General features: G+C 38.3%; 5 protein-coding genes and 1 pseudogene across 6 annotated transcripts; 3 read left to right on the forward strand and 3 right to left on the reverse strand.

Annotated features, from left to right (window-relative positions):
* Positions 1-18,176: 18,176 nt before the first annotated feature.
* LOC126799639 (zinc finger protein 10) lies at positions 18,177-19,661 on the reverse strand. The gene has a single exon (XM_050526878.1). It carries the CDS (start codon positions 19,369-19,371, stop codon positions 18,421-18,423), a length of 951 nt encoding a protein of 316 aa, XP_050382835.1. The 5' UTR covers positions 19,372-19,661; the 3' UTR covers positions 18,177-18,420.
* A 10,609-nt stretch (positions 19,662-30,270) lies between these two features.
* LOC126796764 (uncharacterized) lies at positions 30,271-32,087 on the reverse strand (annotated as a pseudogene).
* Positions 32,088-33,152: 1,065 nt separating this feature from the next.
* LOC126796765 (transcriptional regulator TAC1-like) lies at positions 33,153-33,746 on the reverse strand. Its single transcript, XM_050523497.1, has one exon. It carries the CDS (start codon positions 33,744-33,746, stop codon positions 33,153-33,155), a length of 594 nt encoding a protein of 197 aa, XP_050379454.1.
* Positions 33,747-36,422: 2,676 nt separating this feature from the next.
* Positions 36,423-38,944, forward strand: LOC126798713 (ribulose bisphosphate carboxylase/oxygenase activase, chloroplastic-like). The gene is made up of 7 exons (XM_050525753.1): positions 36,423-36,598; positions 36,886-37,193; positions 37,290-37,395; positions 37,485-37,570; positions 37,735-38,207; positions 38,291-38,572; positions 38,692-38,944. Exons 1-7 carry the CDS (start codon positions 36,551-36,553, stop codon positions 38,805-38,807), a joined length of 1,419 nt encoding a protein of 472 aa, XP_050381710.1. The 5' UTR covers positions 36,423-36,550; the 3' UTR covers positions 38,808-38,944.
* Positions 38,945-48,984: 10,040 nt separating this feature from the next.
* LOC126798238 (L-type lectin-domain containing receptor kinase S.4-like) lies at positions 48,985-51,465 on the forward strand. Of its 2 annotated transcripts, XM_050525140.1 has the most exons (2): positions 48,985-49,340; positions 49,408-51,465. In XM_050525140.1, exon 2 carries the CDS (start codon positions 49,461-49,463, stop codon positions 51,306-51,308), a length of 1,848 nt encoding a protein of 615 aa, XP_050381097.1. In that variant the 5' UTR covers positions 48,985-49,340; positions 49,408-49,460; the 3' UTR covers positions 51,309-51,465. The 2 variants fall into 2 exon arrangements, with proteins under 2 accessions (XP_050381097.1, XP_050381096.1); XM_050525139.1 differs by having other exon boundaries at positions 48,987-51,463.
* A 694-nt stretch (positions 51,466-52,159) lies between these two features.
* LOC126797554 (L-type lectin-domain containing receptor kinase IV.1-like) lies at positions 52,160-54,603 on the forward strand. Its single transcript, XM_050524200.1, has 2 exons — positions 52,160-53,499; positions 53,727-54,603. Exons 1-2 carry the CDS (start codon positions 52,259-52,261, stop codon positions 54,499-54,501), a joined length of 2,016 nt encoding a protein of 671 aa, XP_050380157.1. The 5' UTR covers positions 52,160-52,258; the 3' UTR covers positions 54,502-54,603.
* The last annotated feature ends 10,739 nt before the right edge of the window (positions 54,604-65,342 follow it).

Below are 65,342 nucleotides of genomic sequence, written 5' to 3' on the forward strand. Positions count from 1 at the left end.
GAAACAACCTACAGAGACCGCAGAGAAAGTCTACCACTAGACCTGGTCCGATAAGGACAGGACTTTTCATGAATTCAGCAGCTGCCAAATGTGTATATCGGCGTAGTCGTATGGACATGGAGTCTGCCTGTAAGCCATATAAAGTATGCCCACAATGTTGATATACACTCTGATTTTAGCACAATATCCCTAATATGACCTTGAGGATGGAGCCGAAGCTGCCATCCACACTAGCGAGAAGCTCTATGAGATGGCGTTCGCATTTTTCTCAATTGCAGGTGTCCGCTCCTGATCGTCTCTCGTTGAAGTACTTCTTTCTTATAAAGCACGTATACTAACTTGAGTTAAGGGTACATGTGTTATTTGGGTAAACTAGAATGCATTGATGCAATAAAAAAATAATTAAAAAGCAATGTCAAAACCTATTCTCTTCCAAAGTGGATTTTGACCAATATTTCAAACAGGTCGGCAGCTGCTGGCCGAGAGGGAGGAGTTTTATCCTCCTTTCTTCTCCGGTAGGCATTGAGACGATGGTAGTGGAGCTTCTTTATCACGAGTTTTAAATTTTAGCAATTGTTTTCTCCATCGGATCTTGGATGGAGAAAGAAAATGTGCTTGCTAGTTGTGGGTTGTATGTACAACGAGCTGATGGTGACGTCACATTGGTGTCAAATGGTGGTCGCGATGGAGGAGCAGATTCATCTACGATGACCAAATTCTTGAGAAGGAAGATGTTCGTTGAAAACCGGATGGTGAGGTCGTATCTCGATGTATGGAGGATGGCATTATCTTTTGCTGGAGTATAAAGTGAGAAACAAGGGTGGCAAAACCCCCCTCCAAACTGGCCCAAAACATAGAGCCTAATGCATTTAGCCCAAAACCTCACTCTTTGTCATGTCATCTGGTGGCTTGCTAATCCACCCATTTAGCCCATGCATCAAGCGCTTTCAAAACATCCTACACAGGTCAGCAACCAAGATCACAAGTACCCCCCGGGACGACTGCTAGCTTGCCACCAACTTCAGACAACCAAATGTGTAAAAGATCTAAAACCGACTTCGGAGGGGAACATCACTGCCACACTATGCCCCAGCAATAGAGAGGAGTCACTGCAAGGTCTGATAAAGAGAGCCTCTTGTGTCACCGCACTCGCAATCTCAAACCCGGCTCTTGGTAGAAGCCCTCAGAGAGAGGACAATCTCAAAGGTATACGATGTAAGAATTAACAAATTGTACCAAGTTATTGTTTGACTATTTTATGCATTTTTTATTGAACACAAAAAAATCGTTGGTTAATATATACTCTTAAAACGTCGTAACGGAGATGTCGATTCATTAACCATCATCAAGCAACAATTGATCGGTGATCATCGGCGTGTGGCATGCCATTCAAACAAAGTTGAAAATGAATGATAAGAAGTTGGGCATTAGGAATAGAAAAGCTCAAATTGTGGAGGATAAGGATTCATCGTTGGTGCCTTGGTGGCCCAGGTGGACTTTGAATCTGTTTAGGGCCTGATAGGCTTATATGATTACATGAGTGTGTAATCTCAGTTGAATGCTTTTCTCAAAGTTCCATAGGTTCTGATCATGAATCAAATTACAGTATTACAATTTTTTTTTCTTTATAACAATTCTACCAGGCTAAAGTGTTAAACTTTAAACAAAATTTAGTAAGAGAAGTGTGCAGTCCCCCTTTTCTGGAAAGGGAGAGCAAAATTAAGCTTGTTGATGATTCGAGCCTCGTGAGATGAAAGACGTGATCTCATGTAATTTGTTGAAATCGAAACTTCTTTCTAATTATGATTCAATGCAAACCCTAATGTTTAATCTCCGCATCCGAAACCACATTGTTTTTACGCAAACACACTACACAAGATTAACAACGAAAGCATGATCGGTGCTTTATATCTTTGTTGAAATGATCGATCATCTAGATATCTGCTATCAGAATTTTGCTTGATTAGTGGTGTGCAATACACACATATACTATCGATCACACATTTCTCTTAAAGGCTTTTATCAAGACCCCGAAATTTCAAAAAATAAAAATCTGAATTCGAAGTGATAATAACTTTAAAACAATCTCAAATATAATGAAATCATCTTACATCAACAATGTATCGAAACTAAGTTCACATTACGACTCAGTTGACTTGAATAATACATTACCAGTTTATACACTCAAGTATTAAAACAATTAGAAATGTAATATTCACTCAATCCTCACCATAAACAGAAGAATGAAACTCTCAGTAATCCTCCGAATAAGCTCTCTGAGCCCGCTAATCTCCACCTGCAAGACTACCTCATACACCATCGTATTGGTGCACCGGGATTGTAAACATGTAACGACCCCAAAATTTCGAGCTTAAAAACTCAAAATTCTAAAGTCGTTAAACACAAAATAATCTCAATAAAATCGAAATCATTATAATGTCACAGCGGATCAATTCTGAGTTCTCAATACAACTCAGACAAACCAATTATTACAACCCAAATTTATAATCCATACATAAAATGGAAATGTAATAATCCTCACAAATCACTCACAAATCTCACAAATAAAATCACACCAATTTTCACACACAAATCCACGCTAAAACCTCACCACAAGTAGGATACGAACGACTTCGAGCCTCTGTAGTCGTCGCTCAACCTCCACTAATCAGCACCTGCGGAATTATCCCCTACACCATCGAATTGGTGCACCGGGATTGTAAACACAAACCCGGTAAGCTTATAGCTAGTATGAGTAAAATCAAAATATAATTCGCATATCAAAATATACGAAAAATCACAAATCAACAAATATAAATGCCCTCATGAGTCAATGGACAGCCCATCTGGTTGTCCCAAAGGAATATGAAATGAAACGCTCATGAGAAAATTAAGTAACCCTTCTGGTTACCCAAATGCATTTATAATACGAGTACCAAGAACGCTGGTACACATCTGTTACCCCTCTCGTAATACACCGCCGATATTGGATAGCCACCCGCTACCCAACATCCAAAACAATCTGAGTACCCATGAGCAGATAACCACCCGTTACCTCACATGCAGTACTAAGGCAGACAGACTAGAGCTCTAACTGTATCGTAACTTTCGCCCGGCCAAAGGCTAGGTTCCGACTTGCTAAACACGTACAATAATCTCACATCATATTGTACCAAATCACGTCCGAAGACAAATCAACATTTTAACAATCTCTATGTTAAAATCACGTACAATAATCTCACATCATATTGTACCAAAAATCAAGTCCGAAGACAAATCAACATTTTAACAATCTTCATGTTAAAATCACGTACAATAATCTCACATCATATTGTACAAATCAAAATCACATGAGCGATATATAAATCTCGTCATCAAAATGACATAAAACACGATAAAATCATAACAGTATATTATATAGCAAACTATATATATATGTACATATTTACCATTTATACAATATATATATATAATCCATTATATCATATACATGTCATATTTCATAAACACGTCCGAAGACAAAAACTCGTCCGAAGACAAAACTCGTCCGAAGAAAAAAACATTTTAACAAACTCATGTTAAAACCACGTACGATAATCACACCTTATTGTACAAAAATCAAATCACATGCTCAATATTTAATTCTCGTCATTCGAAATGACCAATTCCAATAAATTCATAACAGTATATAAGATAGCAAACTATATATATATGTACTTATTACCATTTATACGATATATATGTAATCCACTATATTGTATACGTGTCGTAATTCAATATTAAAAACTCTTGCAAAATCTTGAATCACCGCAAGGGTAGATTCGTAAATAAGTGAGATTTTACTCACCTTCTTTCCTGCGTGCAACTTCCACGACCCTGAAAGTAATTTCCACACTCGTTTCGTCTGCCACCTAATAGCACGATAAATGCTTAGAAAATGATACTTAAAATATCAGGTGACGAGTTCAGCACAGCTAAATGTTGTTCATAAAACATTGTTCACGGAACACTGTTCTTGTTTACTAATCATTGTTTTTACTAAACCACTGTTCACAGTTACTGTTTTGCCAAAACACTGTTTACAGTACTGTTTTTACCACGCACTGTTCACATTTACTGTTACAGATCACTATTCACAGTTACTGTTACAGATCACTATTCACAGTTACTGTTACAGATCACTATTCATGTGGAGTTACTATTCACAGTTACTATTCATTCGGTGTTACTGTTCACCGACCGCCACCAATCGTCACCAAATTTCACCACCACAACCTAAACAACATTTCCAACAACTTCCTAGTTGACACAAAGGTCTAAATCCGAGTCTAAACAGTCCAAACAACGAAGAACATAAAATCGGCACTATTCACAAACCCTAGAAATTGAAATTTTGATTCGGGTACTTACACTTCGATTTGGGTCGATTCCTTTTGTGGGAATGTTGCTGGAACTGAGACAAGCAAAACCCCCCAAGAATCTCGAGCCATGGTGGCCGGAGGAGGCGGCGCCGCCACAGCAGTAACTTCCGGCGGTTGCTACACCGTGTGTGGTTGTCGCCGGAGTGCAAGGCGTAGCCCAAAAGATGGAGCTCGTCGAGCCCGTCAGTTTGATAGGTGGCACGACACGAGGCGACGTCGGATGGTGAAGAAATCGGCCGGAGAAGGTTTTTGGGTCGGGTGAACAGTACCCGAGCTGATTTTTGGAAAAAATCTGATTTTCTGATTTTTAATCTCCTCTCCTTCCTTTTATACTATTTCCAAAATCGGAAACAAACTTCCGACGTTAATAACTTTTGCGTCCGACGTCCGATTCGAACGCATGACGTGTCCACGAATTCGTATCGATGAGCTCTACGACCTTCGTGAAGGAAGTTTTCGCCACCGAGTGACGGAATAAAAGTCGATCTATACGTTGCGGTAACGTTACGTTTTCTAATTAAACGATCCGAGAACGTTTCCGTTTTCGTTTCGAAATGTCGCAAACCTCCAATTGTCGTCTTGAATTAATTTCACAAGTTTAACACTTTAAAAATACTCGACATTTAGTTTCTAAAAATTCGGGTTATTACAAAACATAAACCCGATAAGCTTTGCAGCCCGTATGAGTAAACCAACATTGTAACATACATCACATGCAAGAGAAATATAACAGATAACATCTTAAGACATGTGTACTCATGTGACACTGGACAACCCATATATTACCCAATATCATTTAAAAATATGTGTAATCGTGAGATACTAGGCAACTCATCTGTTACTCAAAATCATTTAAAAACATGAGTACTCATGAGACCCAGGTAGGGCTGGACTTTTTGACACCGAAAAAACCGAAACCGGCCATAACCGAACCGCACCGAGACCGAGAAACCGGAACCGAATGGAATCACCGCGTCGGTGTCGGAAACCAAACCGAACCGTGTAATTGGTGCCGGTTATCGGTTTCATGCTTTCAAAAAACTGGTAGAAACCGAACCGAACCGAGAATTGACATTTAAGGTTATAACTTGTATTTGATGAACATATGTAATCGATTGGGTGCTTATGTAAAACATAAATTTGGTAATAAATATATACATGTATAGATATGTGATTTTGTACAAGGTAATATATGATTTTGATTTTTGTATGTGTACAATTATGCATGCAGAGATCTAATGTAATGTTTTTGGGTTTTGTCAACTAGCCCTCATGTTCAGACAAGTCTGAACATCCGGTGATGAAACTCATGGGGTTTAATGTTTATTTTGGTTAACTTGTTGTGTTTTAGCAAAACACTATTTTTGTTTACTTAATATTTGAGTTTTTGATATTTGGTGAATATAACTTAATTAAAGTATTGAACTTGTAGCTTACTCCTTCACTTTTAATCTTTTTATTTTCACTAGTCAAGTATGAAATGTCAATAAGGATATTAGGTTTTATAACCGAAACAAAACCGAAACCGAACCGAATTATAGGTTAACCGAAACCGCGGTTTCTATGTATATTTTTCGGTTTCGGTTTTGGAAAACATGAAACCGAAAATTCGGTGTCGGTTTTCAGTTAGTGCTCATAAACCGAACCGTTGGCACCGAGTCCAGCCCTAGACCCAGGCAACCCATCTGTTTCCCCTCATGTAGTACACCGACAGACACTGGCAACCCATCTGGTTACCCAAAATCATTTAAAACATAGGTACTTGTACCCATCTGTTACCCCTCATGCAGTACACCGACAGATACTGGGCAACCCATCTATTACCTAATATCACTCAAAACATGGGTACTCATGAGACCCAAACAACCCATATATCACCTCTCATGCAGTACACCGGCAGACAGACTAGAACTCTAACTTATCGTAACCGACACCCGGCCAAGGCTTGGTTCCGATTACTGCCAACAACGTCTGAATACCAGAAAACATTTAACAAGACTCAATGTTAAAAAACGTACAATATAACAATTCACACATGTTATTGTACTACAACCAAGCGACTATTGCACAACAATATATATATATATATATATAGTCACTCCAATAATCCATTATACCGAAATATTATACCAGAAGGTACGTTATCTCCCTTCCGGTCCCATCCGCCACAATTAATCAAGAACATTACCATCTCATAATTTAAATAGAAATCGTAACATTATATAATTCATCAACCCAATATGTATCATATTTACCATTTGCGTACACATACATAACCCACTATATTATATAAATGTTACAGTTCACTCTTTTAATAATTCAATCATATAAGTCACCGCCAATGGTAGACTTGTCATAGTGAGATTTACTCACATTCACTATAGTCAATAATCACTAAAACATTTTAAAATCATTTATTAAAATAGTGTTTCACTTACCCATGAACCGTAGATGATGAAGTTCACGTAATTTAAACCAAAACATATTTTTAGAACATTTTTTATTAGCTAGTGATGCAATGACTATGTTAACAACTCAAACTAAATTCAATAATTATAACACTACTTCGATCATGATGATCATTGTGAGGTTTACTCACCTTAGCTCTCACTGCGTCTTCTACTCAAAATAAGAAAGGTACTAGCTACAACAATCACTCCATAACAAGCAACAAGTACCTAATTCATATCAAGATTGTAAGTCATTAAAACTTGAGACACGACAACAACAATTCAACCTAGAATAGCCAAACCTTTAACAACAACTAACTTACTCAATAATTAACCTAACACATGAAAATGACCTATGTAAACGCTCGTATCGACGAGCACATCACCATGGAGTAAACCATTACTCTGATAGATGACCCAACACACCGCCACATCCATCAAACGACTCAAAAAGCCGTCGAAAACAACTCCGGCACGGCCGCCCATTTTTCGACCACCACCAATGACCACCAAAATTCACCACCACAATCTAAATGACATTCCTAACTATTTTCTAGTTCACCACAAAGTCCAAATCCGAGCCTAAACACTTCAATTTAACAAAAACTGAAAAGCCTCAATTTAAACCCTAGGATTTCTTTTCTTCTATTCTCATAGCACAAAACGATTTGGGTTAAATCTTTTAGAGGGTTTGTAGTATGGAATGAGACCTTCAAAATGAGACAAGAATCTCACCTATTGGTGGCCGGAGGATGGAGTTCCGGCGAAGTGAAGTTCGGCGAAACTGTGCATCTTCAGGAGAAGTTCTGGGTTTCACCGCTCTCAAACGGCGGTGAGATGGTGGGTGGTGCTACCACCAATTAACAGGGGACACAATAACTTTTCAAACGGGACCAGTGCGCCGGTCTATGGTGGTCGGACGACGGAGGTCCGGCAGCCCAAAGTCGGCCGCTCGGGAGGAAAAAATCTGGATTTTCGAGTGAACAGTACCCGATCCGAATTTCTAATTTATCTCCCCATTTTTCTTTTTAATTTTCTTATTTATACTATTTTTCAAAAATGTTCAAATACTTTTTGATTCGTAACTTCTTCATACGAACTCTGATTTAGGCGTGCCGCGTGTCCACGAATTTGTATTGACGAACTCTACGACTTTCATGAATGAAGTTTTCTGAGATTCCTAACGGATAAAAAGTCAACTCTTGACCCCTCACGGTAACGTTTCTGAGTATAAATGCTCGAACACTTTCGTTTTCTCCCTCGTACTATATAATCGGATCACCACTAATTTAAATATCTCCGAACAATAATTAAAAAATAATTATAAATTTCTGGGATATTACAGATTTGTAGGTCTAGAGATTAATTCGTGCTAAGACTCTAAGTGTATGTTTGGTTGCTTGGATTAACTAGCACTGCCTTAAATAAGGCTTAAAACGTAGGCAGTCCTATGTTTGATGTCATCAAGTATTAACTTAAATGACATTAGATATTGTCGTGTCTCTCAATTTGCCTCTTTAGATAGTGTTAACTAAGGTACTCATTTTTCTCTCCCTTACATAATGAGTTCTTTAACCTACACAAACTCATTCATTCGTCGTTCCACACCCTTGCAAAGTCGCAGTCAACACTTCACTCAAGCTCCACACCTCGCACAGTCGCAACCAATACTTCACTCAACACAACATCAGGTAAATATATTCTTTCAACGCTCCACATGTCTCTCTTCAGTTCTTGATTCATTATTTATCTTCTATGATAGACTCATAGATGCTTGATCTAGTAGAAGAAGAAAAAAAAACTTTAGATTTGAGGTTAAAGTTTATGAGTTTTCTAAGGACTTCATGTAAAGCATGTCTTAGATACACGGTTGATAATGTTTGGGTTTTCTAAGGACTTCATGAAAGAACACCTAAAATTTGGGATTAGGGATTATGGGTTTGTTTCCTCTATATTTTGGGAGATGGTAATGTTTATAACACACACATTCTTATGGTATATTGGTAAGTTGTGTGTGTATCTCTTCTTGCATGCCTTCAAACCCTTAAAAAAATTATGTTATGGCATGATCATTGTTACATAGGTGGAATTGCAGATGTATGTGTAGTTTCTGTGAGTGGAAAAATGGATAAGTTTTACCAAAAAACAGTAAGGGAATTTAGCAGATGAGTGACATGAGGAAACAGGAAGGGAGTTGAGGAAATAGTCATCGTTCCAACCTGTGGCTTTATTATATTAGATAAGTATAATTACACAACTATGAATGTATCCATGTGTAAATTATGAACTAGATTAAATGATGCATCAAACTGAAGATCATCAGGGACAACATTCATATTGGCTTTAATAATAAATTATTGTAGCAATCTAAAATTTGCAACAGTTACATCTTTAATAGTCTGCATAACTGGGTACTAGTTTGCTTGATAAGTATTTGTTTTCATGTATTCACCATGTCCCCTACTGTACTTATTCTTGTTGCTAGTATTTATGCTTTGATTTAGATTAGGAGGACTCTGAACCAAACAGCTATGATATAGAATATCTTAGGTAATTAGCTTTATGTGTGTATGTGTATGGTGTGTCTATATATGGTGTGTCTATATATGGTGTGTATATATAATTGTAATGCAACTGAAATTTTTATTTTTATTTCCTATATATAAACTCTTTATTCATGTGCATTAGTTGGTTTATTCTGTTTTGAACTTATAGATATGGATGGGAGAAAGCTATTGTTGATTTCGTTGTTGGAACTGTGGCATTTAGTGTCACAATCCCGAAATTCCGAATGATAAAAATTCAAATTCGAAACCATGATAACTCTAAAACAATCTCAAATATAATGAAATCATCTTACAGCGACAGTATATCAAATCTGAGTTCATAGTACAACTTAATAGACTTGAATAGTACATTACCAGTTTTCTCAAGTATTAAAACAATTGAAAATGTATATAACTCAATCCTCACCGCAAACGAAAAGGAAAACCTCGGTAATCTTTCGAGTATGCTCTCCGAACCTGCTAATACCCACCTGCAGAACTATCCCCTATACCATCGATTTGGTACACCGGGATTGTAAACACAAACCCGGTAAGCTTTTCAGCCCGTATGAGTAAACCAACATTATAACATTCATCACATACAAAGAAATATAACATATAATATTTTAAGACATGTGTACTCATGAGACACTTGACAACCCATCTTGTTATCCAATAATAATTAAAAATATGTGTACTCATGAAACACTGGGCAACCTATTTGTTATCCAATATCATTTTAAAACATGGGTACTCATGAGATACAGGCAACCCATCTGTTACCCCTCATTCAGTACACCGACAGACAGACTAGAGCTCTAACTGATCGTAACCGACATTCGGCCAAGGCTTGGTTCCGATTTAATGCCAACAACGTCTGAAAACTAGAAAACATTTTAACAAGACTCAATGTTAAAACCACGTACAATATAACAATCCACACATGTTTAGGTACTACGACCAAACGACTCTTGCACAACAATATACAGTCACCCCAATAATCCGTTATATGGGAAGGTACGTTATTTCCCTTCCGGTCTCATCCGCCACAATTAATCAAAACAATACAATCACATAATTTAAATAAACACTGTAACATTATATAATATAACAACCCATATATATATATCATAATTTACCATTTTTGTACACATACATTATATTATATATATGTCACAATTCACTATTTTTAAGAAATCATAAATATGAGTCACCTCCAAGGGTAGACTTGTCATAGTGAGATTTACTCACCTTATTTCATGCGTGCAACTTCTACGACACTGAGAGCGATTCTCTCACTCGTTTCGTCGGTCACATAATAGCATGACAAAGTGCTTAGAAAACGACCCGTAAACCAACAGGTAATTATTAATTATAGTAAAAATATTGATCACGAAAACACTATTCACGAGCCGCCGCAGACAGCCGCGTGTGGCGCTCACGCGCTGCCCACAGTAGCCGCGTGTGGTGCTCAAGCGCCACCCACAGTAGTCGCGCGTGGGGCTCACGCGCCGCCCAAGCAGCCGCACGTGACCTCACTCGCAGCCCCTAAAACCAAGCGATTTCCTTCCTACACCGTCCTAGGCCTATTACCTAGTCCTCGCCGTCCTCATCTGCTCCCACGCGCCGCCCTAGACGGCGGCATGCGCACCACCACCACATTCGCCCAAACTTCATCAAATCAACAAACTTCCAACATTAAAGATGAAGATCATGAGGAGTAGATCCTAACCATACCTTTAGTTCGCCCAAGTCGGCCGAAAACCGCCGGAATCACCGACGCTATATCTCGGATCGATGGTTGGAGATCGGAGATGAAACGGCTCGATTCGAGGTTCACCGCCGGTGGATCCGTGTCTAGGAGGAGGAGGGAGGACCTGCAACGGTCGCCTCGTGCCCCGCTCTCGCCGGCGACGTCGAGCTCGACAGAGCCGTCGCTGTGCTTCATCGGGTACAACTAAAAAGCTGCACGGGGTGGGTCGCCACCAACATGAGTCGACGCGGCTCGGTTGTGCGGTCCCAACGACACCGGCGGTGTCGAGCATGGCGGCTGGATGCGGGAGATTGGCGATGGAGAAATCAGCGACGGAGGGTCGGGGGAGAAGAGAGAAAAGCTGCGGAAAAAAATTTTGGTTTTGAAAGTTTCCAAAAATGTCATTTTATATAGCCTTCCAAAATCGGAAAATGACAATTTTAAAAAATAAGGAGGTCCACAGTAGTCCAAGGTACCAAACATGGACTAAGAGATCATGTCAGAAGCTTCCTCCGATCATTCTAGGCTTACACTCCAGTGGTTCAATTTTAGATTCTAACCAACTCGACCGCCGGTAGTTGTAATTAATATATACTTAACACACAATTCCACAATCAAGCGGCTAAAGCACACCTTAGCACTTTTGTTATTAGTACGTTTCATGGTTTTGTTAATTACTAGAGATTGCAAATGAAAAACTTCACAAGAATAATAAAGTTGAAGACGATTTCACTATCGATAATTGATGCGATACGTGAACCTCATGCTAGTTAAAGACTAAAAGACATTTGGAGGATATACTGTTACCAGTTTCCAGTCGATCGTTCAAACACATTTCCTCTGAAGCTAATTCATTGCTGATAGTCTTACGGATTAGGTAATTTTAGTGATCCTGTTCCCCTATACTTTGGATTAATATATAGATAACCGTCTAGAGTTTTACTCTTTAGCATTGTAAAATTTTAGTTGCTTAAAAATAAGTTAAATTAATGTTTACAAGAATGTGAAAGGAATTAGCTTGACAATCAGTAAAATAAATGACTTTTATCCACAAGTTGATATTTTAAAATGCTAATTTGTGACCCCCCCCCCCCCCCCCCCCCCCCCCCCAGACAAATCCAGGTACATACATACCAATGATCATGATAGCTAGACAAATGTATTAAGCGAATAATGAAGTCATAGATAATAACGAGAGATATATTGATAAATATATAGCCAAGGGCAATTGAAAACATAGTTCAATTAATTAATTATAGACATGTAAATGATGTAATAAGCATAGTAGCTAGTCGACGAGTGTATTCGATCCATGCGGGCTTCCCCCTTTTTTGCCGGGAGTAGATTCAAAATTATTCTTTCTAGCTAGCTAATTAGGGTCGAAGCGCGAAACATGGATGAATATTTGCCTTCTTTGCCGTTCAGATTTCTGATGAATACTTGTTTAAATCGTCGATCAATGTCACCTAAAGGAAAAAGTTGCCTAGACCAACAATCAAGGAGGGTCCTGTACGTGTATATATATATATATATATATATATATATATATATCTTTCATAACGTGACATATGATGATGGCGATATACAACCAAATACCTTTGACACTAATCTTCTTGGTTGATCAGTATACGAATAATGGTCATCCCGGCCTTATTTATATATCAGAATTAGTATAGTAGAAATCTCTCAACTCCGTCGAAATGGTTTGAATAAACTGTAGTCTTGATCTTTGTCATAATTAATTAACCTAGTTCTGTGACTATTGCATGTTAAGAATTCAGAAAATTATTGATAAAAGTCGGAATCACATACGAGTATATGACATATCGATCTACGATTCTACGTACACAGTTTGTTCATTGCAAGCCATACTGAGATGTAGGCTGATACAAAGGACTAACCATTGGAACTAGAAATTAAACACAAAGTAGATATATTTATGGTAAACTATAAAAGATTCTAGATTATACGTACATGCATTTATGGGTTTGATTATATATAAAAACTGCATAGATGAGCATTTGTTTAGATCTATTTCGACATTGAAAAATTGAGAGTATGAGGTTATATATAGCGTTTGAGTCACTTCATTTAAAGATAACGTACTAATATATATATATATATAGTCCATATCCAGAGTGAAGCTTCACTCTGAAATTACAGAGTGAAGTTCCAATTTTGACACACTTTTCGGTCATTTGTTTTCACCATAAGTGATTCAATATTTAGGTATGTTATTCAAGATCATATGTACAAAATTTCATCTAATTTGGACATCGTTAAGGTATAGATGATCTTGAATAACATACCTAAATATTGAATCGCTTATGGTGAAAAAAAAATGACCGAAAAGTGTGTCAAAATTGGAACTTCACTCTGTAATTTCAGAGTGAAGCTTCACTCTGGATAGGGACTGTATATATATATATGTGTGTGTGTAATAAAAGTGGCCAACTGAAATAACTTTCTAGCTAGCTAATTTAGTTTTATCTGACCAAAATATGGTGAGCTCTTAACTAGTTTTGAGTATAGATCTTAATTTAGTTCATCAACTTTTACTTGTAAGGGTAAGAACAAAACGAGCGAATATGCATGATTGGTTCTTAGATTCAAATTAATTTTAAGCGGTTCATTTAACCTCTCTACATGCATGCTTTTAATTGAGACTTTCTTTTTTGCATAATATGTTTGGTAAATTAGAAGTATATGAAAAGAGCCAAAGACGTCACTACGAAGAAGTAAAATTCTATAAGTAGTTAATGATCTAATCATGATGAATCAAGGAGGTTTGCAAACCCATTATTAAGAGGAAACAGCCAGAGGAATATGAGAAAATGACTTTTGTATATTGTGGATTATCTTCTATAACAATCTAATACTTTGTAGTGTCTATTTTCAATAATACTATCTACTACTCGATCAAGATGCGTGTTCCTTAGGTTATATACTATTTAAGAGCCTATTGCACCTAAACTTGTCTTCATTTTGTTCAAAAATAATAACTCCAAAGACAATGACATTACCAGCAGTACTCCATAATAATTTAATTAGAACATATGTTTAGAATTGTTTTTGAAAAGCAACATATATATGTTTAGAATGGTATATGTCAATTTCTGTAAACTTTTTGCAAGCAGACAGAAAGGTAAATGCAGGTTTTCCTTTATATTGCTTAGCTCTTTGAGAAACAAGCAAAAGGATGAAAATTAAGCTTTTGATATATCCCTACTCTCTGTCTCTCTAATGATAAACATAGTTGCTTCCATTGAGATAAGTTTGTCAATAAAAAAATGAAAATCACTTATAGTACCTGGATTTTTAGCCAGTGAGCTAATTGACAATTCGGTAACTTAATTTGTAGAAGAGCATTGCTGGGCGCCACAATATGACACTAGATTCAGTGTCATAATCTTATGTGACATGCATTGTCAACTTACAACGTCAGTAATTAAAATAAAAACAATCATATCCTTGTTATTTTAACGGCTCTAGAACATTATAAAAATTATATTTTTGCAGTTTTTTTATCATTTATTTTTTCATCACGATAATACTTATAAAATATAATAAATATTCACGAAAGTATACTTGAAATATATATATATATATATATATATATGTGTGTGTGTGAGTGCAAAAATATAGACGTGTGTATCCTAAATAATTTTGTTAGAACTTTTTTTAGTCTAATTAATAATTCAATAGAAAATATATGATAATTGTAGTAATTAATTATAGCCATTAATATAATTTATAAATTTAAATATAATTTAGAAACTGAAAAAGTCATGAATTAAATTTAAAAAATTTCTTGACATATTTAGTGATAGAAAAATAAGATTTTTTGGGTAAGATTCTTAATTGATTAATTCAATTAGATTATAACGACCCCAAAAAACTCAAAATTTTAAAGTCATGAAACACCAAAACAATCTCAATGAATAGAAATCATTTTAAATGCCACAGCGGATCATCTCTGAGTTTAAAATACAACTCAGTCAAACCGATTATTACAAACCAAATTATAATTCGACATTATAACAAATGGAAATGTATAATCCTCACAAAAACCTCACAAGAAAGCTAGAAAGCACGGAAGCGCAGGGCAAGGTGCGTTTCCCGCTTCCGAAGCGGAACCACTACGGAACCACTACGGAACCGTGACGGAAACGTGTTTTAAAAAAAAGTGTTTTGGAAACGCGAGTTTCTAAAAAAGGTGTTTTGCAAAACGCGAGTTTCTGAAATGGAAATGCAAGTTTCTGAAATGGAAACGATAGTTTCCGATAAAATAAGAGTTTTTAATTATTTTTAAAATGAAGGGCTAGACCTATCTTCGTCAAGTCAAATGACTTATTTCGATATATTTTCGACCTCCCACTTAGTCACCAACCCTCCCTCTTGTTGATATCTAAATATCTCATTATATTTGTGTTATTTCGAATGTAGATAACTAAATTATTTAGTTATTTAATACTTTGAGTTACTTAAACTAAAAAATTTGTTATTGTGTTTATTTTTTTGTATAATTGATATATATAATTTTTATTTCGACGTTTCCAAAACGTACCCGCTGCCTAAAAATTAAAAAACAAAACACTTACGCCTTTCTAGACGTTTCGCTTCCGCGTACCCGTACCGATTCTGGGCAGCCTAGGTTTATCTACACCAAGTAAACATGCTCTGAAGTTACATATGTACGTGTTACATTAATCATGGCATAGGTTGACAGAATTGACAGAAATATATAGAACTCATTGGTACACGTTTTTTTTTTTTGGAGATTGGTACAAGTTGAAATGTGGTTTTACTTGTAAAGAGTAATGTTTGGCATCGGACAAAGATGCATGAATAGAAACAGTGACCTCGTGAAGTGACGGAGTTGAAGATATATAGTTCATCTCGTGAGAGCTGGAGCTCCCTCCCATACAAAAATACATATACTGATCGAGTTGTCCAAACAACTATAAATAATGGCTCCTAACTCACCTGCCTATTCTAATTTTTCCCATCAATTATTCTTCAAATTCTCATTCTTTATAAACTAACAATATCACTCCCTCTTGGATTTGGCCAAAACTACCCCCTAAAAGAGAATATAATTGTCCACACAAGCTGATCAGAATAATATATCTCATTCCCTTAAATAGAAGTTCCAGAACGACATCTGCATCCCCATGTGAGCTACTGCCAGTAAAACCTTCTCTGTATATGTCTCTAGCCTATCCAACTCATACCTCTTCATCACGACAAACCCTCCCAACCATTTTTACATACATGTAGCACTTTGTAGAAGCCGAAGCAAACAATCCCACTTTCCCTAAACTGGTCCTAGACAACTAGTTGTACTTACATACAGAGCAGTCACCTGTTTTATTCAATTCAGTTTCATTTTCACATGCATCGTAGAAAACAAAGACCCTCATCGAGAGGTCCTCATTCTTCAATTCATAGCCTTTTCTGGGAAATAATTTGTTGGGTATGTCTTCAATTCCTTGCTCAGGCTTTTTCGATCAGTTTCCCTGTGAACTCATTCAAGTCCAGTAGGTTATAAGTACTACATTAGCGTTTAGTCTTCAATCATATTAGTTCCACGCGTTAAATGAGCCCTATATAGCCTATAGCTCGGGTTAGGGTTTATACATATATATAGGAGAATCGTTTAAATTTTATATATCTAAAAAACTGTAACTAGGGTTTTTTGACTGATGGGTATTGTAACTGAATTATAGATACACAAGAGGATCGAAACGAAAGATGCTTAGATAGCGGCCTACTACAGGTGGTGAGGGGATAATATTCTCTTTATGATTTAATTAATATACTTGGTATCATAATGTGATTGTACGTGAATACTTAATTTGATTGATTCCATAGAGTTGGTGGCAATTTTGGACAGATTTGAGAAGAGGGTGATAAAGTGAGAGAGATAACACAAGCAGATGGATTTTAGCAGAGGGCTAGCAAGAGATTTGAATTGGTGATGATAATAATACAAGAGAAAAGAGAATCAATGTTGGGAAGTATCTGACTTTATGTGGCTTTGAAAATCTCATTACTCAGTATTTGCTGGGGAGTTTAGTTTGGTTGTCTCTATGACTCTATCTGATGGAATGTCAGTGAAGTACTGAATGGGAAAAAGGGTCACCAGCCACGATAATATTCCTTGCAAGTCTTCGTCAGTTCCTTCACCCTTCAAACCCCACAAGCATATGCTCATGTTAATCTCACTGCCTAAATCGATCTCTATGTCAAGAGATTAACAAAGCAAATGCACTACGTCGTCATCTGATGATTCTGATCAATTAACCATTTCTCTCAACTTTGGCTTGAATGTGCGTACGTTTTCAGTTTGACACAGACAATTTGAGATACCAGATATATCCTGGGTAATCCGGCACTCCTGGTGAACAACTGAACTAGCTCGATCATGATTAATTGCCTAATTAAGTCTTGCTAAGTCCTCCGATCGATCGCGAACAATTTAGTAGCCGCTTATACATGCATTTAACTTTTGTTCAATTATGTATTTCTAATTGTCTGACATCATAAGACACCAGATACATAGTTTAATTTGATAGTTTTCACTCCTACAACGTATACTCGAGTCATTTTGCTATAAATAGTAATTTTCAAGTATGTTGCTGATAAAGAAGAGGGACTCAACCCTCAAGATTCAAGAACACCGGCCCTGAATATCTAATGTAATGTGAAGCTGGGTAATGATCAGCTAGCATGGTGTTTAGCATGTGAGTATTGGCAAAACTATGAGCTGTTTACTCATGAAAGTGAAGACTTCTCTTTCGTAGAACTGAACATGAATCAAACAAGAAGACATTGAATCAATTTGGAAGTTTTTAAAAGTCTTGATATTAAGTGATGTTAATTTCACAAGATTCTTGTTAAAGAATCAACAATCTATTACGGTGCCAAATAAGATTAATCAAGCTGATGCATATATATATATATATATTGTGATTATCAACAAAGGCCGATCTTTCATTTCCTTTCTTTCCCCCATAGTTATGGTCATCGTCGTTACACCCTAAAATTTCATTTTAAAGCACTTCAAGAAAGCCAAGAGATCAAAACAAATCAAGCATAGAGGCCTTGGCCTCGTGATCAAAGGCAATTATAACAAACGTGAAACGAAGAACTGCAACCGACATGATCAAATTAACAGATCAAAGGTCATGTAATATATGTCTATATATCAGGATTATCAGCAGTTGATGTTCAATCAGGTCCTGCTATTAATCTACTTTGATTACCTTAGGCCGGTCACCGAGCCTGAGCTCAAGATCCAACTCTTCGATGGAGCTGGGGCGACTTAGCACTTCAAACCGCTCGGACTTTAGGAAGGAAGGTAAGGAGTCTTTGGATGAAGGCTTCTCCTCCCTTACTTTTCTTCTCTTGCAGCTAACCATAGCTTTGTCTTCCTCACCGCCAGCTGACACAGATGGACGAGCACAGCGGACGACCAAATTCAGACTCACAGACAAATCAGTTGCAACATAGTCACCACCATTATTAGCCCTACATGACCCAGATTCCACAATTTCCGAGATCTTCTTTGCAGCTTCTGTATCTCTTGCAACAGAGCTATTATAACATCTATTTGCAGTCAAGAATGACCTGGACGGAGGAGATGATACAGAGGACGACCTAGAGGTTGGGATATTCAAGGTAATTTTCTCTTGACCATAGATTTGATCTTTACCTGGTAGTTGAGCCGAAACCCTAGAAAGGGATGAGGTAGGACCAGAACTAGGGCTCTTAGGGTTATAAACCAAGGCACAAACTTGATGATGAGATGGGTATTGATGAAAAGTACCCAGAGACGATGAGAAGGGATTGATTTGGACAGATATATCCGGATGAATCTGATCATGAAGGTCATGATGATGATGGGCAGTTTCGACAATTTGGTCATTCGGTGACTGCTTGAGTCTAGCTCTGTCTCTCCTGTGGACATTCATGTGGCCGCCCAGAGCTTGAGCCGAGCGAAACTCTCTCCTGCAGAAGCTGCAGGAATAAGATCTCGGTGGCCATATGCAACCTCCAAGAGGCCCCGCAGCATCTTCAGCGAAAGCTTGCTCTTCCCATGACGAATCGTCGTGGGAAGGCACCTGAATTTCTTGAGAACCACTCAGCAGGCTACTGTGCTTGCGCTTTGCCCACATCCAGTACCGTGCTTGCTCCATTGGTGCAATATCAGCTACCAGGTTTTGAAGTTGATCGAATGGAATTTGAATCGATCTATTGAGCAAGGTTAGATAGAGAGAAAGTGGTGATAACGTCTATGTACTGCTAGCTGCAAAGAGAGTTAAAATATGGATTGATCTGAGGAAGTAAGGTTGCTTAGGAGTTGTGTTTGGAAGGTACGAAGTGGGGGGTACTCTACCTCTTGCTATATATTTTTTTTTTTATTTCTGGCTGCGTTTCAGTCAGTATTCACTGAGGAAATGAGGAGGTATATGATTTGTATTATCTCTATATTTCTCTTCAGAGGGCGAAGCGAAGGCTTAATGAATGTTCACTGATCGATGTGGGTCCTGATAGACCCTCTTGTGATGAAGTTGCATATAGACAAATCGAAACAATCTGACTGAAATCTCCCTCAAGGAGATTCAAACAAAAAAGCTAGTGACAACAAGATGCTTCAATTATTCCTCCTCATTTCTACTGAGATGTAACTTGTAACCTCAAAATGAAGACAGATGATGCATATACAGACATTTTACTGTTTATGAATTTACTTCCTGCATACATTCAGAGTTTAGTTTTGTTGATTCATATGCATATGAAGCATTAAAATAAATTCATATGCGTTGTACTAAATTCATATGCTTGGTTTATACGCTTATTTTAATACTTCATTAAACATAAGCTGAACAAAAATGATGGACAGGCATATATGAAAGTGCCAAGTGAATTCCAATTAATTAGCCACTTCTTAATTAATTGGTACTAATAATTTTCATAGATCAGAAGATGGTTCAGGTCATCGCAGGAATATAATTAAGCCCTCAACTCATGTAATTCACCATTCATTAAAAAAAAAAAAACTCATGTACTTCACCAAATGAATGGCCTCTCTAGATCCTCGATCTGCTGTAACCCCAGCTGTACATATCAGTTCATATTTTAACCCCAGCTGCATGCCTTCAGATATATATATATATATATTTTCTTCTCTTATGATCGATTTTCCATATATATACACGTGTGCCGAATATTGGTAGTCTTCAGGGTTGACAGAAGCTGTCCGTTGTTGAATTTCTGGGAAGTATGAATCGAAGTAACATCTAGAACACGTTTACGTCCAAAGACACCAGTCAACTCAATAAAAAGTTTTAAGCGTTGCTTTAACATGATATAGGACCCATATATAGGGACAAATGCTAGAAGATGGAGAGAAAATATTAAATGATAAATAAATAAAAATGGCAGCATGCATGCATAATAGTTGCTAGATGATTTGTTTTCGAATTTTTTCGTTGAATAAGACCAATGTTTAATCTGATGATATGCTGTTTCTAGATCAGAGAAAACGTTCAGTAAAATGAAGAAGAGGAGTTGAATTGGATTATCTTGCCTCGCCGGAGAAGGTTCAGTGCGAGTTTCACTAACCAATAACCATATAGAGAGCATATGACCGAGTGACAGTTAGTATTAGTTCAAGATTAATCTAACTAACTGACCATGCATGCAGATGATGTATAGTAGAATTAATATTTACAAAAACACTGCTAATAATTAGTAATATATTAAGACTGTATATACCGTGATCAACAATCACTACAAAAAATATTAACAAAAGACACATCATTAGTGGCCTATGATTATGTGGCATTTTCCTAAAACCCACAAATGTGACTTTTAAATTATATTATAATTAATAATGTCAGTCTTTTGTTGATGTTTTTTTGTAGTGAATGTACATGAACAAGATTATTCAATCTGAATATCAAATTAACTTCAAAAGGGAGCAAATCGTCACAAATGTCATAGATACATATTTTCGCAGTTTTATCAATAATGAAAAGTATGTTAGTTTTGAAAACTCCTCGAGGTAAATAGAGATATCACATATCTAAAGTTATCTAAGAAAATTATTTACCTTTCTTATTATATATATATATATATATATAATATGAACAAACTGCCAGCAGGCAAGGGTGCTAAGATAACAGTAGATTAATTCAAAATGGACTGTGTCACATGCCTGCAGGGCTCGACCAGGAGCTCGGATGCAAACTTGAGGAACTGCATCTTGCTAAGATATCTCGATCGATCAGCTCATTCATTTTCAAAATTAGAACTCCTTTTAGTTCCGACATGTTCGACAAAAATGAAAAGATACTTACATTTTCTCTAATACTAAACAAATTAGACGACCAAGACTCTTCTTTAATGGTAAAATACCCTAGTGAGATTGTCCTATCCAATAAGATTCTACGGGTTTAATGTCCCCATTCTCAACTTGATTAATTATATACATATATACATACATATATATATATATATATATGATAATATTTAATTAGGCATAACTTATTTTAGCGGTTTCTTCATATAAAAACAATGAAGAAAGAGAGGGAGGAAGGTGAAGTCTGAAGATCGAGGGGACGGTTTTCAAAGACAAACGAAGGTGATGGTGAAAGTTAACAAATATTGGAAAGGTCTTGTGTGATATGACACTGAGTGATCCGAAAATAAGAGGATAAGACTTATTTTTTTCACATATTGCATATATTTATGAGTTCAAGTGTTCAACTTTTGCAGTTGTGAATTAAGCTGCTTCTGTGAGCATGAATGAGTTTTGTTTTTATAGTAAAATTGTTTTTCCACCGAGATTTGTAGAATCATTTCTGAAAGTAAAAGTAATTACGCTTTTAATTCACTGTCAGAAGATCTTACATTCAGTATTGCTTCCATTTCTGGTAATAGAGAGCTAGGAAACACGGAAACGTGCATACACCCACGTTTCCCGCTTCCGAAGCGTAACCACTCCGGAAACGTCCGGAAACGCTCGGAAACGCGCCGGAAACGCCCGGAAACGCCCGGAAACGTTCGGAAACGTGTTTCCAGAAAAAAGAGTTTTGGAAACGCGGTGGAAACGCGAGTTTCTGAATTGGAAACGCGGTGGAAACGCGAGTTTCCAAAAAATAAAAGTTTTTTAATGTTTTTTTTATTTGAGATTTTGAGTTACTTAAATTAAAAATTTGTTATTATATTTATATTTTTGTATAATTTATATATATTTATATTTTTTTTTTATTTTGACGTTTCCAAAACGTACCCGCTTCCTAAATTTTTTGAAAAACACGCTTCCGCGTTTCCAAACGTTTCGCTTCCACGTACCCGTATCCGATTCCGTGCAACCTAGCAAGAAAGTCACATAAAAGCCTCCCAAGCTGGAACTAAATATCTTTAAGTCCTCTGAGCGGTCCGTCAACTCCCGTTAATCCACACCTGTGGAGTTATCCACTACACCATCGAATTGGTGCACCGGGATTGTAAACACAAACCCGGTAAGCTTTACAGCTCGTATGAGTAAAATAAAAATATAACTCGCATATCAATATATACGAAAATCCACAAATCACCAAATATAAATGCACTCATGAGTCACTGGACGGCCCGTCTGGTTGTCCCAAAAATATGAAAATGAAAGTACTCATGAGAAATTGGGCAACCCCTCTGTTTACCCAAATGCATTTATAATACGGGTAATGAACGCTGGTACACATCTGTTACCCCTCACGTAGTACACCGCCGATATAAGGTGTAATAACCCTATTTTTCAAAATGATATTTGGTTTATTTGAATTCTATAAAGTTTTGAAATCCAATTAGAATGAATTTGATTTTTTTTTTGCGACTTTACGAAATGGAAACGGAAACGTTCTCGGAACGTTTAATTAGAAAAACGTTACGTTTCCGCAACGTATATATCGACTTTTATTCCGTCGCTCATTTACAAAAACTTTCTTCACGATAGTTGTAGAGCTCGTCGATACAAGTGCGTGGACATGTGACGCGTTCGAATCGGACATCGGACGCGAAAGTTATTAACGTCGGAAGTTCGTTTCTAATTTTGGAAACTAGTATAAAAAGGGATTTTTATCAGCTAGGGTTTCCAAAAGTGGAAACCCCTCATTCTCTCTCTCTCTCTCTCTCTCTCTCTCTCTCTCTCTCTCTCTCTTCTCTCCGCCTCCCTCTTTTCTTTATCTCTTCTCTCTCTTCCTCCCCGAGCTCTCTCCCTTTTCCTCTCGGCCTCACCAACGATCTCCCTTCACAAGCAGACGTGGCCCTCACTGCCGGCCTAAGAGGCGTCGCACCATCCCCCACAGGCGACCCCGAGGTCGAAGCTCTCTCTCACGCCACGCCGGAGCTCCACCAACGACACCAACTTCTGCATTTTCTGCTCTGCCGTACCCGAGCCATCTCCGGTGGTTTTTAAGCTCGATTGAGGTGAGGGTTAGATTAATTAGGTTGTTGTGATGCTTGGTTGTGATTTTTGTGGTTGTTTGATACGTATTGGAGGAGATCGGAGGAGGAGGGTTTTGGGAGAGATGTCGCCGCCTTAGGCGGCGCGGGTGGACGCCTGGAGGTGGCTAGGCACGGTGTGATGCCGTGGGAAGGAAGAGGGGAGGAAGGAAAGGGTTTTGGGGCGGCGGTGGCGTGATACGCGCCGTGGTTGGTGTCGGCGCGTGTGCCCCACGCGCTGTCACAGTTAGTGGCGCGTGAGCGCCACGCGCGGCCTGCCGGAGGTGGCGCGTGTACCCCACGCGCCGCCACGTGCGGCGGCGCGTGAACAGTGTTTCTGAAGGGTAATTTTGTAATTTATTTTTACGTTCGGTAAATGTAAAAAGGTCATTTACGTACGGTAAATGTAAACTTTATTTACGTACGGTAAATATAAATGTAAATTACTTTCAGTAAATGTAAAAAGTAATTTCAGAAGGGTAAATCAGTAATTAATATTTACTGAGCCAATATTTATATTTGAATAGTATTTATACGTACAGAAATACGTAAACAGTATGTACTCGTACAAGAATACGTAATGGATGTGTATTTGTACAGTAGTGCATAAATGGTGAATATGTGAATAGTACTCAGTGAACACTAAATTCGTAAAACCAGAAATTGCTTAACAGTAACCGATTATTACTGTTTCGGCATTTAAAGGTTTACGAAACGTTTCTAAACTCTTTTCTTATCATTTCAAGGTGATCGATAAATCAAGGAAATGAATTATCTACAGAAATTGTGGAATTACGCTCGAGTTGATAAGGTGAGTAAAATCTCACATATTTACGAATCTACCCTTGCGGTGATTTCAAGATTTTTGCAAGAGTTTTAAATATTGAAATACGACATGTATATGATATAGTGGAATATATATATATTTGTATAAATGGTAAATAAGTACATATATATATAGTTTGCTATATTATTTACTGTTATGAATTCATTGTGAATATGTCATTTCGATGACGAGAATTATATATTGAGCATGTGATTTAATTCGTATAATATGAGGTGTGATTATTGTACGTGGTTTTAACATGGTGTTTGTTAAACGTTTTGTCTTCGGACGTGTTTATGAAATATGACATGTATAGGAAATAGCTGATTATATATATATATTGTATAAATGGTAAATATGTACATATATATAGTTTGCTATATAATGTACTGTTATGATTTATCGTGATGATGTCATTTTGATGACGAGATTTATATATATCGAGCATGTCATTTTGATTTGTACAATATGAGGTGTGATTATTGAACGTGATTTTAACATGGAGATTGTTAAAATGTTGAATAGTCTTCGGACTTGATTTTTGTACAATATGGGGTGTGATTATTGTACGTGTTTGGCAAGTCAGAACCTAGCCTTTGGCCGGGCGAAAGTTACGATACAGTTAGAGCTCTAGTATGTCTGCCGGAATACTGCATGTGGGGTAACAGGTGGTTATCGGCTCATGAGTACTCATATGTTTGAATGTTGGGTAGCAGGTGATTGCCCAATATCGGCGGTGTACTACGTGAGGGGTAACAGATGTGTACCAGCGTTCATTAGTACCCGTATTATAAATGTATTCGGGTAACCAGAAGGGTTGCCCGATTTCTCTTGAGTGCTTTCATTTCATATATTTTGGGACAACCAGATGAGCCGTCCATTGACTCATGAGTGCATTTATATTTGTTGATTTGTGGATTTTCATATATATTGATATGCGAGTTACATTTTCATTTTACTCATACGAGCTGTAAAGCTTACCGGGTTTGTGTTTACAATCCCGGTGCACCAATTCGATGGTGTAGTGGACACTCCGCATGTGTGGATTAGCGGGAATTGACGGACCGCTCAGAGGACTTGAAGATTTTAGTTCCAACTTGTGTGAGGATTTTGTGCGACTTTCTTGTGAGGATTATACATTTCCATTTGTTATAATGTCGAATTATAATTTGGTTTGTAATAATTGGTTTGACTGAGTTGTATTTTAAACTCAGAGATGATCCGCTATGGCATTTTAAATGATTTCGATTCATTCAGATTGTTTTGGTGTTTCACGACTTTGGAATTTTGAGTTTTTATGCTCCAATTTTAGGGTCGTTACATTGGGCAACCTCCCGCTACCCAACATCCGATATTGGACAACCTCCCGCTACCCAACATCCAAAAATATGAGTACTGATGAGCCGATAACACATCTGTTACCTCACATGCAGTACTCTGGCAGACAGACTAGAGCTCTAACTGTATCGTAACTTTCGCCCGGCCAAAGGCTAGATTCCGACATGCCAAACACGTCCGAAGACATAAACACGTTTTAACAAACTCCATGTTAAAACCACATACAATAATCATCACCTCATATTGTACAAATCAAATCATATGCTCGATATATAACTCTCGTCATCAAAATGACATAATCATGATAAAATCATAACAGTATATTATATAGCAAACTATATATATATATATGTACTTATTTACCATTTATACAATATATATATATATATAATCTACTATATCATATACATGTCATATTTCATAAACACGTCCGAAGACTAAATCACGTCTGAAGACAGTCCGAATACAAAATCACGTCCGAAGACAAAAACACGTCCGAAGACCGTCCGAAGACAAAACACGTCCGAAGACAAAACGTTTTAACAAATCTCAACCTTAAAACCACGTACAATAATCATCTCATTATTTTGTACAAATCGCATCAACATGCTCAATATATAATTCTCATCACCAACGTGATCATATTCACAAACAAAATCCTAACAGTATATAATATAGCAAACTATATATATACCTATTTACCATTTATACAAATATATATATTCCACTACATCATATACATGTCATATTTCATTCTTTAATATTTTGCATAATCTTGAATCTCCGCAAGGGTAGATTCGTAAATAAGTGAGATTTTACTCACCTCATAAACTCGAGAGTTATTCCACAATTCCGACAGTACCTCTTTTCCTCGATTTAACGATCACCTTGAAAAGATAAGAAAAGAATTTTAGAATCATTACGTAAACCTTTAAATGCCGAAACAGTAATAATCGGTTACTGTTCAGCAATTTCTGGTTTTACGAATTTACTTTTCACTGAGTACTATTCATGTATTCACTATTCTCGTATTTCTGTACAAATACTCATCCATTACGTATTCATGTATGTGTACATACTGTTTACGTATTTCTGTACGTATACATACCATTCAAATGTAAATACTGTCTCAGTAAATAATAATTACTGATTTACCCTTCCAAATTACTTTTTACATTTACTGAAAGTAATTTACATTTACCGTACGTAAAATAAAATGTACATTTACCGTACGTAAAATAAAATTTTACAATTTACTGTGCCGAACCACTGTTCACGCGACGCCCCAAATCTCCTCCTCTTCCTTCCTTCCTCCGCCCTTCTCAGGGTCTCACGCTGCCTCTAGGCCCCTCCACCCTCCTACACGCGCCGCCTAAGGCGGCGGTGTTCCTCATTTCCTTCCCTCCTCCGATCTTACTCCACAAATAATTCCAAACCATCCAAAATTCAACAACAAACACACACAACCAATAATCACATCCATTCATACCTTGATCGAAGCTAAAACCTCCGATTTGGCATCAGAAAGGCTCGGATCGCCGGTGGTGTTTTAATTCCTCGAGAAGAACTTGGATCGATGCGGTTTGGCCCCCAAGTTGAAGGCAGAGGGCATCAAGGCGAGGATCGGCGTCGAGATGCCCTCCTCCGTGCCCTTGCGTCGCCGGAGATGATGGGTCATGCAGCGGCGAGTTGCAGTAGCTCGGTATCAACAGAGGAGCTTCGGCGTGGTGCACCCCGGTGTGTCGCGTCCAGGGGTGGCTGCAGGAGGTCGAGCGGCGCCCTTGGAATGGGTGGTGAGACCCACGGCGCTCGGAGAGACGAGATCGGCGTCGAAGGAAGAGAGGGCTCGGTGAGGTTCGGCGATACTTCACGGCGACGTTGGAGCTCGTACCATGCTCGGTGGGAAGTCGCATCGAGCTGCTGAGCGCCTTGGAGCCGGTGGTGAGGAACACCTCCCTCGGAGGAGGGGGATCGGAGGTGAGAGCCGAGAGAGAGAGGAGAGCTCGGGTGAGAGGGAGAGGGAGGCGGAGAGAGAGGAGAGAGAGAGGGGTTTCCAATTATGGAAACCCTAATCTCAAAAATGCCCTTTTATACTCGTTTCCAAAATCGGAAATTAACTTCCGACGTAACTTTTACGTACTACATCTGATTAGAACGCGTCAGATACTCACGAACTCGTATCGATGAGCTCTACAACTTTCGTGAAGAACCTTTTCGCAACCGAGCGACGGAATAAAAGTCGATATATACGTTGCGGTAACGTTACGTTTTTCTAATTAAACGATCCGAGAACGTTTCCGTTTTCGTTTCGAAATGTCGTGTACCACCAATTGTCGTCTTGAATTAATTTCACAAATTAACACTTTGAAAATACTCGACATTTAGTTTCAAAAAATTCGGGTTATTACATAGATGAAAACGTTTTGGTAATATTCTTTTGTTTTGGTAATTAATTATCTCTTAATTATTGCTAAAATCATCTTTAATAAAAAGGATAAAAATTAGATTATTTATAATGATATGATTGTCTTTTTATTTAAAAATAAAATTTTGTAATATTTTAATTACTGACGTGGAATAATAATGTGACATACCACATAAGATTATAGTACTAGATTTGAACTCATATTGTAGCGCTAAAACATTTTTCTTTGTAAAACTATCACAACATTGCTTCAATGATGAGCTACCATATATCGTAGATTTATTTTCTTTTCATATACTCTAATTATTGTGTTTTCAAATCTACTTTTTCCGAAACTTGAACGGTGATATATATAAAATAAAAAATTGAAAACATAAAAAATTGAAATTTATAGGATAAAATGAGTGGGTCTATCCAAAGAGTAACGGCTATAAATTTTACTTATTATATTTTGTCTCACGTGACTGTATTTGGAAAGCACACCGTCTAGGAACGAATGCGGTTATAGTTCCCGACTTTTATTTTCGAGTCATTGTTGATTATATCTCGTATGTTTGATTGTTTGTTATCAATGGTAATTCCACATAAAAAAAAACATATTGGGCCTCAAGTTGTTGAGGATGTCTTGGCAAATTCAGGATATTAATAATTTATTTCGGACATTAGCTGCACTATTTCTATGGGTAAAAGAAATCTAAATTCTTGATTAGATCCTTTCAAAATCATTACATTAATTTGCCAAAAGTTTCCAATTTGTGACACAAGAATGACTACATGTCTGACCAAATCACCACACTTGAGACCCCGGCCATCGCCATTTGTCTAACACAACTACCCAAGTACATAGAAATAGCACGTTCCGCCTTCTACGGAGGAGTCACACTCTCAAAGAGCATGCACTCTCTTATATGGATTATGGCCATGTACGACGCGATCACCTCCAACGATGCCACTGATGATCTCGCAACACTGTCTACGTGGAGCCTGCATGCCCAATTAATTCATAACCTGAGTTAATTTTTTTTAGTTTTTAAAGACTAATAATTCGTTGTCACATCGAGAGTGAGAATAGAATCAAGTTGAAATTGAACAAGACATCCGTCAATATACACTTAATTATCTTGTTCCACAGGTCAGGACTGTTGAACAGCTTAACAGCCAAGGCAGGAGTGCAATTACAATGCCGGCATTCCTCTCGACTGTTCCTCCAGGGCAAGTACGTATTGTAAGTAGTCAAGGTCTCATCCCCGCCAACGTTCTCAATCCGGTCCAATAAATACACCAAGACACCAAGGGTCTCTCACGGGGATCCAAGCTCGTGGTTTGGGTATCAAACGTGAAAGGTCCTTGCCGATCGACTTTCCCATGTCTGGAATGTCTAATAAGCAGGGACGGAACCAGGAATTGAAAATGGGATAGGCTAATTTTCATATAGCACACTTACCAAATTTTGTTTTAGGTTTAGAACCCAATAGGAGGCTTATCGTCACGCTTTTATATTAAAAACATAGGAGGAAGACACAAAACCAAAACCTCATAAATTGAAAACTATAACAAAAATGATTGTAAGAAAATAACAAGCAACAACCTATAACTATCTAAATTGTACTTGTCGGGTTCCACTAACTTTAAAATCTTGAATCACATAATTATTATCAACACTATCAGGAAACTCTTTTTCAATATAGAGAACCATCAAATCATCAAGAAAATCATCTTTCATCTTATTTCGAAGTCTACTTTTTATGATGTTCATAGATGAAAAAGCCATCTATGTTGTGGTTGTAGAGACTGGTAAGGTTAACACAAGACAAATCAACCTATAAATCATAAGAAAGAATGCAGACTTTCTTGATTCAACTAACTGCTGAGACGAATTGGACACAAAAGATGTGTTGATAAATCTTGGATCAGCTAGAATATCTGCTATAAAAATCCACATTCCATATCTAGAGTTGACAAATCAAATGATGTAAAATCCTCAGGATAAAACTTCAAAGCAAGATTGCAAACATCTTCTTATCTGAATGCAACAAAATTATCAAGAGGATCCAATGTAGCACTAAGAACAAGGACCTCTAATGAATCATTAGAAAATCTACTATCCAACTCTGTCAACTGGAAGTCTATTACAACATTAATTATGTTACTCGATAATAATGCTCATTTGTATTCTGTTCACAAGCTTTAACACCTTTCTTGTAAGGTAATGACATATCAGGCATAATAATATCATTCTCACAACAAAATGATGCAACCCTTGTAATCAAATCATCCCAACCATTATTTCTCAAATCTAGAAGTCTTCTTTTTGCTAATTTTAAGAAGTTTAGAGCATTCAAAATATTTGTGTTTTTTTTGTTGCAATAATTGACAAAGAAAATCAATTATCTTCGTGATAGATTGCATCAAAAGCAAGCAAAAGGCAAAATTAAAACCGCTTCATACAGCCTTTTTTTTTTGGCATTGGGCTGTGGTGGGCTATATACCTAGGAGTTTTTTGAGCTACTTTTCGGTTGGGCTGTAGCATACAGCCCTTGTCTTCCTTCCGTCCCTGCTGATAAGCCGTTTCTAGCTTCTTAGCAGTCACTAACGTACGAAGGATATAACATCACAGTGCCGCTCCATGACACTGAAACTGACCAATTACTCCTGAAATCATAGAAAAACTGTGATGCAGGGTCCGACCCGGATCGGCTTCATAATTTCATATCCTCTTATTAGCGTCTTCAAGGACCCTCTTATTAGCGTCTTCAAGGACTCCATCCGGGTTTGGCTAGGAAATATTTGTATTACCTCGTCTAGGTGGTGAAGTGAGATTAATGGGGACACGGGGGTGCTGCTAGTAAATCATAAAACCCTCGAATGTCCATCTGGTGGAACCCTAGCTCTTTCGTTAAGGCCAGGGCAGCCCAATCTCACTCGATCAAACAACCATGGATCTTCAAATCTGAGCCATAGAAGTCATGATATCGATTTATACACCATTACGTCCAGAATCCTACCGAGCTCAACTGCTAATATTGCATGCATAGCTTATGGCAAACCCAGCACCACCGTATGCCGTAACGTTAGAGTGTTCCATATCAATCATGTTCCAGATTCTCTGAATTAGCGTCAATGTAGTACATCTGATCGTGATCGTATTTTGCTAACACCGTAACCAGGTTATCGGTGAAAAATACTGTGTCATCGTCTCCTCATAACAAACCACCTTATATTCTCCAGCTCTAACTCGAAGCTCTTCTTCACGATAATTGAACCGTGATGTGTCATCGAAGACTTTGTACTGTGGCAAGGTCTTGGTCCACGACTCCACGTCAAGTTGGGGAAGGGTTTCTGATCAAACCAAACAAATCCGCGGGTGATGTTAGGCAGCTTAGGCTTCCACAATAGCTCAATGTATTGTTTGCGTCTGTTCCATGAATTCATAGAGCCACCAATGCCAAAAAGAGCATGAGATATGTTTGTCTTTGATGCCGTAGTTGAAGTAATTGGCGTCTATTTTCTGGTGTATAGAAATATAAGGAAGAGATTGGTTAGAGAAAGCAAAGTAGAAGATCGATGAGTGAAATATATAGAAGCAATGGAGCCCCAAAGAGCGAGAGAGATCATAGAGAAACCATTAGTGGGGAAAACTAGAAATTTCCAGAATTTGAAGTAATTTTGAGTGGTTTTCTGATCTTGCTTTTGCCGAAAACAGTCTGAATTTATTTTCTCTCGAAATTAGAAAATGAAAATGATATGAATCATAGAGGAGAAGGATTTGATCGATGCCTAAGAACATTGAGCTGCTAGTTTGTTTGTTACATAAGTACTAATAGTTGCAAAAACATTGCAGTCAACCCGCGCGCAGAGAACAGAATATATACAAGTACACCAATAATGTAAATGGAAAACCGAAATTACTAGACGCTACTTACCTAGCAATCTCTACTCCGAAAGAAAAAAATATTACTACAAATTTACCAAAATAACTTCTTAGCGCTATGAACCTTTGACTAAGTAATTGTGATTATTGAAAAATAAATCAATTTTGACGCCAAATAGGACTTGGAACAATTAACCTTACTACCATGAGATAGAGAATAAGTTATTCAACTAATAAAGATCATCAGTGATGCATATGCATCTTGGCCTCTTTGGTATCTTAGAATGGTTACAGTACTGCTCAACATTTAACTATCAACCCGGCCAGAACTACAGTACGTACATAGAACACATAAGAGTTGATTGCCTAATTCAGCATGCAAATTCATGGCCAGTCCCAATCCCAATCCAAATCCAAATCCAAGGTATAGGCTCGCAGAATCGTACAGTGATAAGAAGCTGCACAATTAGGTGAAAATAATGGATCATTGCACAATGACTTTTACGTAAAGCTCATCAGCATATTGCTCTTAGAGCAAAATAAATACAATACAATTAATTGCATCATCAAAAGTTGCGCACCGTCGCGCCGATTGTCTTAAAGGACTGTATTAAAAAAATTATTATGAACCCGGCCAGAAGACACCAGAAAAAGTTGTAAGAAAACTGCGGTTAAGTTGGATCGTCAGTGGTTTGGTACATACTTTTGGCACAAGGCTAGGATTCTGCTAACCGTTTATAAATTATACAGTATTTCATTTTCTCTTATTATAGATAAATAATTAATCCCAAAATAAGAAAAGCGAAAATTTACGAAGCATGATTTACTGAGCATGCAGAGATATAAATCATATAATAGGGGCAAGAATCATGATCGACAAACCCGAAACAATTAGGACGTACGTCCTGCTCAATTATTGACCGGTATGTAAAATTAGGTATACATAGGTAGAAGAGGTGAGTGAAAAACACTTAACCTTGCTAGTTGCTTCTTTCTTGGTCAATAATCCCAATTAATCTGCGTTTGTAAATCACCGTAGATTCGCTGAAAAGAATTCTCTGGTGCTCGAATTTATCACGGGTGGCTCAGGTCCTAGCCGGAGCTCCAAGTCTAACTCCTCACCTCCTCCGCCATTTGTATGCCCTACTAAATTGTTACTTGCTGATACTGGTTCTTCGGAAAACAAAGGAAGCTGAAGCTGCGGTTGAACATCTTCCAAACTACTCATCTTTTCCTCGGTACGAACCACGAGCTCATGGTCTTCTGATCTAGTAGTGAAAGGGTATGAAGGCTTTCCTAGGACCGTACTGGTTCCGGCCTCCCTTTGGAATTGCAAAAAAGTTTTTGCCTCGGAATTATTAGAACGAGGCGAATCATGATGAGCAACAGTTGATGTGCCCTTCGCATCATTCGAAGAGAGTTGGTTTTGGACTTCCAAGTACTGTCTGATCCGGGCTCGATCTCTTCGATGAATGTTCATGTGTCCCCCTAGAGCTTGTGCATTCGAGAAGCCTCGCTTGCAGAAGGTACATGCATATGATTTTACTTTCCCCAAACCACTGGTTTGATCGTCCGAGGTCCATTTTATCTGATTGAATTGTTCGACAGAGTAATCCCTCTCCATGCTTTGATAATGAAAGGGGAAGAACAGAGAGCGAAGAGAAGAGGAGGTCAACTCATAAAAACAATATCTCTCGAACTAGCACTACATGCATGAAGATATAGTACTTTATTTTCTGGTCAAAGGAATTTTTGTTCTTATTAGTTTATATGTGCATGGAAATGTGATATTCTGCTAGTTCGTTTGTGTCCATGGCCTGTTGTTCTGATTAATTTATAATGGTGACATCACTGACATGTATATTTATACGTAACTTATTTTCTGTATGGATGATCACCGGCCGATGACTTGATAATCAATAAGTGCTTTAGTAGTGGTGAAACATTTCGAATATACATTGGACATCACATCACCAATTCACCATCAGTTGAATCGAATTTGGAGCTTAAATAAGCACATATATATTAACTGCCTAGCTACCAGCTCCTAATTGTGGCTTCGCATGCATGCATGATCGTATCATTCACACTGTATAAGCAAGTATGCATGCTGTCATTGCTATGTTTACCAATAAGTGCATGCGCGGGCATCTTATAATCTCTCTTGAGTCACAAGTCACAACTAACACAAGCAACACAAAGAATCGAAGAGAGGTGTCCGCTAGTGGTAAAATTGCAGTCGATTATTGATCATCACCTTCCAGAATCATCTACTCTATATAAATATTCATGAATTTTTTCTTATATAAAAGTCCTACAACTCCTAAGGTTGACTTGGCCTCTCTCGAGAGAGAAGGTGTCCTGAAATAACAGCGAAGTAGTATTATGCACGTGATGAGAAAAATCGGTGTGGTAGTCTGGGAGATCACTGTATCCGGTACTGATTAGCTGGCAAACTTAGCTAAGGGGTTTCTCAATCAATCGAACAAACTTTAGGTAGGGTATTGATTTCTTTGTCCTTCTTCTTGGACATGGGCCAATATTCAGCCCATTGACATAAAAAAGAATGTCCAACACTAATCCAATTCCAGTGATTAGTGATACTCATTTGAACGTGAACTGGGTGCGTAGAGATGGAATTGAAAAATCGGCGGTTCACAAAAGTAGAGATCAAAGGTGATTCTAAACTTGTGATTGATGCGGTCAATGGAGTGACTACACCTCTTGGGAGACAAAAGAAGCTAGCTCAAAACATTGTATTATTAACTTCCTCGTTTGAGTGTATCTCTTTCTATTATGTATTTAGAGAGACAAGCTTGCCAATAATATTTCCCATTTTAAGTCTTGATACTTTAATACAGTAAATGAGACTTTTAAGTCATATGCTTTAATAAAATAAAAAAATTCAGCGCTTCTGGAGAACTATGTGGTAGTGTTCAGTGGTCTCTCTCACCTGTTATATTTTGACACATGAATTTATTACACTAAAATTATAATTTTACACATTTTTATTATTTGTGAAATAACCTTCATGTGTATTGATAATTTTGAACTAGAATTTCGGGTTTCGAGTTTATAATTTATGGTATAAGGTATAGAGTTTTAGAGTATAGGATTTAGAGTATATGATTTTAGAGTTTAGGGTATTAAAGTGTATGGTGTGAAGTTTTAGAAAGAAAACTAAAATAGTATTTGATAAAATAACTTAAATATGATTTTGTTAATTAAATACTAAGTGTCAATTTGTGATGGATATTACCACGTGGTTCTCCGGGAGTACCGTAAAATTCCTCTTTTAATAGTGCTTCAATATCACTTTTTTTTTTTGGGTACAAAGCTTCAATATCACTTTTAATAAACTCACAGCGTATTTGATGCATTTTCCTTCTCATAAAAGTAAAGATATTAGTGAAGATAGAATTAATCATGGGACAATCATAATGAGTATGGCGAGTTCTTAGAATTTTCTGAGTCCCCCAATCCATTGAGGTTACGGCCATACATGTCATCAACGAAGTCAGCAATAATGCTCTTCCCGATGATAAAGGATGGTGACAATGAGATGTGATCGCGTCATGTCTTATCCCCAACCAAATGGGGCACAAAGATACTTTGTAACATTTGACGTTCACGCTTAGTGAACACTGTACAGGGGCAATTGTTGTCACATGATCAAGAAGGCTCTCGATCTCTCTATAGTTGTTTCCACAACGAATGAGTGTTTTGTATCTTAATTTCATCTGTGGCTGGTATTCGGGGTACAAAATTTTAAAGGCAAAGCCACTCCAGATCGAGTTCATTTATTTGTGGTTTTTTACATATCAACTATCATATATGCCCCCTGATATGAAGATGTGTAAACAAACCCAATTTGACTGTAAACTATGGGCCGATCAAGTTTGTGTGTATCATAAACAGAGCTACACTTTGAACAGTTGTTAAATTTTAACAAAAATCATAGAATCGTAATATTAATCAATGAAATCTCTACTTACGATTGACAAGAAGAAGGAAAGATTACCCTATACTAGTTTGCGGACAATAAGCTTCTTTTAACCATAACCAGAAATGATCGGAGCTCCGGGAACTCTCCATTTTGTTGTTTTTAGCCGGTTAACCCCAGAAACCTCTATAACTTTCTAAAGCCGTAATACCCGCCACAAATCCAAAACCAGCGTCCATCTCAACAGCACACAATCCGCCACGTAATACCGCCAATCCCAAGTCTGTGGCCGTTGGGATTTCGTGAGCCAATTTCTATGATCTCATTTCTCTCATCACACTCCTATAAAGCTTTCAAGTTGCCGCCTTTGTTTACCCAAGTGACGATTCAAGCAAACAGTTTTAGTTGATTCAGCTTCACTTGTTCTTGTTCCTTCAACACCCTTCAGTTATTTGATAGCAAGCTTTCGACCTGTGCTGCAACCAATGGCTGCTTCAATCTCAACAACCATCGGAGCTGTTAATAGAGCACCGGTACTGTGGGAATTTCCCGCCCTTCTGTTACCAATCCAACTTTGCTTTCATCGATTAAGTTAATCAATTTGTAACCTTTTTGATTGATCTCATTGTTTTCAATTATACTTTTCGATTTTTGGGTTTGATCCGTCTACCAAATTGGTGAAACAGAGTTTCTTGTTTCTTCAAATTTCATTTTCTTGTAATCCTATTAGGTTGTGTTTCTGGTTTTCCACTTCTTGCTCTCAAAATGTGAAACTCTATAATTTTACTTAGATTTTGTGGTATACTGGGTATTGGTGCAGTTGAAGTTGAATGGCTCCGGCGCTTCATCTACATTTCCGAGCTCTGCTCTCTTAGGCAAGAATTTGAGGAAGGTGAGCTCCAAAACAAGGATTTCATCTGGGAATTTCAGAATCACTGCAGAATATGATGAACAAAAGCAGACCTCAAAAGACAAATGGGGAGGACTTGCCTTCGACACTTCGGATGATCAGCAGGACATCACAAGAGGAAAGGGGATGGTGGACACTCTGTTCCAAGCTCCTACTGGTAGTGGGACTCACCATGCCATCATGAGCTCCTATGAATACATCAGCACTGGCCTTCGCCAGTAAGTACTTGACCTGGTTGATAACAAATGAAGGATGCCAATGTTCTTGAATTTGATCCATTTAAGTAACTTGGATGCTTTTGAATTTGGTTTCAGATACAATTTGGACAACATTATGGATGGCTACTACATTGCTCCAGCTTTCATGGATAAGCTTGTTGTTCACATTACTAAGAACTTCTTGAACTTGCCAAACATCAAGGTTGGTGAACATTTGGGGAATCTTGATCAAAATTTCTGCGGTCTGGTTATTAGTAATAGATTGGGATGCTTACTGAATTTCTGTGACAGGTTCCTCTTATTTTGGGTGTCTGGGGAGGCAAAGGTCAAGGAAAGTCATTCCAATGTGAGCTCGTATTTGCCAAAATGGGAATCAAGTAAGCAAAGTTTCAGCATTTCTTTCTTTCGTCTGTTTCATTGGCTTTGAACATGTTTAGGAACAAATAAGTTGTAACTGGATGACAATTTTTATAAATGAGTTTGAGTACAAATGATTATTAGTATTTTACTAAACCCTGTCATGATTTCAATGAATACTCAGCCCTATTATGATGAGTGCCGGAGAACTGGAGAGTGGAAATGCAGGGGAGCCAGCAAAACTGATTAGGCAAAGATATCGCGAAGCTGCAGACATCATCAGCAAGGGAAAAATGTGCTGCCTCTTCATTAATGATTTGGATGCAGGAGCTGGAAGACTTGGTGGCACTACTCAATACACTGTTAACAATCAAATGGTGAATGCTACTCTTATGAACATTGCTGACAACCCTACCAATGTCCAGCTTCCTGGTATGTATAACAAGCAAGAGAATCCTCGTGTTCCCATCATAGTCACCGGTAATGACTTCTCCACATTGTACGCCCCTCTCATCCGTGATGGGCGTATGGAGAAATTCTACTGGGCGCCTACTCGAGAAGACCGAATCGGTGTCTGCACAGGAATATTTAAGACGGATGGTGTTCCTGTTGATGACATTGTCAAGCTCGTCGACGCCTTCCCTGGTCAATCCATCGGTAAGTGACTGTCAAATTGGTACCATGAGGCATCAGAAAACAAACCAGAAACAAGATAATGATAACATTGTGTTTGCATGTAGACTTCTTTGGTGCCCTCAGGGCAAGAGTTTATGATGATGAAGTGAGGAAGTGGGTTGCAAGTGTTGGAGTAGAAGGTGTAGGGAAGAGACTTGTCAACTCAAAAGAAGGACCCCCAACTTTCGAGCAACCAAAGATCACACTTGAGAAGCTCCTAGAATATGGAAACATGCTTGTGCAAGAGCAGGAGAATGTGAAGAGAGTCCAACTGTCAGACAAGTACTTGAAAGAGGCAGCTCTCGGCGACGCCAATGACGACGCCATCAAGAGTGGCAACTTCTATGGTTAGGCTCTTCATCCTAAAGGCCTTGATGATAGGGCTGCATCTGGCTTTAGGATTCATAGGGGAACAACAAACTGAAGAGAAATTATTAAAACCGTTTTAATAATTGTTTGGATGCAGGCAAAGCAGCCCAACAGATCAACCTTCCTGTCCCTGAAGGATGTACAGATCCATCTGCTGCAAACTTCGATCCCACAGCTAGGAGCGACAACGGTAGCTGCTTATACGAATTTTAGAGTTGTAATTTAGGAATGTAGCATATACTAGAATGAATGTGCAGCCATTCTTATGAGTCAGGTCAGCAGGTACATGTGTCCAGCCCCAAGTCAAGCTTACCAGTCAGTTTTAAGGTAATGGATTAATTAGACTGTTTCTACAAGATTATTTTGAGTAAATATATCAAAGTAATGAAAACTAGTCAGTGACCAATCTACCATAAACATAAAGAAGTGTGCAACTAAATTATGCTAGTCCTGCACCTCCTACATCAGTTTGTATTAAAAAAGCATGAAAAACTAATGGAGAATACCAGCTTCATAGTTCACAGTATCAATTAAAGAGATCCTATGATCAAACAAGAGGACTTCTTCTGATGCCAATCGCTCAATGGTCAACTTTTTCTTGTTTTTTTAGTGGTTTTGGCCATAGCCTGTACAACTCTGGTCTATTCAAATCGAGATGAATTGATTCACTTTAGTGTCACGATTCCGAAATTTCAAGTATGAAACTCGAAGATCGAAGCCATGAAAACTTTAAAACAATCTGAATAAAATCGAAATCATCTTATCGTCACAGCGTATCATTACTGAGTTCATAGTACAACTCAGTCGAATGGATTATTACAAAACCAATTTAAAATTCAAGCATTATTTCAAATGGAAATGTAAAATCCTCACAATCCTCAATTCCTCACCACAAAATAAATAAAGAAACTTCGAAGTCTTCAGAGTCATCCGTCAATTCTGCTAATCCACACCTGCAGAACTATCTCATACACCATCGAATAGGTGCACCGGGATTGTAAACACAAACTCGGTAAGCTTTGCAGCTCGTATGAGTAAAACAACAATATAACTCGCATATAAATACAAAATAAAATACTGAAAATATTTAATTATAAATGTACTCATGAGTCATTGGACGGCCCATATGGTTGTCCAATAATTTCTGAAAATATAAGTGCTCATGAGAAATCGGGTAACCCATCTGTTTACCTAAATACATTTATAATACGGGTACTCATGAGACCCCGGTACTCATATGTTACCCCTCATGCAGTACGCCGCCAGACATTGGGCAACCACCTGTTACCCAATATCCAAAAATATGGGTACTCATAAGTCGGTAACTCATATGTTACCTCTCATGCCAGTACACCGGCAGACAGACTAGAGCTCTAACTGTATCGTAACTGTTGCCACTACCAGAAAATAGCACTTAGATGACAACAGCAAAAATCAGTCATCACCTAAGAAATTATAAGACGACGAAAACAAAGCCGTCAATTTAGTGAACACTTTCGTCACCTAGGTGTCACTTAAATGACAAAATGCAGTGTTGTCATCTTACTTGTGTATTTTAGACGACGAAATGTAATATCGTCACCTAAGATGGTGACATAGTCAACAAGCCGCTCCATTGTCATCTCAGCACAGAATTTAAACGACGCATTTAGATTTTGTCGTCTAAAAAATTGTAAGGTGACGAACAAATCTACTTAGATGACAAAAACGTTCGTCGTCTAAGTTAAAGTTTGACTTTATAATCTAGATCTATTTCCAGATCGACAGAAACGAAGGAAAAACAGAAGAAACTGGTGCTCTGAAATTCTTGTGCCAGATTTTCATTTCGGTGGTTAATGTCTTCAAGTTGGATCTTCTAATGCTTAGTCCACCTCTACCCATTACTTGGTAGGTTAGTATAGTCTCTTTTTCCATATTTTTCTTTCTATATATATTTTGTAGTAATTAATGAGTTTTCTGATGAAGAGTTTCAGCCATATGTTCATCATATTGTTTAGTGATTATGCTATTTGTGTTGATTCATGATATTGTGAATATTGTTATATATACATAGTGTTTAGTTTGTTGATAATAATTTGAATTTATGTTGATTAATTAATTATTTAGTTAGTTAATTAATTAATTATATATATTTTAAAATCATTTGATTATGTTGTAGTGAATGAGATTAGGACCATATATAACTAGAGGTAGAAGCTAGGTGAATAAGCAACAAAGACATAGATGTATGTTTATTGTTACTAGTAATGTGTGCTTATATGTCATTGATATAATTATATGGCAGGTCATAGACAAAAGATGGATGCAATACAGCAGGGGGGAACCCTGAATATCAACAAGGAATCATTGATTTTGTGAAGTTTGTAATTGAACATGGTGATGGAAGTCAATTACACTTATGTCCATGCAGATTCTGTCGCAATACGAAGGCAATGTCAATCAAAGATATGTATGACCACCTGAATCAGAAAGGTATCATGCGCAGTTACAATATATGGACCAAGCACGGTGAAGTAGCAGATCATAATCCTTCACTTGAAGAAATCCAAGCTGGATACTTTCAGCAAGTCGGGTCATCAAGTGACTATGTAAGTCCTCATGTGGAGCCTACTATGCATATTTTACATGATACTTTTCCTGATACTGGGGCTATTCGCATAAACAATGGTTTCAACCCTACCGCACCAGATCAGTACATCAATATTGAAGATGAGGATTCTGCTGAGGAGTCAGAAGAGGCAAATGATACAGAGGATGAAGATTATGTAATGATGCATGATTGAGTACGTAGTGACTTATGTTGTTTAAATTAATTTGATGAAATTAGTTGTGGTGTATTAAATATTTATTATTATTACTAATGATTAATGCAGTGGAACTAATCCATTAGAATCCACTACCGACATACGATTAGGATTACTCTAGAGCGCTAACAAAAGCCTAATCAAGCTCATGGGTTAAAATAAAATAAAATCTAAAACAAATAAAATCTGAAATAATTTCTGTAAACACTAAAAGCTGTTTTTGAGGGTCTAAACGACCTCGGATGCCCGAAAAAGCACACACATCGTGGCAAAGCGACGAGTTTGGTTTCTGGCGCCGTTCCCTTTCCGAAAATGTATTATTCGCCCTATTCTAAACTCGTAACACACATGAACAGTGCCGAACAGTGCCTCAAAAAGTTTAGCGGTGCAATCTTTCCCCCCCCCCCCCACATATTAAATGAAATTTCAAAAATTGGGCGAAAAATTTACACTCAGGGAAATTACTCTTAGCCGACGAAACGTTGTCGCCTAAGTTTTCTCTATCAAAACCCCTAAAGCGACTCACTCGAACACTCGGCCCCCTATTCTCTAAAACCATCTTCTCTGAAACCAATCCCTAAAGTCGTCCATATCTAATTTGCCCCAAATCCCATCTTTTCTGAAACCATTCTCTCTGAAATCAGATTCAGTTCCCCCACATCCATTAACCTAAGCTTCCAATCTCTCAAATCCAATAGTGCGAGCATTTACAGGTTCAATCATTCTCTTTCCCGATCTCCTTCCGATTTGTAACAGGTACAAACCTCTGATGCTTTTTTCTGGGTTGGTGGCGTATTATCTCATTGACTTAGTGGGTTATTATCTCATTGAGGGTCAATGGATTCTTGATAAGCTTAGTGAGGTTAAGAGTATTGAAATCTTGAGGTCTTATAAGCTTGTCTTCTTGGTAGAACGATCTCTGTCTTTTTTGTTTAGTTTTAAGTTTGATTGAAGTTTTTAGATTATGTCAGTAGCAGTAGAGAGATACAGATCCTTGTTTATAATTCTTATACGGATTATGTCAATAGCAGTAGAGAGATACATATTACTGTTAAGAATACTACAATACTAAGAATTTTTCAGCAAATGATTTTCTTTTATTGTGATTTACTTATAGCAGTACAATATATGATTTTCATTTACTGATAATAGATGCTTGTATTCTCTGATCTGTGACTTGTTTATCTTAGATAGGTTGAGAGTATTGATTGACTTGCCTAAGTATAATCTGAACATACGATTAATACTGCAAGAACCACACTAGTTATACACTTACTCTATGAATCTATGAATAACCATATCATGCTCTTACTGTATCATTATGTAGCACTACATTCTGTACCAGTCTCAATCCTTTTCATTTAAGCATTTCATAGACATTTTACAAGATTGTTGTATTCTAATTCCAAACTTCTTCAATTTACAGGTTCAAGATGCCGCCAACTAGTAAGGGTTGGAATAAACAGATGCAGAAAGAGAGAGATGACCAACTAGCTCGTGAGTTGGCTGAGCAGTACTCTAGTTCTTCTAACATTGTGCCTCCACCGGGTTCAACACCCCCTGTCCCTCCCCCACTGCTAGATGAAAATTCAGCCCCTCCTTCATCAATTTCTGTTACTCATAATGACTGCTTATTGAAGCCACAAAGAGTTGTCGGCGGAAAAAACCTGCCGAAGGAGGTAATGTTACAACACCCGAATCAAATTTTGAAAGTTAACAACTTATTTTGTTATTCTAAATGATAAATTCCTAAGTTATCTAAACATTGTACTGCAGCACCTCCCCCCAAACGCACTCGTGGGTTGGTGACGGGCCTGAAGGCTCAGAAGATTGTAGAGAGCACTGGACGGAAGATCAAAGTCATTTGGGACCCTAATTTCCTGAATGGCCCGATGAACGCTAGCGTACACAGTATGTTGACTCACGATATTGGCCACATCGTACGAGACTCCATTGCTTTGATGAAGCCTTCTTGGAAGGCGCTTGACAATGAAGAGAAGAAGAAGGTTCCAGCGGAACTCTCGGTAAAATGTTAATTTCAAATCTATCTATTTATTTATGATCGTTTTCACATGTCTTCATTGTCATTGTTTCTTTTTTGTAAAAGGTCTATTATGAGTTCAACTTTGGCGTCTCGTCTCTAGAGTGGGGATGGATAAGCAAGATTGCCGACACTGCTTACAGGAACTTCAAGTGCGATATTAAAGCTGAATGGGAAAAAGATGGCGACGAGGATGTACCAGCGGAGTTCCTGCATAGGTTGGACCAGTGGCAGTATCTCTGTAGCCACTTTAAGTCTGATAAATTTCAGGTTAGTTATTTATATAAATGTGATGATTTTAGAAACATGCTGGACAATTTCATTTATATATGAAAAGTTTTATGTTTTGGTTCACAGAAACAATCTTGTGCCAACAAGAGTAACCGACATAAGAAGACTTTACACCACAAGACTGGGGCAAAGTCTTTCATTCGCAGTGCGGAAGAGCTTAGAGCCCAGGGTGACCCCATCCCGATCCTTTCTAATTACTCTCGAGTGTATGACGCTACCAAAAATAAGGAAGCAGCAGACAATATAGTAAGTTAGTATTTAATAAAATGGTTGTTGTGGTTTATGTTTTGTGATGAAAGATGGGACTGATATTATTTAAAAAATCTCATACTATGGTTGCATTTTGTATGATGAGTTTATGATGTTTGTTATGATAATCTAGATTTATGTCCTTGTTTGTGGGTGTACAAGCATGTTAGATCACAAATATAATAGTAATCATATTGATGTATGTATGTCGGTTTTGTGCTTTTGATTTGAGCACAATATGACCAGATCTGGTCCAGTAATCTTTGCACATACTGTACCATAGTTGCCTTTGATTTGAGCATAGTTTCCTTTATCACTTCTATAATTCTATTTATCTATCACACAACTTTGTCAGGATATATGTGCCTTACTAGTTTTTCCCTTTGGTATAAGAGCTGAATTCCATCATGTGTTTGTTTTCTGCTCAGACAAAATATTTAGATATCTAAGGGCTACCTAGCAATACTTAAAAGAAAACAACTGTTACCTGCACTGCCAAGAGTCCTAGAAAGCACGGTTTGTCAAAAAGATGAGCCAACAATAAATGCTTTGTATCTCCCTGAGCACAACATTATGAAAGTTTGATGTCACAAGCCAACATTCACACACTAGAAGTTTAATATGCAGAAGAAGATTAATGAGGAGTTCAACAAGGTGATGAGAGAGGTGAAGGAGAAGCATCCTGACCATCCGGAGGAGATGTATATAAACTATTTTGACGTTCCCACTCAAGCTCAAGTTCTTCGAGATGCACTGGGACATCGGAACAATGGTCATATTCGGGGGTTGGGAGGAGCATGCAGCTTTGGTGTGACTTCTTCATCACATGTTTCAGCCTCATGTCGCCAATCAGCTGTCATGATTGATGAGGAGGTCGAACAAGCTAAACAAGAAGCCCAAGAAGCGAAGGAGGAGGCTCGGAAGGCAAGAGAGGAATTTGTACAAGCCAATGAGAAGCTCAAGTGGGTGATGAACTTCATGTTGGAGACATTTGGATGTGAGCCACCATCATTCCCGCCTCAGCATCAGCCTCCCTCAAATGAAGATGAGGATGAAGGTGGTGAGAATGGTTCCCTTAGCATTCCTAGTTGAATTGCTTAATTGCTTAAACTGTGTACTGTGTACTAGCCTAGCACTATAATTTTTTGTACAGAGGTAGATCATCCTCTATATATGATCTTTTGTATATGATATATAGGTGTAGATCACCATCTAAACTCAATGATCTACAAAAACTTTCTTGCTAGCTAGGTAATTGTACTCAAGGGACCCTTTATATATATATATGATAATCTTGTTTAAAATTGAGCATTCACATCAATATTTGATTTATTATATTAGATTCAAATTATAATCCATTTAATACAAATTATATATAATTATTAAAAATAAATAAGAACAGTAAGGTGACAAACTCTTCTTGTTGGCTTATATTTCGTCGTCTTACACCTAAGTTAACGACAAATTTCGTAACTATAGATCATCAAAATTCGTTGGCTAACAAACATGGTGACGACAATAAGTTGTCGTCTAAGTACTGCAATTCGTCATCTTAGATATCAGGTGACATAATACATCTCGTCACTTAGGAATTACACCTTGTCCCTTTAGTAGTAACGCGACAACAAATATGTCGTCATTTAAGTATTAAAATTTCGTCATCTTAGTAAAAACGTGACGGGCGTAGTTTTGACATCTTACCTGTGAGCTTAGGCGACGAAATACCTAATATCGTCATCTAAGTACTTGGGTGACAGCGTCTACTTGACGAAACTTAGATGACAAAAATTTCGTCGCCTAATGACGTAAGACGACGAAAATAAGATCTTAGGCGATGAAATATCGTTGTCATCTAAGTCATTAATTCTGGTAGTGTGTCCGGCCAAGGCTAGGTTCCGACATGCCAACACGTCCGAAGACAAAAAAAAACGTTTTAACATAACTCAAGTTAAAACCACGTACTAAACAATCCTCACATGTTATTGTACAAAAACCAAACAACTCATGCTCAAATAAAATATATATCAATGCTATAAATGAACTTATTTGAAAACGCGAATATGACAGTATATAATATAACAACCCATATATATGTATCGATTTTACCAATTATACATATACACAACCCACTATATTATATACATATCATAGTTCAATATTTTAAAATAAGCGTAATTATGAATCACCGCTAAGGGTAGATTCGTCATTGTGAGATTTTACTCACCTTATTTTCCTGAGCGTAATTTTCTACAATTCCGAAAGCAAATCCTTTACTTATTTCGTCGATCACCTAGATTAGATAAGATGTGATTAGAAACGTTACGTAAAACCTCAAATGCCGAAATAGTATTATTTACCGTTTTACGAAATTACTGTTCACATAAATACTATTCACGTATTATGGTTCAAAACTTTTCATAAACGTATTGTTTATGTATTACTTTTCATATACGTACTAATCCATCGTAAATACTGTTTCAGTAAATATTAATTACCGATTTACCTTGCAGAAAAATTACTTTTACAAGTACTGTACGTAAATTACTTTTACATTTTTACTGTACATAATTACTTTTTACATTTACCGTACAGAAATCACTTTTTACAAAAAGTTACTATTCGAAATTTACTGTTCACGCGCCGCCGATTCCAAAACCGGCGCGTAGCTCGCCCACCGCCGCTCAAAACCCTTCCTTCTCTTCCCTCACCTCCTCCTCCTCTAATACTCCTCCAAATCGACCCAAATCAACCACAATCAACCACAATAATCACATTAAACCAACCCTTACGTAGATTGAACCTTGAAACCGCCGGATTGTCGCCGGAGAAGCTCGAGATGCCGGCGGGGTCGACTTTTCAGAGGGAATCTGCTACGGCTTGGATTGAGTTCCAAATCGATCGTAGAAGGCGTTGGAGGATGAGGCGCGGTGGAGTGGAACAATCGCCAAGTGCTTGCGTCGCCGGAGGTGGAGTTTGGACGGCGGAGGAGGTCGCAGAGCCTCGGGTTGTCGTGCTGCGTCACAGCGGCGAGGGAGGACGCATCCTGCTCCGGGTTTGTTGCGGTCGAGCTTGCGGAGGTCGTGGATGTGGCTGTGAGAGCCACAGAGGCCGGGGTGTGGAGATCGCTGGCGAAGGTGAGAGGAAGGGAGAGAGAATCGGGGAGAGAGAGAGAGAGAGAAGGTTGCGGGGGAGAGAGAGGGAAAATAGGGTTTCTGTTTTTGGAAACCCTAATTCCTTAAAATTTTCTTTTATACTTCTTCCAAAATCGGAAACTAACTTCCGTCGCTAATAACTTTCACGTACGACGTCCGATTAGAACGGTGACGTGTCCACGCAATCGTATCGACGAGCTCTACAACTTTCGTGAAGACAGTTTTTGAAAACGAACGACGGTGTAAAAGTTGACTCTCGCGTCTCGGAAACATAACCTTTTTCCAATTTAGCTTTCCGAAGACGGTTTTGTTTTTGATTCGACATCGTCGTGAAACGAGAAAATGCAATTTATTAAATTTACTAAGTTTATAAATTTTTACAAATTCGTACAAATTGAAACAAAAAAATCGAATTATTACATTTAGCATATTAAAAATCAGTTCCTCAATCTCCAAGATGAACATAAAATGTAGAATAATTTTGTAGTGTTGTGTATATAAATCTGTAGTGTAACCTTATCAATTTAAGCCAACCAGAAAAGAATGACACAACCAAAAACAGCACAAACAAAGACAGTACTGTCATCTGTAACAGCCATATGTAATATGATGCGATCAGTTTATGATAAAAGCAAGCACGTGATGAAGTCTCATTGTGTCTGAAACTCTGAATAAAATGTACCAGTATATGCATCATGATGAAGCCGGTGCGATCTACCAACCCTTAACCCAATGGTTCTGTACTAGCAGTGGGAGATGTCGTAATGTGTGTCCCAATAGAACCAGAGAGACTGTGCCCCTGTGCCACAAAACAAAAGCTAGAGAAAATGGGGTCTCAAAAATTGTCTCAGCAGGGCAAGTGGGTTTTCTTTTAATCCCCCATTACTTTCTACTTTCTAGCATCTCATATCATGCACATCATCTTTAGATTCCTTGATATTTAATCTGGAGAAAACTTAATTGTATGTAGGTAGTATTATTGGACTGGCCCCTTTTCATAAAGCCAGCATGAAATCTTTGCAGCTTTCATATTAGACTTTGCATATGAGAATATTAGAAAAAATTACAAAAAAAAGATTGGGCAAAATTGTATCATCTAGAGTAGATTATGATAAATGCTCTCATTAAAAAATGGAAATTAATAAAATTTGTAAGACAAGCTCATAATCATAGCATGCGCATGACAAGTTGTGAAGCTAAATCTATATTATCATATTCCAGAGGATCTGTTGATAGACATCATATGGTTTTATTTAATACCGAAAGAATGAAGTTTAGCCATAAAAATGAATTCAGGTGATTAAACTAACGTGCACCGTTTTGTTTCTATATCATAAATTTTTGTCCCCATGTCAAGTTACAACCTCAGACCTCATTTTCCTATTATAAACTGGGATAGTGGGTTTGAACTTTGTATAGTGCATAATGACCAAAGAAATTGCATAGTGCTAGCATTGAAGCCTGTTCCCCTTGGCATTTTGAGACTTGAGATTCCTATCAACTTGGTACTAAACAATTAGCTTAGAAGTTTCTTGACATGCTAAACTTGCATCAATTGAGGGTTAAGTTTGGTTTAACCCACCCAGTGAGCACCCTACCTAATCTTTTTCTCTGGATAACACTTTACTTCAACAAGGATTTTAATTTCCAACAAATTTCAATAAAAAGTAAAAGAAGGATAAAGGCAAAAGCAATCAGTGAAGTTTACCTGTTTGTATCATGAAGAAGACAATGCACACACAGTGTCACAACTCATAAGTACGTCGATAAAACGGGCAAAGTTGCTAGTATCCAAATTCTGAGCGTTGTTTGTACTCCATCTTCTATATCCCAATAATTGCACATCTTATTCCTTATGCAGAAACTTACAGTAACCCTTTTGCTGCTTTATGTCACTCTCTTCATCTTTCGTATGTGATGGCCCATGTGCCCTATTAATCTATTGACTACATTCTTCATTGCTGATTGCTCTAAGAAACAAACCTATCATCTCTTTCAGATTCAACAAAAACCATCTATACCATGCTTAGACTTTCCTCATAGGACAGCCCCACATTTTCCATCCCGGCCACCAGCCTCATTCAAAACCCTCTTCCTTAGTTTCAACAACTGTGTGGATCCAAATGCTTTGAAGCTTGCACCTGACATGGCAGCTCCTCTGATATTGTTCTGTGCTCTTCTGCTGCTCTCAATAACAGCTTCATCTCAGGTCAGTGAGCTCTTCTTCCCTGGTTTTAAACATGTGGGCACCAACCTCACCTTGGATGGAATAGCAGAGTTTGAAGATGATCTTGGCATTCTCAAATTGACCAATGACACCAGTAGACTAATGGGGAGTGCCTTTTACGCTTCACCAATTCGGTTCAAGAACTCCACAAATGGCAAGGCCTTCTCTTTTTCCACTTCATTTGCTTTCACCATAGTTCCAGAGTATCCAAAGCTCGGTGGCCACGGCTTTGCTTTCACAATAGCACCATCTAAGGATCTCAACTCTCTGCCTAGCCAATATCTAGGTCTCTTCAATCGCAGTGATATTGGCAACACAACCACACACATCTTTGCAATCGAATTCGACACAGTTCAAGACTTTGAATTTGGAGACATTAACGACAACCATGTTGGGATCGACCTCAACAGCTTGAAATCCAACGCCTCAGCTGATGCTGGTTATTACACAGATGCTACAACCAAACAGAAATTCAATCTCAAGTGTGGGAAAGCCATCCAAGCTTGGGTAGACTACGATTCAGTTCAAAATGTAATTAATGTTACAGTTTCACCACTTTCTTCCAAACCCAAAAACCCACTTCTTTCTTTCCATGTAGATCTCTCACCGATATTCGAAGAGTTTATGTATATTGGATTCTCAGCTTCAACAGGTCTACTTGCTAGCTCCCACTACGTTCTCGGCTGGAGCTTCAAGATCAACGGACAACCTCAACCTCTTCATTTGGCCTCTCTCCCCCATATCCCTGTACCCAAGAATCACCACACAGCTACAAAAATCGGAGTCTCGATCGCAGCCATTGCTCTGGCTCTGTCTGCAATTTCCATAACCATCTACGTCTACATCAAGAAGCTCAAGAACGCCGAGCCAATCGAGTCATGGGAGCTCGAGCTCGGCCCACACAGATACTCCTATCAAGAACTGAAGAAAGCCACGAAAGGGTTCAGAGGGAAAGAGCTTCTGGGAGAAGGCGGGTTCGGGCAAGTGTTCAAAGGAACACTCCCCAACTCCAAAACCCTTGTCGCCGTCAAACGTATCTCGAATGATTCCAAACAGGGGTTAAAGGAGTTCGTGGCGGAAATCGCTAGCATTGGTCGGCTCCGACATAGGAACCTTGTTCAGTTACTAGGTTGGTGTCGAAGAAGAGGTGACCTAATGCTGGTCTATGACTACATGGAAAATGGGAGCTTGGATGCTTATTTATTTGATGAGCCGAGAATGGTGTTGAGTTGGGAGCAGAGGTTTGGGATCATAAAGGGGATTGCTTCGGCGCTTCATTATTTGCATGAAGAATTTGAGCAAGTTGTGATTCACAGAGATGTGAAGGCGAGCAATGTGTTGCTGGATAGTGAAATGAATGGGAGGCTTGGGGACTTTGGGTTGGCGAGGCTGCATGAACACGGGTCGAACTCGAATACGACTCGGGTCGTGGGCACGCTCGGGTATTTGGCTCCGGAGTTGCCGAGAACCGGGAAGGCGAGTACGGGCTCGGATGTGTACGCGTTTGGGGCGCTTTTGCTGGAGGTGGTCTGCGGGCGAAGGCCCATTGAGCCCAACGCGAAGCCCGAGGAGTTGGTTTTGGTGGATTGGGTTTGGAATTTGTATAGAGATGGGAAGGTGCTTGAGGTGGTGGATCCTAGGCTTGATGGGATTTACGATGTGGAGGAGGTGGTGATGGTGGTGAAGTTGGGTTTGATGTGCTCGGCCCATGGGCCGAGGGCGAGGCCCAATATGAGGCTTGTGGTGAGGTATTTGGATGGGGAGGTTGAGATTCCGGAGGAGGTAAAACGGCCGAGTGGGGCTAATGTTCTCAGATTTGATGACTTTGTGAGCTCGTTTGCGTCATCTTCTTCGTTTGATAAGGTGAGTTGCTACTCAAATAGAGAAATGGATGCTAGCTTTTCTCTGTCTACATCGCCGGTCTATCTTCTTCACGGGCAAACTAGATAGAATTCAGATTTTATATTTTGTATAATTTGTGTTTGTGTTTGTGATTTCTTTTATGAGTTTTGTTGATGAAATGATCACAAGAATGAAAATTTACATGCAAATATTTGAAACCAAGTTCCTAACTAAGGAACATAAGTATAAATAGTTTCTTTAAACAATTTCATGTACAGTATTTGATCCTACAGTGTTTGTAAAGTTTTTATTAGAGGGTAAATGACCATTTACTTGATCATATACTTTTGAGTTAATAGTGGCCAACTGGTTGGTAATTAGTAAATGAGCATTTACTTGATCATACATTCTTCATTAATCGTGAGTCCTAGCAATCTAGCATCATCGCTCATTTCGTATTGCTCAATAGAATTGTGTGTGCCTTTTCCGATTTGCTACTTGCAATTAAGGACGGATCGGACCCCAGCAAGCCAACAAACCGGTCCGCCATTGTTCTGCTAGAACAAGGAAGTTCGTCCAAAGTTTTTTCAAAAATTAACAGCACAGTTTATGATGGAAGGTGCTATGCTATTACTAAAGCGGGGCACGAAGTTTATCTTCTTTTTTTTGATAGAGTTTATGACGAAGTTTTTCCCATTCCCGTAAGCTGATCTTTTACGGGAATTACGGGGCAATGTTCACCTCAGTTATAAAATGGCATTTATGAAAATTCAAATTCTTGTACTTAGTAGTTAGTAGGGTGATTAACTCGGTGAGTATGACAGTATGACAATGACAGTCAACGGTTGACTCCAAGTGTAAGTCATATCCACTCGATTAGTTTTTCCATGAAAAATATTAAAATAGTGTTGGCTCCATGCATCGATATTAATTTGGCTGGTTGGTGAGTAGGTCTAGTATCCAATCACTCGATCAGCAGATGCAAAGACTTGTGTTGCAAGGTCTGAAATTTCAAGCTAGGGATAAAGAATTAAGAACATCAGTATAGATAACTAGCCATGTTTTTTCTGTTTTTTAAGCTTGTAATAATTCTTGAAGTACTAATCATAGCGGCGGCTAAAGATCTCGACTTCGTGTACAATGGTTTCGCGTCTGCTGCATATATCTGGCAAGACGGCCCCGGTGGGGGAGTTGCGATTGATAGTAGTGTAAAGCAAGAAATGAGTCATACCTTCTACGCCAAGCCAGTAACCTTCAAAAATGACTCATCATCCAGTTCAGAAGCTTTCTCCTTCTCTACCACTTTCGTCTTCGCTATCAGATCACAGTACAAAACTCTCAGTGGCCACGGACTCGCCTTTGTTATCTCTCCAACTCTAGGACGTCCCGGAGCTCTTCCAAGCCAATACTTGGGCCTTTTTAATGCCGATAACAATGGGAATATGAGCAATCATGTTTTTGCTGTGGAGCTTGACACGATTCAGAACACGGAGTTCAATGATATCAATGACAATCATGTTGGGATCGATATCAACGGATTGATCTCTGTAAACTCAGCACCAGCAGGATACTATGTTAACAATGGAAGATCAAGGTACCTGAAGAATTTGACCCTCATCAGCGGTCATCCAATGAAAGTTTGGGTCGAATATGATGGTACCCGGAAGCAAATTAATGTTACTTTGGCTCCAATTGATGGTAAGAAACCACAAGTTCCGCTCTTGTCTTTGAAATTTGACCTTTCCCCAATTCTTAATCAAATTATGTATGTTGGCTTTTCCGCATCCACGGGCTCAATCACGACATTCCATTATGTTTTGGGCTGGAGCTTTAGGATGAATGGCCAAGCTAAAGAACTTGATCCTTCACAACTTCCCAATTTGCCTAGCACTATGGTAGGAGCTATAGATATACATAAGAAAGTGTCTAAACTTCTGACCTTAGGTGTGCCTGTGATGTCTGTGAGTTCAGTTATGCTTGTGATTTCTCTTGTGGTTTTTGTCATAAGAAGGAAGAAGTATGCAGAACTACTCGAAGATTGGGAGCTTGAGTATGGGCCTCAAAGGTTTAAATACGAAGAATTGTATAAAGCCACTAAAGGGTTTGGAAAAAAAATGCTCTTGGGTGTTGGGGGATTTGGTGAGGTCTATAGAGGTGTATTACCAAGCTCTAAGCTTGACGTTGCTGTCAAGAGAGTTTCACATAAATCAAGACAGGGCATGAAGGAATTTGTTGCGGAAATTGTTACCCTTGGCCGGGTTCGCCATCGGAATTTAGTACAACTCTTAGGGTACTGCAGGTATGGTGACATTGCGTTTATAATTTCATTTAGGTTGGTAAAAGTAATAACAAACATCATAATTTACAAGCATACCCATTTTCATGAACTTGTTCCTTAAAATATGACACATGAAACCAGTTAGTATAAAAGACCGACGGATGTCAATTTTCAATACTCAATTCCTTTTGATAATTATGTTTTAGTTTATTTTGTTTAAACATCGGGGTTCATCACTTTGCTTGTAGGCGACATGGTGAATTACTTTTGGTGTATACCTACATGCCTAATGGTAGCTTAGACATGTGCCTCTACAACCAGCAGAAGATGACACTCAATTGGAGCCAGAGGTTTAAAATCATCAAGGGTGTGGCTTCAGGATTGCTTTATCTTCATGAAGAGTGGGAACAAGTAGTAATTCACAGAGATGTGAAGCCTAGCAATGTGCTACTAGACCAGGATTTAAATGGACGACTTGGAGATTTTGGACTTGCAAAATTATGTGACCATGGAACAGACCCTCATCAAACTACTCATGTAGCTGGCACACTTGGGTATTTAGCCCCGGAGCATGCAAGAACTGGCCGTGCCACCAGGAGCACAGATGTGTTTGCTTTCGGCGTATTTTTGCTCGAAGTTGCCTGTGGAAGAAGGCCAATAGAGGCTCAAAGACCCGAGGAGGATATCATCTTGGTTGATTACGTTCTCTCTTGCTGGAAGAGAGGTAATATTCTTGAGGCAAGAGATCAGAACTTGGGTACGGATTTTTCAGTTGGGGAAATGGAATTGGTTCTGAAGCTTGCATTGTTATGCTCACATTCACAGCCTACTGCCAGGCCAACCATGCGACAAGTGATGCAGTATTTGGAGGGCGATATTGCTCTCCCGGAGTTATCACTTGTTCGATTTTCTTTGAGTCATCATTCATCATTTGCTCAAGATGAAGGTTTTGATCAGGATGTTGAAATGGCGCTTCAGTGTTCATATGTGCCAGAGTCGACTCTGCTCTCAGGTGGTCGCTGAATCCAAATCAAGTATGCACTCACACCCGAACAAAGCTGATGTTAATTTGTGCACTGTTATACGTGTATACTACCAATTACTTAGTGTTTGTTTTTTAAACAACTATAGAAGCTAATCACCTTGAAATTAAAGTATATGATCGAGTATGATGAATACGAGAATAATAACAACGTAATGGAACATAACGTAACCATTAAGAATTCATATCTATTATATTAAGACGTAATCTATAGTAATAAGGAGACCTACTTAGACTAAGACACACATAAAATAATTCTCTCATAACACTCCTCATTGTGTCGCATGTCTCGGTTGAATGGTACACACATCGTTGTCTCGGTAAAAATCTTATCAAGTAAAATAAAAACCTCTTGGGTGAAAAATAAAAGTTTCAACGAATGGAAAAATAGCACAACAAACTATCTATATTTGATAGCATCATGTTAGATAGACTCCACCTGAAGTCTACGAAATAACTCCATTTGATTAGTGTCATAATCATGGAGTACGAAGAACAACGTATACAATGTTCATTAAATGCTTCTCAAAAGTAGTATCATTAATTTAACCTCACATCCTTAGATCATACATGCTAGACATAGCCAAGCTTTGATCTTAAGAAACAAGATTGCATCACAACTCAAACAAGAGTTTGTAATGAAAATCAGATTCCCGCGTGAAATAACATTCACGAACTTAGACGGCCATAACTTCTTTGTTATAATAGGTATCAGTGAACTGTAAAATGTTCTGGACCGGATCAGTTCCACAACTCAGTAGATACCCGTGGCTTTCCAGTGACATATAGTTCACAACCTAACTCGACCGGATCAGTTTACAATGCTCTGTCGAAGTTGACTGACTTGCAAATTTCCGGAGAGAACTGTCCTACTTTACTAAAACGGTCATAACTCACTCAATACGATAGCTATGAACCAATGGTTAGTGAACCAACAGTACTAAATTCACTATATTTCATTGAGTGAGTTGTCATGTAGGTCTTGTTGAAGTTGACCTATGAAACTAGACAGATTCTGATTTGTCACATTCAATGTGTCTTTCATAAAGGAATAGGGGAATGGACTAATGAATGACTGATTTTGGTCCGAGATTGAACCGTTCACATCCTCTACGTTGCTAATGTCGACTGCTAAACCAAGGTGTGCGTTGATGTTACTGAAGCTACTGACGGCGTTGGTGTGGATATGATTTGTGTTGGTTCACCAAGTGTAGAACTAAACTCATGTTAAAAGAACAATTTAAGTCCAATGACAATGCATAGGCATATAGTTAATCACATCATAATGACGCAATAGTGTCTCAACAACACTTACATATATGAATCTATAGCCCATTGAAACTCTTCATCATCTTTACTTAGACGAAATAGAGTGTCCAAAATTAGCTTTCATATGAACACGTATGGGTATAAGTTTTTGCAACCGATTGTATTACGTTATCTCGAACATCGCAATCTAACTGCATAAGCTCTCCGTGGTCTGGAGACATTTAATTGAGCAATTAAGGTCCTTCAGGCACTTTCATATTTGTGTTAAGCATATGCTGCAAATCAGTTTTCATGGACACTACTAAAAGTAATTATATCCATAACGAGTGAATATAACTCATCGTAGTCAATACAAGGATAATGAGACAATCTTTGCGCCAAAAGTCCGGTAAATATTGCATGACTTCATCTTTCTCATTACACTTATGAACAAAGACTAACATAACTAGTCTAGTTCATCCTGTATTGATTCTTTCTACTTCGGTCAAGTTGCTCATCATTGATACTTCACAACGGAATAAGAGCTTAAGCGGATACAACATCAATCATGGGAGATCAATCTATTAACACGTGCGCGTGCTTATACGATCAATTGAGAGATTTCTTTTGTTCTCTAACATCAACAAAATGAGTCTGTAGCATCCCACAAAAACTTAGTTGATACACATATTTAGAGAATATCTCTTGATGATGAGCGGAATATTTGTGCCTACACACCTCGCTTCTTTCTGGTTTTGATTCCAGAGAATAATGATCTCCCCCTCATCTAGGTAAGAGCCAAGACATAAGCTATGACCCTTACTAGTCCATCTTTACGTTTTCCGCCCTTGTTTTTGGTGCAATACCACGAGCGCCGACAACACCATCTCAAACCCCCCATTATTTGTTAACACTAAAAGTTTAGAGTTCCCTTCAATTCCTCGGAAAGAATGATCACAGCTTATTCTATACTAACGATGATGTTTTACAGGGTTTATTATAGACGTTTTAATTAACGCCGCTCTATCACCGAAGTGTCCACTATGTATCATAACTTTTATATTATGTTTATAATAAAACAATCGCATTATGAAGCGACTATATGAAGGAAATTTCTCGGAATCGATCGACACCATCCGTTGTGATTTTTAGTGACCATTTTAAAATTTCATCCAATTCGGACCTCATTTGACCGTTGGAATATCTGATAAACCAAAAACACTACTAATATGTCCTAAGGGTCCTAAGGGAGGACCAATTACCAAAATGCGAATGCCGAAAGCTGATTACATATTTGAAATCACCTAATTTTTGTCACCGTTCGTGCGTGGTCGCAACGAGGGAACCTATTTGATAAAACCTCGGTCAATGAGATTTTAATATGTCAAAACGCCTTTTTTTTGTTCACCGTAGGTACGGACGGTCAAACCATGTTCAAAACAGACTAAATTTTTACATGGTCCCTATATATATATATATATATATATATATATATATCAATCACATTTATTGGTGTCGATCGACAATATTTCGAAACTAGAATTTATTTGTGATTTTTTTAAGAATGTTTTCTAGTAATTCTTTTATTATTCGAAACCCTTAAATAAGAGTATTATGTTTTTTTTTCTAATACAAACCTACAAGACTCGACCCTTAAAAACCCGCAAAACCCGTTTTAGGTGGGCGGATTGAATATTGATATTTGTGAAAATACCCGGCCCGTCATTTATTTAAATGTACTAAAACCCGGCCCGTTGACAAGCCTTAGTTTGGTGTAACATAGCTAGTTTCATTTTATGTTGGTAAAAATCGTCACATAATTTCTTGAGGAGTGAAATTGACACATCATAATCGTCACATAATTCTAGAAAGAGATGGATGATGGTCGGCTATTAAGTTTGAACTAATCATGTTTAGCACTGCAATCTTTAGTTTAAGTTTGAACTGAGAAGCTGCACCTTTCATTGGGTATTTGGTAGGAATAAGAGTTTATCGTACGTAAGTAAAATGGGAAAAAGTTTGAACAAACGCAATTGCTTTTTGCAAATGACGTTGGGTTACAGAGATGTACGAAAACTAGTTAGGATTCAATAGTTCTTGTACTTATGTTATAGTTACGAAAGTTGTCCAACTATATTTATCGGTGAAAGGAAGTTTATGTACTAATATATACAAAAATTCTCAGCTGCGGACGTCTGCATCATCTGTACGGTGCGCATTCGGCGATTCCAGATACCGGCGCACACAACGATGGCACCGACCAGTACAACTGCACTCCCCTCCTCCCAGCGCTCATGTCCGTGCCGGCCGGAGTTGCAGTGCCAGCCTACGGCGGCCGAGATCTCGAAATCTCCGCACGGTGCCCAGAAACTTGAAATTTCGAGATTCTGGCCGGTCCACGCCGGCGCTGCAGCTCCGGCCGGCATATATATGAGCGCCGAGAGGAGGGGAGTGTGGCTGTGCTGGTCGGCGCCATCGTTACGCATCGCCAGTGGCCGGAATCGCCGAATCCGCACCGTACGGATGATGCAGACGTCCGCGACCGAGAAGCCCCGCTAATATATATATATATATATATATATATATATATATATATATATATAGTCTCTATCCAGAGTGAAGCTTCATTCTAAAATTTCAGAGTGAAGTTATAATTTTGACACACTTTTCGGTCAAATTTTTTCACCATAAGCGATTCAATATTTAGGTATGCTATTCAAGATCATCTCTACAAAATATCATCTATATCCAGAGTGAAGCTTCATTCTGAAATTTCAGAGTGAAGTTCCAATTTTGACGCACTTTTCGGTCAAATTTTTTCACCATAAGCGATTCAATATTTATGTATGTTATTCAAGATCATTTCTACAACGTTTCATGTAATTCGACAATGGTTTGAGCTTTTAAAATTGAGATTTACACGAACGGTTTATGTTGAATATTTTTTATTCATTCATTGATTTAATCTAATTTCAATATCTTAACGATGTCCGAATTAAATGAAATTTTGTAGAGATGATATTGAATAACATAGATAAATATTGAATTGCTTATGGTGAAAATATTTGACCGAAAAGTGTGTCAAAATTGGAACTTTACTATGTAATTTTAGAGTGAAGGTTCACTCTATTTATACAATCTCTATCCAGTGTGAACCTTCACTCTGAAATTACAGAGTGAAGTTCCAATTTTTGCAAACTTTTTAGTCAAATTTTTTCATCACAAATGATTCAATATTTAGATATGCTATTAAAGATAATCTCTACAAAGTTTCATCTAATTTAACACTGGTTTGAGCTTTCAAAATAGTCATTTACACGAATGGTTTACGTTGAATAGTTTTAATTTGTTCATTGATTTAATCTAATTTCAATACCTTAACGATAACCGAATTAGATGAAACTTTGTAAAAATGATCTTTAATAGCATACCTAAATATTTTAAATCATTTGTGATGAAAAAATTTGACCGAAAAGAGTGCTAAAATTGGACTTCATTATGTAATTTCATAGTGAATGTTCACTCTGGATAAAGACTATTTATATATATATATATATTATTAATTTCAAGTTAATACCTTCATAAAGCTGCTGGAAATGGTGAAAAAGTAATCTTTCCTAGTGAGAGCGATCGAAGTGGGCCAAGTGACGCAGGCTATATGCCATGAGACACTGGTTGATTAATCGAACAATTGCTCGATTAGATAGAAAATTAATAGTAATAAGTTAGAAAACTCGAAGAACATACAGTAGCACATCATAGTTAATCTTGTCCCATTCAAACATAGTTCTTATTTTGTTCAACCAGTCATTGCAACCAAGATCATTAAAGTATGTTATCCAGCGTTTTAGATAAACACTAATATATGACATAGAATTTGAGTAATAAATCATTCAAATTAAGTAAGACCACCTAACTTGGAAAACAAAAAGGATTAAAAAAAATAGGGGCCAATTTCACATAGAAGTTATAGTTATAATAATTATGTACTTAGTGAGGACTGAGGAATTGTACACTATCGCCATGTTATAATAAGCTACACATGTAAGTTCTTCGAACAGTCTTGTAAAAACTATAATTTGTATCATCAATCCAAGTAGTAGATGAATTTATTGAATTTCTTCAGCCTGAAATCGGTCGCTTTCGTTTTTTGTAATTTAGTTTCTTCAACTTGGGAATAAATTTCATCAAGACAAAAACAATTGAAAATAAAAATGTAATAACCCTAAATTTACAAACAATTTTTGAGTGATTGGAATTCTATGAAATTGTGAAATTTAAATAGAATGAATGTGATTGGTTACGACGTTACGAAACGAGTAACGGATACGTTTTCGGAACGTTTAATTCGAAAAAAACGTTACGTTTCCGCAACGTATTTATCGACTTTTATTCCGTCGCTCGGTTGCGAAAATTTCCTTCACGAAAGTCGTAGGGCTCGTCGATACGAGTTCGGGGATATGTGACGCGTTATAATCGGATGTTGTACGTAAAAGTTATTAACGATAGAAGTTGTTTCGGATTTTGGAAATTAGTATATAAAGGAGGTTTTATCAGCTAGGGTTTCCAAAAGTGGAAACCCCTCACTCACTCTCTTCTTCCGCCTCCCTCCTTCTCTCTCTCTCTCGCTTTCCCGAGTCTCCCTCTCCCTCCCTCACTGACCACCGGCGATCTAACCTCACCGGCTGCCGTGAGTCTCACCACCCACCCCAAAGGCGTCGCACGACCACCCTCAGTCACCCCTGGACGCGACGAGCCGCGATTCGCCACACTGAAGCTCTCCGAAGACATCAAGCTTCTGCAGACCGCCGCCGTTCGAACCACCATTTCTGACGACTCAAGGGCTCGGAGGAGAGCACCTCAACACCGATCCTCACCCTTGACACCCTCAGTCACCGAATTAGGGGTCAAATCGCTGAGGTTCGAGTTCATCCTGAAGGATAGAACATTGTCGGCGATCCGAGCCTCTCCGGTGCTAGATCGGAGTTAGTAGCTTCAAATCGAGGTATGGATGATATGATTGATGGATTGAGTGTGTTTGTTGTTGAATTTTGAATGGTTTGGAGGCAGATCGGAGGAGGTGAGGAGGAGGGGATACCGCCGCCTAGAGTGAGTGGCGTGTGAACGCCACGCGCGGCCTGCCGGAGGTGGCGCGTGCACCCCACGCGCCGCCACGTGCGGCGGCGTGAACAGTGATTACGAGAAGGGTAATTTTGTAATTTATTTTTACGTACGGTAAATGTAAAAGTAAATTTTATTTATGTACGATAAATGTAAATTTTATTTACGTACGGTAATTATAAATATAAATTACTTTCAGTAAAGATAAAAAGTAATTTTGGAAGGGTAATACGGTAATTATTGTTTACTGAAACAGTACGTACATTTGAATAGTAATCATACGTACAGAAATACGTAAACAGTATGTACTCGTACAACGATACGTATTGGTTATGTATTTGTACATTAATACGTGAATAGTACTGTGAATAGTAACCGTGATTAGTAACATTGAACAGTAACACTGAAAAGTGTCGGTGAACAGTAAATTCGTAAAACCGAAAATTGCTGAACAGGAACCGATTATTACTGTTTCGGCATTTAAAGGTTTACGAAACGTTTCTAAATTCTTTTCTTATCTTTTCAAGGTGATCTATAAAGCAAGGAAATGAATTATATTCGGAAATTGTGGGATTACGCTCGACTCGATAAGGTGAGTAAAATCTCACATATTTACGAATCTACCCTTGCGGTGATTGTAAGATATTTGCAAGAGTTTTTAATATTGAAATACGACATGTATACAATATAATGGATTCTATATATATTGTATAAATGGTAATAAGTACATATATATATATATATAATTTGCTATATTATATACTGTTATGAATTCATCTGGATTAGGTTAATTCGATGACAAGCATGTGAGTTTAATATGGAGATTGTTTAACGTTTTGTCATCGGACGTGTTTATAAATTATGACATGTATAAGAGATAATGGATTATATATATATCGTATAAATGGTAAATAAATACATATATATATATAGTTTGCTATATAATATACTGTTATGATTTTTTTGTGATGATGTCATTTTGATGACAAGATATATTGAGCATGTGATTTTGATTTGTACAATATGATGTGAGATTATTGTACGTGATTTTAACATTGAGATTGTTAAAATGTTGATTTGTCTTCGGACGTGATTTGGTACAATATGATGTGAGATTATTGTACGTGTTTGGCAAGTCGGAACCTAGCCTTTGGCCGGGCGAAAGTTACGATACAGTTAGAGTTCTAGTCTGTCTGTCTTAGTACTGCATGTGAGGTAACGGGTGGTTATCTGCTCATAGGTACTCAGATTGTTTTGGATGTTGGGTAGCGGGTGGCTATCCAATATCGGCGGTGTATTACGTGAGGGGTAACAGATGTGTACCAGCGTTCTTGGTACCCGTAATATAAATGCATTTGGGTAACCAGAAGGGTTACTTAATTTCTCATGAGCGTTTTATTTCATATTTCTTTGGGACGACCAGATGGGCCGTCCATTGACTCATGAGTGCATTTATATTTGATGATTTGTGATTTTTCGTATATATTGATATGCGATTATATTTTCATTTTACTCATACGAGCTATAAGCTTACCGGGTTTGTGTTTACAATCCCGGTGCACCAATCCGATGGTGTAGGGGATAATTCCGCAGGTATTGATTAGTGGAGATTGAGTGACAACTCCGGAGGCTCGAAGTCGTTCGAATCCTACTTGTGGTGAGGTTTTCAGCGTGGATTTGTATGTGAGAATTGGTGTGGTTTTATTTGTGAGAATTGTGAGTGATGTGAGAATTATTACATTTCCATTTTATGTAAGGATTATAAATTTGGTTTGTAATAATTGGTTTGTCTGAGTTGTATTGAGAACTCAGAATTGATCCACTGCGACATTTTAAATGATTTCGATTTCATTGAGATTATTTTGTGTTTAACGACTTTGAAATTTTGAGTTTTTAAGCTCGAAATTTTGGGGTCGTTACAGTTGGTATCAGAGCCTAAGTGCGTATTTGGCGATTATCAATATCATCCGGGAGCGATGATCCGACTGCAGGCGGGCACCCATCACATGCCCCTCGGTATTGATATGTCGTCGGGTACGCGAGAGTGTTTTAGGAGCCATACCATACGGTTTGGTCCTCTAGGGAGTATTGTGATGATACTTCGATGATTCATCTCATTCTGAAATTCTATGTCGATATCTATTGAATCTGGTTTGATTGAATTTGAGATTTCACAAGTATTGACTAAGTGTTCCATTGTTTGAAGGTGATGAATGCTGATAAGGGCCGAGGACGGGCGAGAGGCCGAGGTCGAGGTAGGGCCGCAGGCCGAGTCCGCAACGTGGAGAACCTGTATGAGGAGGCCGCTCCACAGGAAGAACAGGTTGAGCATGCTGCTGCAGTTAGAGATGATGGTCGAGTGTTGAAGCTGATCAAGGATATCAGTGCACTGTCAGCGCCGACCTTTCATGGAGGACTAGATCATATGGTAGCTGACCATTGGATCGAGGTTATGGAGACTTATTTTGAGATGATAGAGTGCACAGAGATTGAGAAGAGAAAGATAGCTACATTCTTTCTCAAAGGTGATGCTCTAGACTGGTGGAAGAGCATGAGACAGACAGTGGATGTGACAACATTCACATGGGGAGGTTTCACTACCATTTTTCAAGAGAAGTATTTTCCGGCCTCAGTACAGGAGGACTTGGAGCTGGAGTTTCTGGCACTGGTACAAGGAGACATGACCGTTAGAGAGTATGATGCTCGATTTTCGCAGCTGTACCGGTATGTCAGGCCTATGGGTACGACCGCTTTGGCTCAGAAGTATCTACGAGGGCTGAAACAGGAGTACAAGACCATGATATCAGTCCTTTGCCTGACTACTAAGGAGTTGATATTTGAGAGTGCCATGAGCTTGGAGCAGGCTGATAAGACTCAAGCATGAGATGTGGGAAGTAGGGATGCAAAGGAAAAAGGCAAGGCAATCTGTACAGGTAGCGAGCACTCAGGACCGACGGGTAGGTCATGGAAGAGGCCAAGACCCCACTATCAGGTTCCGGCAAGGGCGACACCCCTAGTTAACAGGGCTGCACCATTCAGACCATTGGCAGCGGTGAGGTGTTATGGCTGCAATGAGATGAGACATTACGCCTCAGCATGTCCGAAACCGAAGAAAGCAGGCTGTCACCGGTGCGGGCAAGTCGGACACATAGCTAGAGATTGTACCCGACCACTTCAGGGAAGGCAGGAACGGCCGCAGAGACAGCTACCAACGGGCCAAGTTAGAGTGTTCGCAATGGGTCAGCGAGACACAGGAGTGGAAGGTACATTAACACTTTTTGACTACCTTGCTAGAGTACTGTTTGATACGGGAGCATCGCATTGATTCATTGCTAGTTCGGTAGTAGAGATGCTAGGATTGATTCCTACACCTCTTGGGGACGCCTTATGTGTCACTTCACCCCTTGGAGTGTCACTTGAGTTAGAGACAATCTGCAAAGCTTGTCTTATTTTGATTGGAAGTAGAGAGTTCTCTGCTTCGTTGATTGTGATTCCGGACCACACTTATGATGTGATTTTGGGGATTGATTGGTTGAGACCACAGCATGCTGTGATTGATTGTTTCGACATGGTGGTGTCATTTCATAGACCTGGGGAGCCTGCGTTTCGTTATCGTTGCCTCAAGTCTGATAACGCCATGAGATCAGGAGTTTTGGCACATGTGGAGTCAGTGGATTAGAAAGTAACTATCACAGACATTGTGGTAGTATCTGAGTTTGGTGAAGTGTTCCAAGAGTTACCAGGGCTACCTCCTCGAAGAGTGGTAGATTTCTGCATTGATGTAGTACCTGGTACATCACCTGTGTCAAAGGCGCCTTATAGAATGGGGCATAATGAACTTAAGGAGCTAAAGGTGCAGATCGATGAGCTATTAGACCAAGGGTTCATTAGACCTAGTGTTTCACCTTGGGGAGCACCTGTGTTGTTCGTGAAGAAGAAATATGGTTCTCTACGGTTATGTGTAGACTACAGAGAACTGAACAAGGTGACCATCAAGAATAGGTACCCCTTACCTAGGATTGATGACTTGTTCGATCAGCTCAAAGGTGCTACGGTGTTCTTTAAGATTGATTTGAGATCCGGTTATCATCAGCTCAGAGTGAAGGAAGAAGATATATCGAAGACAGCCTTCAGGACCCGGTATGGACATTATGAGTTTGTTGTCATGCCACTTGGTCTAACGAATGCACCAGCTGTCTTTATGAGTTTGATGAACCAAGTATTTAGCCCGTACTTGGATGAGTTTGTTGTGGTGTTTGTGGATGACATTCTGATATACTCCAAGACACAAGAAGAACATGTGGTGCACCTGAGGACAGTGTTGCAGACCTTGAAGGAGGCGAGACTATATGCCAAGCTAGAGAAGTGTGAGTTCTAGAAAGAGGAGGTCAAATTCCTTGGTCATGTTGTCTCAAAAGATGGAGTACTAGTGGACCCGTCAAAGGTAGAGGCA

The sequence above is a fragment of the Argentina anserina genome, chromosome 6 (assembly GCF_933775445.1).
Source record: "Argentina anserina chromosome 6, drPotAnse1.1, whole genome shotgun sequence".
NCBI lineage: Eukaryota > Viridiplantae > Streptophyta > Magnoliopsida > Rosales > Rosaceae > Argentina > Argentina anserina.

Bases quoted from the DNA above. Each gene is read 5' to 3' on its own strand.
- LOC126799639 (XM_050526878.1), bottom strand. From the start codon at position 19,371: ATGGAGCAAGCACGGTACTGGATGTGGGCAAAGCGCAAGCACAGTAGC.
- LOC126796765 (XM_050523497.1), bottom strand. From the start codon at position 33,746: ATGGAGAGGGATTACTCTGTCGAACAATTCAATCAGATAAAATGGACC.
- LOC126798713 (XM_050525753.1), top strand. From the start codon at position 36,551: ATGGCTGCTTCAATCTCAACAACCATCGGAGCTGTTAATAGAGCACCG. The intron at 37,396-37,484 runs GTTGGTGAACAT...TTTCTGTGACAG, and splicing joins TGAACTTGCCAAACATCAAG to GTTCCTCTTATTTTGGGTGT. The intron at 37,571-37,734 runs GTAAGCAAAGTT...ATGAATACTCAG, and splicing joins TTTGCCAAAATGGGAATCAA to CCCTATTATGATGAGTGCCG.
- LOC126798238 (XM_050525139.1), top strand. From the start codon at position 49,056: ATGTGCCCTATTAATCTATTGACTACATTCTTCATTGCTGATTGCTCT.
- LOC126797554 (XM_050524200.1), top strand. From the start codon at position 52,259: ATGTTTTTTCTGTTTTTTAAGCTTGTAATAATTCTTGAAGTACTAATC. The intron at 53,500-53,726 runs GTATGGTGACAT...CTTTGCTTGTAG, and splicing joins CAACTCTTAGGGTACTGCAG to GCGACATGGTGAATTACTTT.